The following is a 72089-nucleotide window of genomic DNA, read 5'->3' as shown; positions in this document are numbered from 1 at the left end:
TCTCCACTTTTCAGATGAGGAAAATGAGGCTATGCTTTCATTAGAGGTTAAGTTACAGTGAATCACTGAGCACTAAATAGTTTGAAGATGGATTTAAATTCCCGCCTTCCTAACCCTGGGTCCAACACTTTGCCACTCATCCACCTACTTCTGAATACATTTGTTGAGTTATCAGACTACACAATGATGTTTGATAAAATATTTTCCCTTAATTGATTATTTTCTTTTTTATCTTTATTTTTAGAACAAAAGTTTTTAATATTTGGTAATGGAAATAATCTATGTTTTATCATTTTTAAAATTTTCTTTATCTCTTACCTGGTTTAAAAACAAGCAATCAACTTTCCCTCAAGTCATATTTGTGAAAGACAGCTCCTGTCCCCCTCTTAATTTATTTATAATAAGGACTTGTATATTAAAACGTTCACTTTTGATCCTTCCATCTTATTCAACTCTATCTTCAGAAAAGAGCCTGGTTCAAAATATTACCCGATTCAATCTTTTACTTTAAGTAAGATCTTTTAATATCACTCTTTACCAGAAAGTATTCATTAATTTTGTCCTACCCTCATTTCTATTCTCTTCTGATCTATTCTGAATTCAAATTTCCCATTTATAAGTTATAATATTAAAAGGCCAGTTAAAAGTCCTCAACTTCTTTAATATAATATAGCATAATATGATATAGTATAACATGATATAATATAACATGTAATACAATATATAATATGTACTGTATAGTCCATTTCAAGTTTAGAACATTTTGAATTCAATTCAATAAACATATTTCCTATGTTACAAGTGCAATGCCATACACTGGGACACAAATAAAAGAAAGAAAAATACAACCCCTGCTCTCAATGAGTTTACAATATTATGGAAAACAACTCATAAAAGAGAAAATGGAGAGGGAGGGAGGGGAATAGGAAGTACCTGGAAACAAAGTAGAGCTGCTGATGGAAAGTGGAGATTTAGTGCCATAGTTCAAATCTCAGCTCAAAGGAAAGGTGTGGGAGGAGGTTAATTTTTCACATCATGGCTCTCCAATGAGAGGAGAGGTGACTTAGGGAATTGAGAAGGTATTCAAATATAAATGGTCCCAGTTCAGCAGACCATCATTCTATCTAGCCAGGCATTTTTAGATGGCATTTCAATCAGCCTTTTTTGCTTTTTTATTCATTCTCTATACAATAAACAAATTAATTGGGGTACAGTATATAGAAATCAGGATCTGTAATCAGGAGGAGATGAGTTCAGATTCAGCCTTCATCATTTAGTAAATGTATGGTCTTGGACAATCCCCTTAACTTCTGCTTGCCTGAGTATTCTCAAATATAAAAGGGGGAAAATAAAACCCCCCACCTCCCAGAATTGATATGAGAATCAAATGAGTACATTGTGAGATGCTATTCAAATGCTATCTTCATCATCATCATGATCATCATCATCACCACCACCACCACCATCACCTTCCTCCAAATGTCTTTGTAACTCATCTCTCACTTTCCTCTATCTATCTAGATCCTGTTTTTTCTATATGATATACACCTTTTATTTCGATGAGTTAGTCCTTGGAAGCATAAACCTTGCTTAGAATAAGAAAAAGTCACCACCCATTTATATTCATTCTAACTAGATAAAACCATTATGAGACCCTTATTTCTGACCAGCACCATGCCTCTCCTTAAAATATAGAACTCTCTCTATTACTTCTCTTTCAAAGATAAGACCAGCTTCCAATTTCTTCCCTGAAATTCCTTATCAACTTTTCCACTATACTGCTCTTGTCCTAGTATGTGAACTTGTCCTCTGACAACAGTCCTTGAATTTAACACTTGATACTTTTGTCATCAATTTTCAAAAAGTTTCTGAGCAATTTTCATGTATTATTTCATCGGTTTTAAAAAATAACCATTTTATTCCTCAGTTTATTTTTTATATCTATCTTTAAGCATATCACATTGTCTTATATAGTATTAATTTATTCTTTCCAAGTCATGATCATTTGCTTCTCTTTTTCCTCTCCTTCATTTTTAACTTCTTAATCTCTTATTTTCAGATCCTATCTTACTTAGACTTTTCATATTGCATGCTAAGTTGTCTGCTCTCTTTTTTGTCCTCATTATTACTATTTTAACAGTTCTGATTTCTGACCTAATTTCTACTTTAACATCTACTTTTTAAAGTTTTATTTTTTTCTTTTAAATCATTTGCCATTCTTTACTGTATTTCCATAATCTTTAAGGAGTTTACAAAATGCTCTTATCAGCAATTTTTAGTTCATTTTTGTTCATGGTGTAATACTTATCAATGTGTTGTGGTCTTTTATGCTGGGAGTTTTATTCATTTTTTCCTTTTGTATTTATCTACTTGAGAACTAGGCTAATATCAAGCATTTTTCACAGAGACCCTTTGATTTTTAGTCACTTTCCCTTGTACTACTATTTTGCATATTCCCACCTTTTTTCTTCTCCATTTAAGCCTTTTATCCTTTGTCTTTGTGGCATACATCTTTTTATCTTTTCTGATTCTTAATGTTGGAAATTCTCAGCCTCCTGAGTTGCAACTGAAGAAGAAGTGCATAGCCAGATTCCAGCTCAAGGAAGAAGACTTTAGAAGAAGAACTAATAATAATAATAAAGACTCCAGTCATCTTCCCCTGAGCACAGTTTCTATTCTTCATAACCTTGTGCTGCCACATCTTACATCCTATGTGCAATTGCCCACTTTCTGTCTTTTGGCTTCACAGAATAAGTGTTTCTACATGTACATGGCGGCAGTGACAGTTCCAGTGAATCTAATTGGGAGGAAATATAGAAATTTTCAGGGCTGGGACCTAGCACACAGGTTTTTCAGATGACTTACATTGGTTGTGCACAGTGTATGAGAATGGTGAGACTGGGGTCAAGGTGACTGGGCATTCTAAAATAATCCTCTACAAGGTTTCTACTACATAGAACTTTGCAGCACATTCCATTAAGGTATATTCTATGTTTTATTTTATTTTTTAAAAGCAACCATTTACTTTATATGTTTAATCATAAATCATAAAAGACATTTTAAAATTCAAACAGGAAATCAAAACTTTAAAATATGTTTTTTTATTTATAAAAAACTACTTAAAAATGCAAAAAATTCATAGTTTCTTGTAATCAAGTCCTTTCCCTGAAAAAAGTCTTTTCAATTTATTCAAATTTATTAGTTTTATCTACCATACCTGTTTTCCTAGTCTCATACTTTGTTAGGGTCACTTGTGGTGTTTAAGGACAGATGCCCAAAAGCAGATATTTTTAACATTTAAAATTTTTAAATTTCATTTCCTTGTTCATAGCAAAAGTTAAAGGTCACATGACCTATACCATTGAACCCTGGCTACTACTTATATTTTAGTTATATCACATGATCCAAGTCAGATACCTTCACACTAGGATCTCGCCCTCATCAGTTCTATATTTTTTGAATATTGGAAACTATATCATACCATTTACATTCTATTATCTTAGAGCCAATCCTGTAAACCATTTGAAGCATTCCTTTTCAATGATCTTACCATGTTAACAATAAAAAAAAACACATTCTCCTTTCAGTAAAAAGATTCATATTTTGGCTCATTCTTCTTACTGTAACAGAATTAGAATCTTTTGTTTTCCTCGAAATTTGGTTCCATTTTTTACATTAATTTTTCTCACTACTCAAGACATTTTCTCTGTTTCTGTCTCTCTGTCTCTCTTCTCTCTGTCTCTGTTTTTCTGCCTCTGTCTCTCTGTCTCTCTGTCTCTGTCTCTCTCTGTCTCTCTCTCTGTCTCTCTCTCTCTCTCTCTCTCATTTCTTTCCATCTTTCTACTATCTTTTGATTGTTGTTTTTTTTTTCCTAGAATGAGGCAATATGGACATATTGCAGGCAGTAAGGTATACATTATTAGACAGTGAGAAGTTAGAAATAAGTGATAAAATGGAAATGATAGAGGATGATATTTACTGGAAGACAGAAAGGAATGGGACACTTTAACAGGTAGAGGAGTTATCCTCAGTAAGGCCACCTTATCATGTGAGACAGAAGTGAAGGGGAAATAGCAGGCAGAAGATCTGAGTAATAGGAAATGAGGGAAAAGGGAAAAGGTTTATGTCAAATGACCTTGATTCTTATCTGTAAAATATGAGGCAATGTTCAATGAGGAGAAATGAAAAGCCATTGAGGATGCATGAAACTGTAGATAGATAGACAGTAAGACAGACATCAGACAGATAAACAGGCAGTTACCTACATACATACATACATAGATAATCACAAGTCTTTCCCAAAGTAGTAGATTAAAAATTGCTTGAATGAATGAATAGGAAGAGACTCATCCTTAAATTTAGGAGATCTCATTCTAGCTTTGGCTTTTTCACATATTTATTATGTAACCTTAGTCAAATCACTTAACCTTCTTGGGTCTTTGGTTCCTTATTTTTTATAAAATAGGAATAAAGGCTCTCCCTACCTTTCACAATTATTATGTGGTTAAATTGAGATACAGCTGTGAAAGCTTTGTGACTAAAAAAGGAAAGGCTATGAATATGCAAGGCATTCTTTTCTCTCTCAAAACTCTCCATGACTTTTGGCATCTGTGTAAACTTGAGAAACAAAAACCTTCCCTTGCCCAGATTGTCTTTCTACATTTGGTAAATGCCAACCTTCTATGAAGATGAATGCCTTTTGTCTTTGGTTGAACAGGAGTAACACTTACATTTCCATGATATCCCCCAAGCCGACCAAGCTGCTTTTCTTTAGACACTAGGTACTATCAATTATTCTGTTGTTGCTAAAAAACCAGCAAAGGGAAAAGAATGCAGGGCCATGTTATTCTTTCAGAGAAGTGGCATTTCCATTTATCTAAATGATATGGTTCAGTTTCTGCTCTTTTGTGTTCGATGCTGATCACAGGATTGTTTTCACTCTGCTCCAGGGTAGTTGTAAAATTCTAAGGACAGTCAGGCTAAGGAAATCACACAGGTTACAGTTGTTTGCAGTCCCTGTCACAGTTGGCAGTTTCAATACTTAGCTTTTATGGTTAGCTTGGCTTGATTTCCAAATTAAGTAGCCTCACGTCAGGATATTACAAAGAATCTATCTGGTTGTGCAGATCAGTGTTGCCACTTTGCCTCCATCACTGAAAAGCTACCAAACCTACATCAAACCAGCTTCAAAAATTTCTTGAAGCCATTCTTTTACCTTCACACACTTTCCATCATTAGTTTTCACTACTTCACTCACTTTGCCATGTAGATGAAATCATAGTCCCTTGTTCCTTGAATTAGGACATTTTCCTTTTTTTAATGAATGTATTTATTTTTCCAACTACATCTAAAGTTTGTATCAATAATTTTTGTAAGGTGTTGAGTTTCACATTTTCCTCCCTCCTTTCCCTCCTACCCTTAATAGAGAATGATCTAAGATATACATGTATAACTATATCAAACATATTTGCATATTAATCATGTTGTGAAAAAATCAGGACAAAAAGGAAAAAAAGAACAGAGAAAAACCATAAAACAAAATTTTAAAAATTGAAAATTATATGCTTTGGTCTGCATTCAGGCTCATAGTTCGTCCTCTGGATGTGGGTAGTATTACCATCACAAGAACTGCAGAATTATCTTTGATTATTGAACAGTTGAAAAAAGCTAAGTCCATCATAGTTGATTATCACAAAATGTTGCTCTTGATGTGTTTCTTTTGATTCTGCTCACTTTACTCAGCATCAGTTTGTATAAGACTTTCTAGATTTTTCTGGTTTGACTGCTCATGATTTCTTTTTCTTTCTTTCTATTTTATTGCACTCTATTTTTCTACCAGTTATATGCAAAAACAATTTTCATTTGAGTGCCAAATTCTCTTCCTTCCTTCTACCTCATTGCCTCTCATTTAGAAAGCAAATTATTTGATATAGGTTAAAAAATGTGTATTCATTAAAAACATCACAATAGTTCTGTTGTAAAAGTAAACATAAATCCCTGCTTTAAAAAAAGATAAACCTAAAGAAAAATAAAGTTAAATAAAAAGGTGGGCTTCATTCTGTATTCTGACAACATCAGCTCTGTCTTTGGAATGCAAAAGCATTCTTTATTGTAAGGCCTTCAGTGTACTTATGATTTATATCATTACTGAGAAAAAGTAGCTGATTCAAAGTTTATCATCCTACAACATTGCTGTTACTTTTTATTTATTTCCTATAGTCTTTGCTCATGTAAGCTTTTTTACTGAGAGCATCCTATCTATTCAGCCATTCCCCAGTTGATTAGCCTCCCTCAATCTCTAGGTCTCCGGCATCATAAAAAAAGCTGCTATAAATAGCCTTATCCATATAGGTCCTTTTCATTCCTCTTTTCATCCTTCCTCTTTTCATCTCTTCTGGAATATAGATCTAATAGTGGCACTGCTAGGTCAAAGAATAAACATTGTTTTAAAGCACTTTAGGCTGAGCTTTAAAATCATTTAGAGAATTGTTGAATCACTTCACAACTGCTCCAACAGTGCATTAATGTCTCATTTTCCCCTGCATCCCTTCAAACATTAGTTATTTTCCCTTCCTGTTCTCTTAACCAATCCAATAGGTATAAGGGAGCATCTCAGAATTGTTTCAATTGCATTTCGTCTATCAAAAGTGAGGATATTTTAAAAAAATGATAATTTCATCTAATAACTTCATATCTTTTGATTATTCAACAATGGAGGAATGACTTATTTTTTTATAAATTTGACTCAGTTCTCTGTGTTTGGGAAATGAGATCTTTAACAGAGAAATTTGTTTCATTACCTTTTTTCCCCAGTTACTATTGCTAACTGTATTTCCCTCCATTTTATTCCCCTCACATCTATTTATTCTATTCTGTCTATCCTTTTGTCTTGTCCCTCTTCAAAAATGTTGACAAGTGACTATTCCCTTCCACAATCTTCCTTAACATCTATCATCTACACTCTCTCCCCTGTTCCCTTTTGCCCATACCTTGACTCTCCTACTTTCATCTAGGTTAAAGATAGATTTCTATACCTAATTGAATGCATAAGCTATTTCCTCTCTGAGACAATTTCAATAAGAGTAAGGCTCACTCACTCCCTCTCACCATTCCCTCTTCTACTCCACAGCAGAAGTTTTTACCTGCCTTTTTTATGTGAAATAATTTACCCCATTCTCCATTTCCTGTCCTTTTCCCCCCAGTACCTGTCCTGTCTGTTAACACGTTTTAATATATCATACCTTCAAATTCAGTTTCCATCTGTGCCTTGTCAATATATGCTTCTTCTAACTGCCTTAATAGATGAGAAAGTTCATATGGGTTATCAGAATCCTCTTCCCATGCAGGAATGTAAACAGTTAAATATAATTACATCCCTTATTATGTGCTATTCCTGTTTACCTTTTTAATGCTTCCCTTGAGTCTCATATTTGAAGATCAAATTTTTTGTTAAGCTCTTATTGTTTCATCAGGAAAGTCCACTATTTCATTGGATGTCCATCTTTTGCCCTGAAAGAGTATGTTCAGCTTTGCTGAGTTGATTTTTTGGTTGTAATTCAAGATCCTTTGCCTTCCAAAACCTCATTTTCCAAACTCTGATCATAGAAGCTGCTAAATCTTGTATTATCCTGATTGTAGCTCCATGATATTTGAATTGTTTCTACATGCTTGCAATATTTTCTCTTTAACTTGGGAGTTCTGAAATTTCACTATAGTATTCCTGACACTTTTCACTTTGGGATCTCTTTCAGGAAGTGATCTATGGATTTTTTCAATTTCTCTTTACTATCTGCTTCTAAAATATAAGGGAAAATTTCCAATACAGTTTCTTGAAAAATGAAGTCTGTGTTCTTCTTTTGATCATGATTTTCAGGTAGTCCAATAATTTTTGAATGATCTCTCTTGGGTCTGTATTTTAGGTCAGATGTTTTTCCACTGAAATACTTCACATTTTCTTCTAGTGTTTTCTTCTTTTGGTTTTGTTTTACTGTTTTTTGATTTCTCACAAAGTCATGATCTTCTCTTTGCTCTATATTATATTTTAAGGAATTTTTTCAGTGAATTTTTTGTATCTCCTTTTCCATTTTACCAATACTGCTTTTTAAAGCATTTTTCTCATTGGTTTTGGTACCTCCTTTCCCTTCTGTTGTTCACTCATTTTTCCAGCATATGATTTTATTTTAACTTTTTGTTAAAGTGGGACTCTGCTTCCAGGATCCAGGGTGCATCGTCCCAAGATTTTGAGCAATTTTACAATTGTTTTTGGAGATACTTCTAGGGACCTGAAGGCTTTTTATTCTTCCAAAGTCTTACATGATATAAGGTTAGACTTTTTTCACTACTCACAAGGAACTATGGTGGTGGTGGGGAACAGGGAGGGTGGTGGTTTTTGCTCTTCTATGGCAATAAACTCTGTTATGCTTGTGCTCCTCTTTCTGAGACTGGGACCCCAGATAGTAACCCAGGTCTGAATGTGGGTAAAAAAACAGAGTCCTGCCTCAGTGTCAGTAAAGAGACCTTTGAATCTCCTTCTAATACCCTTACTATCTTTTGGAAGCAACTGTCACTGTTGCTGATTCAGAGGCTCCCAAGATCTATTCTTTGTCTGCTGGGGTCTGGTCTGTGCTACTGAAGCCTGTCCTCTACCCTCACCCTGGTTTGCAATGTTTTTCTGCTGACCTTCCAAGCTGTCATTGGCAATCTCCTGGCTGAGATGACTACAAACCCCTGCTGTCACTAACCCAGTTGCCCCACTTCCTGCTCTTGGATTGCTCAGACTGGTTTACTTCAGTGCGGCCTGGTCTTTTCTGTGTTCCACTTACACAAGGCAGCAGACCCTCTACCAATCTTCCAAGTTGTCTTGGACCCAAAAATTGTTTCAGTTAGATTTTTGAAAGTTCTGCAGCACCAGAAATTATTTAGATTCATTATTTAAATGAATTTATTATATTTTGGGGGAGAGCTTGAGGGAGTCCCTGACTTTATTCCTCCATCTTGGCTCCACTTCAGAGCCAGGATATTTTCAATAAATTACCTAATCACCAGATTTGAAAAGAAAGTTTTCTTTCATTGAGAAATATCCCAATGATTTCTTCAAAGAACTGTGGCTTCTTGATATATGCATACTCCCTCTGTTGAAGGGTGACTTGGAGCAGAGACAACTGGGGGGGTTCTTTTATCTGTGAAGAAATTGCTAAGTTCTCTGACTAAGGAGTGTAAGATCAAACCATAGATTTCAATTCACAGATTACTGCAAAAAGTTATAAGTTATTTTACAGAGTTCATTAAGGAGGCAGCAAGGTAACAAAAGTGAGGTTTTGGAACAGAGAGTGATGCGAAGAAGAGAAGAGGCAGCAGAAGTATCAACAACAACAGCAATAGTAGGGGCAGCAGCAGCAGCAGCTACCATGAGTGGAAGGCAGAGGTAGGAGGAGGCTGAGTGGGCCATGAAGCAGAGGAGTACAGCTGTAAATTTGCATTCAGACTATCAGTCAGCCTGGTGGAGAAGGTAAGCAGAGATTTTTATGAACCCAGTCCACTGTTTGTGCTGGGAGGAACCAGGGGAAGGAGCAATGGGGAAACAAAAAGAATGGATTTAGGCATAACTTTGACAGACTCCATGCTAGATGGGTGAAGAGGAGATAAGACCAAAATACTTGCCTTGCTCTCAGTTAATTTACATTTTAGAAGAGACTGAACAAAGGGAAGGAAATCAGAGGCCCACAGAAAATGTCAGAAAGGAACAGATAATTTTCTTTAATATTTTATGAAATGCTAGATGAATATTCTCCTCATATTTCTCCTTTAATACATCCACTGAAGCATTTTATAGCCATTCTATGTCTTAATACAATCACATTGAAATTGAGGTTGGGGTCCCTCTGAAAGACTTGAATTCAAGTGATGTTTGATGAAACATTCATAGGAACAAAAGATAGGTTTCATCCCACCCTCCTAGTTGTATAGAATTATGGGACTTGTCTCTCTCTGTCAGGACTTTAGTATCCTTCCCAAACCACTAAAGAAGAAGCCTGGGAAACTCAAGAGTCAGCCAGCAGAAATAAGGTCTGCCATAATAGTTGCAAGCCCTTTTTGACCCTGGCAAAAAAATCTGAAGAACAATCAGCTATAAATGCTGGCCACAATGCAAATCAGCAACAGTTGCTAAATCTCAACCTCTATGCCAAGTCCAGAATGCCCAAGTTTTTCATCAGTCAGATTCAGTTATTTAAACATGGGGTTTTGGGGAAGCTAGGTGGCGCAGTGGATAAAGAACCGGCCCTGGAGTCAGGAGTACCTGGGTTCAAATCTGGTCTCAGACAATTAATAATTACCTAGCTGTGTGGCCTTGGGCAAGCCACTTAACCCCATTTGCCTTGCAAAAAAATCCTAAACAACAAACAAACAAACAAACAAAAAACCATGGGGTTTTCCCAGTTTTGGTCTCCTCTTCTGTGATGGACACCAGAATATTTTACCTTTTTCTATATTTCTTGAATGCCCCTTCTGGTTCCTCCATAAAGCCCATTGTTTTTCTTTCTAATTGCCAACTTCATCTTATTCTGCATTTTTTTTTTGTGATGGTATTCTGCCTCCTAGAGATACTGATTTTCTTCTTTTTTAAAAAATTAATTAATTAATTAATTTTCAGCCATATGCACATCTATATTTTTAAGTTACAAAATTTTCTTCAAACTTCCCTTCCTGCCTCCTTGCTCTCAGAGGCAAAAAGTCAGATTAACTTTGTACATACATATTTTTGATAAGCATGTTTGCATATTAGTCATTTTCCATATGAGGAATTAGGATTAAGGGAAATAGATACTGAAGATATAATTTTTATAAAGTATTCATCAGATTCTGAAGGGATGGATTTTCTTTTTTTGTTTTTTGTTTTGTTAATTATTATTATATTTTGTTTTGTTTATAATAATCCTCTGGATAGAGGTAACATTGTCTATGGCTAATCTAATATGATTGCCCTAGCTCTCTGAACTGCTGAAAGGAGCTGCTTCCACTAAGGTTAAACAACTCACAATGTTGTTGTTGTGCATGTTATCCTCTTGGTTCTGCTCCCTTTGCTCAGCATCAGATCCTGTAAGTCATTCCATGCTTCTCTAGAGTCCGACCATCTATGGTTTCTTATAGAACAATTCTATTTCTTAGTATTTGTGGACCATAACTTGTTTAGTCATTCCCCAATTGATGGACATTCCCTCAATTTCCAATTCTTTGCCACTACATAAACGGCTGCTATGAATATTCTGGAACATGTAGAACTTTTCCCATTTTTTATAATTTCTTCTGAGCATAGAGATAGAATTGGAATTGCTGGGTCAAAGGGTTTGAACAGTTTTATCGCTTTTTGGGCAGTTATGTATTGCTCTCTAGAATGGTTGAATCCATTTACAATTCCACCAGCAATGCAACAAGTTCTCACTCCTCCCACAATCTCACCAACATTGATCATTTCCCCTTTTTCTCATCTTGGTCAATCTGACAGGTGCGAGGTAATATCTCATTGTAGTTTTAATTTATATTTTTCTAATCAATAATAATTTGGAACATTTTTTCTTACAATTATATATATTTTTAATTTCTTCATTTGAAAACTGCCTATTCATAGCCTATTCATTTTCATATATCAGTTGGAAATGACTTGTAATCTTATAAATTTTTTGTAATTCTCTATATATTTTAGAAACAAGACATTTATCAGAACTCCTAGTTATGAAGATTGTTTCCCAACTTCCTACTTTCCTTCTAATTTTGGCAGCATTAATTTTATTAGTGCAAAGATTTTTAATTTAATACAGTCAAAATCATTCATTTTGCAGTTTATAATGTACTATAATTCTTGTTTGCTCATAAATTTATCCCCTTTCCATAAATCTGATAGAGTATTTCTTGGTCTGATAATTTATGGTGTCTCCCTTTATGACTGACTTCTGACCCATTTTTATCTTATTATGGTGTAGGATATGAAGTGTGGGTCTATGCTAAGTTTTTGCCATACTATTTTCCAGTTTTCCCAACAATTTTTGTTCATTCATCTTTATGCCAAGGTTGAGATCAGGGACCTTAATGAAAATATGATGGTGCCCTTTGGGTTCCTCCCTCTGGCAAAATAATTTGTGCCTAAAGAATATTGTCACCCCTTTACTGTATTTGTTCTACCTTGAAACCTCAAAATTCATTCAAACTCCTTTGATATTCTCTGATTCAAATGATTTCTGGTTCCAACTCTAACTATCACTTCATTGTATAAAGTTTCAAACTCCTTCCTTTTGCAGTGTACTGAGGCCAGTTACAACTTTACAGTCAAAACACTATCTATAGATATTGTTAGGGAAATTTCCACACCTTCTCCCCTTAGCACAATATCCCTCTGCTCTCAGATCAACTCATAGCTTTTAATATTTCTCTCAGGGGGATCACTTTGTTTTATATGTGTCTGGTGAATTAGAATCCTCCCCTTCACTTGTCTGCTGTAGGTAGGAGAGGGTAATTGGGTATGAATGGTTTGCAAAATGTCGAAGATTTAATTAAATTATCTTTTCTCACTCCAAATTACCCCCTTTAACTTACTTATCTTTGTCAAGGGCACCACCATCCTGGGTTCATAACTTTAGTATCATCTCTGTCACTTGATTCTTCCTCACTTTAATCAATGCCAGACATTTTTATTTCTTCTATTTTCTTTCTTCCACATGTCTACCACTCTAGTTTAGACTCTCAGAAACTCTCACTTTGACTATTAAAATAGTCTTTTAAATGATCTCTCTATTTCAATTCTTTTACCTCTTCAATCCTTTATTCATAGAACTACCCAAAAGAAAGGTCCTAAAAATTTTGGATTTAGTTTTCTAAAGTTCAGGTCTAGTTTACCAATTCTCTTCATGTTAAATTTGACTTAATTAACACTATGGTAAAATATTTCATCTTACCTCATGCATGTAAATTATAAATGCATTAATAAACACATATTATATGGCAACCAGATGAATCAACTGTAAAGTCCTTAATTTAATAAGAAGAGAGTGTTCTGATCACTGAATACAGATTATGATTGTATAATTCAGGAAATATGATTGACTGAAAGAATTAGAAAATGTTGCACTCTATATAAAACAGCAAGTTAGTTCAGCTGAGGAGTGGTCAAATCCAGAGGAAAAGGACTTATAAGAGCTAAAAACTTTTCAGTTTTAGCAGGGGAAGGAGAAAAGAGGAGATAATTTCTCTGTTCTCTGTCTCTTTTCTTTATCTCTGTCTCTCTCTGTCTGCCTGTCTCTTCTGTCTCTCTGTCTGTGTCTCTGTCTCTCTGTGTCTCTGTCTCTGTCTCTGTCTCTGTCTCTCTCTCTCTCTCTCTCTCTCTCTCCATCTCCTTATACCTTATTCACTCTTTTCCCTCCTTCTTTCCTTTTCCCCTCATTCCTCATTCCCTCAAGTATCCACTTCTGAACTTCAGATGAGCTTTTGAATTTCTATCATCCTTGGAAGTGGTGTATTCAGCACATCAGTTGCTGGTGGTAGTGTTCGCATCATGAATTGAGAAATGCAAAATGCATTGAAGACGATATATTTTCAGAGAGAAAAACCCCTTAGGATGGAGACAAATGCAGTTTATAGATTTTAGAAAGGCACTGCTCCTTCAAGACAAGAAAAGAACAATACATGCAGAACATTTCATAAAAAGCTCTATAAAGGGGAAAAATGGTTTATGGCAGCCAATAAATGGGATTAAAACATTGGACAAGCATATTATACAATCTTACTCCCATTGTTACTTAAACTTTAATAAATTTTCCCCAGGACCCTCTTGTATGCAAGCAAAGAATATTCTCCCAAATTGGGAATAATTTTTTTAAAATAACTGCCTTTTCTTTATTTATTCAGTAAATGTGTTTGCTAAAAGCAAATTAAAGTCTACTGGTCAATTGTTCATGTGAAGCACTTTGGGGCTGACAAGGGACAGTATAAAAGGCAAATATCTCAGGGTTACTCCAAGAAGTCTTCTGTGGAACCAACCTTCAGAGTGTAAGGTGGAGGGGGAGATAACTAAAGGGTGCTATATTAGAAATGTCTACTCTTTTGCTTAATTTCCCCCCAATTATAAAAGACACATCTTTGTTTTGCTCTACTTCACAGAAGAGATTCTTGAATTATTTGTTCCTCTCTCATCTTTTCTGTTGAGGGGAATTAGAATCAACAATGGATAGAGATTTCCTTTATGCTTGGACTGAGCCAAACATAGCAATATAAAAAGAACAATTCCACTGTAAGTAATGATCACATTGTTTCTGTTGGTATTCCTTTTAGCAGGCACAGAAGAAAAACATACACTGTGCTGCATTAGGAAGTGGATAAAGTATGTGACCTCTGGGAGACAAAGCTCATTGTTATCTTTAATAATGCAAGGAAGCAGAAAGTCAAGGTTAAGAGAAAGAATATCTCAAGGTTGCAAGAGCTAATGGCAGGTTCTGTTTTTCATCAGCCCTGCTTTGCATTATTTAAGACTCTTATTGTCATGGAGTAGTTGGTATAATACTTTGTAAGAAAAAAAAACAAAGATAATAAAAAAGGAGCCAGAGAGAAGGAGAAACACATATAAAGATAGAGACAGTTACAGAGAAAGAGACAAAGAGAAAGAGAAACATATAAAGAAATAGATAAATGAAGGCAGATAGGAGACAGAGAAACAGAGAGAGAGAGAGAGAGAGAGAGAGAGAGAGAGAGAGAGAGAGAGAGAGAGAGAGAGAGAGAGAATTCAAACTGTATTCCTTCTAAGAAAAAAACTCAGAAAAAAAATCATCACTAAACCCAGAACTTAAGGACAACTTCTTAAAATAGTCATCAGAAGGGTCGTCATTCACAAATATCTTTGGGAAAACTCCATTGATATTATTATCTAAGGGGTCATCAAGAATCTAACTAAACAATTGAACAAGAACAACAATTCACAAATTGCACTTCAGTTCTATTGAATTGTTCTGGTCCTAGAAGAAGAGGTTAATTGAAGGAATGGTAGTTTAGATTGGGGATTTACTTGTGTTTTGGGGAGACAGGGTGAACCTGTATTGAATGCCTTAGTAAGGAATATAGCAATTGCAAAAATAACGAATGGAACTAGCAAGTGGGAGGGAATTATAAAAGGGGAGGTGAAAAGATGGTAAAGTTAAGTCACTAATCTCAAAATTTTGCCCAAGAAAGAAATGGGGAATAAATAATGTTTGAAAGGTTCTTGCTGAAGGACATCTATAATCCTTCAGATCCAATTAGTTGCTAAGTCTTGTTCATTCTACTTTTGTGACATTTCACAAATATATGCCCACCTCTCTCTTTATCCATTTAGCCATTAATCAGGTTCAGAATGCCAGAACCTCTCACCTGGACTATTATAATAACTTGATCTTCTAGTTTTTATTCACTCACTATTCCATCCATTCTCTTCAAAGTTGTCAATGGTTAAGATGTTTTTTATTTGTTTGTTTGTAAGGTTCAGTGACTCCCTATTGCCTCAAACATATAATACAAACTCCTTTTAGGCATGTAAGGTCCTTTGGAATCTGACTTCAGTAGACCATTCCAGACTTACTTATATTATCTCTACTCACTGTGCAATCTTTAGCAAAATTTATCTATTGTCTATACTCGGGTAAGACTTCTCAGAAGGATGGTATAATGGAAGAACTTTCTGGATTCAATGTTGTAGTACATAAGTTCAAAACTAAATCCTAACATATGCTACCTATATGCTGTTGGACAAATTAATTAACCTTTCTGCGTTTCAGTTTCTTCAACAGTAAAATCCTTCTAAATCCAATAATTTTTCATCTCCATGATTTGAGAAGACTATCCTTCATGCTTAGATAGCATTTTTCCCTCATCCCAATTCCAATTCCTGGAATCCCTAGCTTCTTTCAAGGTTGATTTCTAAATAAACTTCCTCTTTGAGACAAAATTATGATTATTTCTATTCCTAGGGCTATTTTATTTAAAAATGAATATATATATATATGTATATAAGTAATACATACATATATATATATATATATATATATATATATATATATATATATATATTACTTATTGTTCTCATTTTCCCCTTCCCTCAAACTTCTTCCTAGTAGTATAGGAACTGGTTGAGAATTTTTGGTTTATTATCCTTATAATCAAACATAATCATTTGTCTATAATAATAACTATCATTTATCTAGTTTAGTGTTTTAAGCTTAGCAAAGCACTTCACAAATATCTATTTTGCTCTTCACAACAATAGCAAGGAATATGTGTTATTTTTATTCCATTTTTGGAGGAAGACATTCTTGAAGTTGTCCAATAAGGTAAAATCTACTGCCTTTCAAAATAACTCATTACAATTTGGATTAATCTAGTCCCTCTTCCTACCGCTTCATACCCCTTGCATTTCTACCCATACCCTCTAGATTTCTCTTTAGATGTCCCCTCAAATACTTCAAAACAGGTATATCTGACATAGGTAAAATATTAAAGCATAGATAGTTTTTGAAATCCCTTCCAGTTAATGTGAGTTTTGCATAATTCTTTGTTCTTATGCATTTGTGTATTTGCCATCTCAAAGTCTTTTAATGTTATATAGAGAATATTAGATTATAGGACTAAGGTGGAATTGGAATGTTAAAATCATTTTCTTCCACTATAGAAGGTTCATGGAGGGTAGTTCTTGTTTGACATCAAAGGACAATATATAAGGACAATTTTCAATTTTCCCATTTTGTAACTAGTTGTTTCAACCTTTTTTCGAATAATATGCAGAGGTCTACATACTGATTTACTAAATAAAATGGAAGTGCCTTATTACTTGGAAAATATGACTTTCACATATTTTGTGGTACTTCTTCCAAAGATATAGTTCACATTCCCTTTATACCTTACTAGATAGTTTCATGAATTATTGTGAACAGAAAAAAAATGGTGCCCAAAGGTCAGGTGATATGCTTTTATAATGTACTTAGGCTTGTAATTGTAGTTGTAGGAGGAGTAGTAATTGCAGTTGTGGTAGTAGTAGTAGCAACAGCAGCAGTAGTGATAGAAATAGTAGTAGTAGCAACAGCAGCAGTAGCAGCAGTAGTAGGAGCAGTATTAATAGTAGTACAGGCAATTGTAATAGTAGTAGTGGTTGTGGTTGTGGTTGTTCAATTGTTTCATTCAGGTCTGATTCTCTGTGACTCCCTTTCCAGTTTTTTTTGTCAAAGATACTGGAATTGTTTGCTCATTTTATTGATGAAGATCTCTATTACACACACATACACACACACACACACACACACAGGTATATAGATATACATAGAGAAATATAAAACTTATATATTATAGCATATAATCCAGCTCATTTTATAGATGAGGAACTTGGGCAGGGAGAAGTGACTTGCCCAGAATCATATAACTAGTAAGTGTCTGAGACCCAATTTGAAATCAGGAAGATGAATATATCTACTCTGCCTACTTCATTGTTTGTCCTTAATTTTAAAGAGGACCAATGGCATCCACTGTATTACCTAGCTGCCTTTAGAGGGTAGGCACAGAAGCAAAAACAGGTAGTATTCAATTCAGTTTAACAATCATTTTATAAAGTCTTTTCTATGTCAATAGTCCAGTATTGCAATGATTAAAAAAATAAATCAGTCCTTTCCATCAAAAAGATTCATTCTATTGAGAATGAGGATTAATATAAATATAGAAATAAGACCCCAGTTTTTAAAATGCAAGGTGCAACTCAAGGAAAAACAATATTTATTATTGTCTACAGTTATAAACTAACAATGGCAAAAAACATTATCTACCTTAAAGAGAAATGTGTCCATTGGGGGGAATAAGTGAGATAGGGAATATGTCATTTTTTACAGGTTCTTACAATATACCAAAAAATCCCAATGCTATGCTAATTATATAATTAGTTATAACTGCCTAGATTTGGGGGTATTTTGTCATATTGCATGTAAGGGGACAAAGACTTCCTAATTTATTATTCTATTTTTTTGCTTTGGAAGTTCGATATAGAGCAAAATTTTTTCGATTCTTTGGCTATCTTTGTCCAAGAACTGAGGCAAATGAAGGGAATATATGTGATATTAGATGTTTCTGCCTTTTAACACTAAAATAACATTGTTCATGCCAAACAAGGGAAAACCCAGTGCTCCCCTCTATTTGTCAACACAACATGTCCATAGCCTAGTGGATACAATCTAATTTGAGAAAGGCAACATGAAAAAAATCAAGGAAATCTTCCCAAAGGAAGGGAATATAGACCTGAACCTAGAAGACACATACAGATTAGGGGAAGTGGAGATGATAACAAAGCATAATCCAGACATTAAAATTGGGTTATTCAAATTAATGGAGATGGAAGATGACAAGAATATATTTTCTTATAAGGGAGACCATTATATTTTTGGGTACCTCTATGTACCATGCATATTTTCTTTTGAGAAAGATAGAGATGGTTTTATTTCTCTTAGAATGCAAAGTCCTAGGCTGTTAGGTTTTCATTTTTTCTTGCTTGATCAACTTCAGCAATGGTTATTTTCTCCTCCAAAAACTTCTATTCTTCATTCCACCATATGTATATATGTAGTATATATATATATATATATATATATATATATATATATATATATATATATATACATATATATATATATGTATATATATATGTATGTATGTATATATATATCAAAAAGGTCAGTCATACCAGACTATATGAATATTTACAGCTTCTTACTTCTTTACAAGGAAAAACTCAGAGTAGAGGAAGCAAAATTTTGGAAAATTCTGAATAAATAAACATGAATGATTCAGCCTATGTTCTTGATTTCACAAAATGCTACCTACAATTAAATAAGATAAGCATATTTTTCATGAATAACATATCAAGTTTTCTTTCTTCTTTTCCTCATCCAGGTTTTCATCATCATTACCGAATCTAAATATTTTCACCTTCTTTCCAGAGAATCATGAATTTCTTTTCATTGTGGGCCTAATTAAGAATGCTAATGCATTTGAAAACATTTTTCAACACTAGGCACTTTTTTCTATAGGACACTCATATTTGTGAAACTGTTAAGAAAATCACATTTTTCATTCTTCCTGAGTGAATTTTTTCCTCCTTTTTTCACAAGGCAAGGGAATCAGTTGTATTTATTTTGCTGCTTCATTACAACTACCTCTCCTAGAGAACAGTTCCTTTACACCATTTTCCTGTTATGATAGGTTGAGAACCTCACTTTGCTTGATTTTTAAATTGTTTGAAGTGCTGCTTTTTGTACTTTAGAGTAAAGGGAAACTTAGTTTAATGGCAGTTTGACAGCTTTTTCCCTAGTGACAAAATGAAATTGATCAAATGTACATTAGAGCTTTTAGACTCTGAATCATACTGTAACCTGTAGGGAATGTCTCTTGAATAGAATAAGATTTATAAAATATGCCGCATTCAAAGTCAGATCATTCCCACTCAAACTCCAATTTACCTGGATCATTTTAATCTGTTTTCTTTCTTTGCGAAATGGCTTAGAATATCTATAAACCTGTGAGCTTCTTGGTTTTAGAATATTTAGAGTTTTTTGTAGGATAGGAGGGTCATATTAACATGTCAAAAGTCAGGACAGTAAGCCTTATAAATATAAACCACGTCTCTGACTTACCAGACATTTCTTTATTAGTCTAGAACAGTCAAAGACAAGGCTAGTAAAATATTTAAGGTGGGGAAAGGGAGAGTAATTGACCAGTTTCTGTATATCAATAATTTGAATTTGATATGAATTTAATTAAAATAGCCAACAATGTTATTTGACTTTGAAGTCACACATCCAAGATGTATCATTTCTATCATGCATAACCTCATCTTCTGATTATAATGATTTTCATGTCCTTTCACTTCAGAAGTGAAGAGAGCATTGTCTTTTTTCCCCATTGCCTAGTCCAGTGTCAGGAAAATAGCAAGAATTTAATTTATTCTTGTTATTTATTTATCTATCTATTTATTTATTGATATTCCCCCATATCTCAAAGGGGAAATAGATCAGGCAGGGCTAAAAGCACTGACTCCAGATCCTAATGAAATCAGCATTTCACACTGTGATTTCAAAAACCCAACAACCCTCTCTAACCTTTGCTATAAAAATGCCTTCTGATATTTCCAGAAACATACAATTACGTTATTGTAGTAGAGTTAAGGGCAAGATGTGAACAGAGTTATGTAGGATGTTTATCACTTACATGTCTAATAAACACAACTACTAGAAAAAGAAGCAGTGGGAGGTCTATTGCTTATGAAGATTTAACTCAAGGCTACAATTTTCTAAGTTTTTTTCCCCTTTCCCATTAAACTTCCACAATCACCCCATTAACCCAATAGTCCCTGCATTATGAGAATAAAATTAGGGCATAATATACATAGACCTTAAAGAAAACATACTGTTAGTAAAGTATGTGTGTGTGTGTGTGTGTGTGTGTGTGTGTGTGTGTGTGTGTGTGTGTATTTCATGATAGATTGTATTCCTTTATTCCCTCTTCAAAGCATTCTTTTATTACGGATTCTAGCATTGCCTGGCTTATTCAGACAAGTGTGTTTTACTGATGTTTAATTGAATAATTATTTCCTTCCCAGACTTCCTGATATCATCGAGTCAGTATTTATAATCTTAGAGTATCTTGCTTGGAAGCAGCTCTGAAGATGGCACTATATGCTCTGTATTGTTCTACTGCTCTCTTAGCCTGTTCCCTTCCCCAAAGGGGAGATACTCAGGGAATGTCAGAATAAAATAATCACAGTGCCTAATTCACTGTCTTCTGCTGGGAACATTCTGCAGGTGCCTGCTCCACGTGATCCAGTTGAGACTGAGCATTCTGATTTACAAGTGAAAGGAATAAATGTATTCTCTCCCCATCACACAGAGATATCTTTACCCCTCCAGAACGTGGGCAGAGCAATAAGAACACCAGACAATGCCAACAGAACAAGGCTAGCCACAGATAAAAGATTGTATCTAATAATTCTAATCAGTCTTAAAAGAGGGAGATGTTCCCCTTCCCTCAGTTAATAAAAAACCTACTCCCCTTGCCTTCTATAATCTCTGCACCCACACATAGAAACCTGCATACAGATTTTCTAGTAGACAGAATGACAGAGCAAAATGAATTCCAAAAAACATTTTGCAGTTCCATTAGGTGCATATGCTGAAAATTACCTCTGGCTTCTGATACACAAGTAGTTGGAGCACGTCTCAGTAGATCAGGTTGTGATTTGAATGAAGATCCAAGCCCTGAAAAAATAATTCTAACCCTTGATTTTTTTTCCTAAAATAATAAATGGGCAAGGGGGGGCAAAGGTAGAACTGAAAAGGAAATCAGTGACTTAAAGTACTGATCTTGGAGTAAAATAATCTGATGGTTTGAGGGGAAAAAATTCTTCTTGAAACAAGACTTGAATAAAATGAAAAAAATACTACATATAACATTAGATGAGGAATAAGAAAACAAAGGCCTATAAATGGATATTTTGCCATCAATTAGCTATATAAAGTTGAAGAAGTCACTTAAAATTCCACCCACCTTCTATTTACTCATTTTCAAATGGAGATTCTAAACCTATATTTCTTAGAATTTCTGCAAAAGAAAAACTTTAAACTTTTGTTAACTTCTTAACTTTTGCATGAATGGATCATTGCTCCTATAAATAATGACAAGCACCATTATGAGAGGAGAAGTGAATAGTAGATAAGTCAAGCTATCTGTTCTTCTCTATCAGACCTTAGACAGTTGGTTATCAATTACCCCTTTTCTTTATTCCCTATGTTATTGGTGTCCCAGAATTCCTAGTCAACATTTGGAGGGTATGGATGTTTATGCCAAACAAAGCATTCACAAATATGAGTGTCCTATAGAAAAAAAAAAGAAGTGCCTAGTGTTGAAAAAAATGTTTTCAAATGCATTAGCATTCCCTGGACCCATCTTACCAGTGCCTCTTTTCTGATCTATGCTTGATTATTTATGCTTGATTGACCTATTTCTACTATGGTGTTCCTTCTTGAAGGTATTGAATTGGGGCATCAAATGAGCAAAGAAACACAGAAAAGTATCATCAAATCACCATGGAAAAATTATTTATTGTCATATTCTTATTAAGGTACTTATCATATCCAAGGCATAAATTTATAATTGCTTTTTAGTCACTTTAGTTTCTTCCAGTTCTTTGTGATCCTTTTTCTAAAAAAATTTTCTTTGTAAATAGGCTAAAATGATTTGTCATTTCCTTCTCCAGCTCATTTTACAGATGATGAAGTTGAGGCAAACAAGATAAAGTGACTTACCCAGGGTCACACAGCTAGTAAGTGTCTAAGGTCAGATTTGAACTCAAGTCTTCCTTATTCCAGGCCACTGGTCCATCCACTGAGCGACTTAGCCACAAATCATTTATTGTGTTTGTTATTTGCCAGGCACTATGATGCAAATATAATTCATGAAATAATGCCTACTCACAAGGGAAATACAGATGAATGGGGAGATATTAATTAAACAATAAGTAATTTTTAAAATGCCTATTATGTGAAAAAATTCTCAGAAACTATCATTTTCTTTTACTCTTCTACAATCTCTCAAGTTGGTGAGGGGTGTCATGTTCCCTCCCCACTAAAATATATATCAACAAACAAAACATTACTTTAACTATCCATTTTCTAGATATGAGGTGTGTAGGCTATTCTAGAAGAGCTAATACATCTACTGTGAAGACTTGTTAAGACTTTTCAAGACTGGTCATCTAACTTTTGCGTCTTTCATTCTACTCTCATCTGTGACTCCAAGAAGCTATAGAATACACAATGACTATACCTTGAAAAATCATCTTGGCAGATGGTATAAACCAGATTGAGAGTAACTGACAGACCTCAAAACCATGAGAACAATTTATTCATCCACTAGGAAGGCAGTTGAAGCAGGCTCTGAGGAATGCTAAGAGCTTGGTCAGATATCAAAGATGGCAAGGTCATTCACTACTCCTGACATCTTGACTTTTGTCATTAGGTTTTGATGACTCTGGATGAGAGAGCAAGACTGGTTAATGACTGTGCAACTCTGCCTCACTTAAATTCAATTCACTTACAAATAAAGCCATTACCATATGATGTCATTGGTACTCCTTGAAAATGAAGGATAAAAAAAAAAACAAAAAACAACAGCAACAACAGTCCTTACCTGTAAATGAGTTTTTTGAGATGAAATGGTCATTATGGGATATTATGAAAATCAAATGAGATAATGTGCATAAAACCTTTTCCATGCATTTAAAAAATGGAATTGAGCCCTGGCACATTCACAGAGTATCTTCCCTTATAGAAGTGCTGAGGAACTGCTTTTGTGGAGAGTGGGGATGTAGTGCAATGAAAATGCCTCACAGAAACATGAGTATGCCTAGATACTGTAACATGTTCTAAACTGCTAACCGCAAGATTAGAAGTCTTTTTGATTGACTATATTCAGAATCCAGCGTGTCTTTAAGAAGATTCTAACAAAAAGAGCCTTGCTCATTTTTCTGTCTGGAAATACTCTTTTGATTTTGATCACTTCAATGATGTCAATGAGACAATATTGTAAGAGTTCAAGTCTTAGGCTTGCAATCCACCGAACCTGACATATAGCCCCATGAAAGATACCAATTTTATTTTGCTTCTCTGTTTTTTTTTTTCTTTTCAGTTTTGGGTGAAGGGACTGGAGACTACAACTTTGTGAAATTTAAAGGTAAGGAAAGAGAGGCTAAAGGTTTCCCAGGATTCAAAGAGTCAGTTCAGCAACAGTTCTCCAAGGAGTGACTTTTATCAGTGACCTTTTGATTTTTGTCCTGCTGTAGCTGAGGAAGAATTTATCTGGAAGTTATGTCACATCTGGATGTAAAGTTGGTGGAATCAATGATACAAAAAATAATGTTGAACCCACTCTCCCCAGAGACCAGTAGAGGATGAGTTTTAGGAGAGAGTACTTATACTTTTGTTCATGCTTATTATACTTTTGAAATAAATATAGTTTTGTATGGTGCAATTAATTAATAGACAGCTGCCCTTAGAACCAGTAGGCTCAGCAGAAAAGAAAAGGGGAGAAAATCCTTTCTATTTTCTCCATCCTCTATGCTTATAAACATTGGTTTCTCTCATTGAATTGATAATCATTAATTAGTCAGAAAGATGGGATTCATATGAGTCAGCTTCTAAACTTAAAGTATTGGTGTGCTGGATCCAACTCCAATTGCCTTATGAACTGATTATTACATTTTCAATGTGAGAATTTACATTTTAAAATTTGACAAATACTACAAACCAGGGCTTCATTTATTTACTTTTTATTGTCTAGTTTTCAGAAAGTGTTGAAAACAGTGTCAATAAGACATATTAAAGTCATGTTTTTTTTTTTCTCTCCGAAATCCAGTTGTTAAAATGCTATCAAGTATATTATCTAGAGTTGTGGTGATCACGTTTTTCAATTAGAGACTATGTGGCATGGTAGGCAGCATCAAGAAAGACTGTATTCAAATTTACTAATGATGTGATTCCAGTCAGGTCAAGTCATTTAACCTTTGTCTTAGTCAGAGAGTGAAATCTACATCAGGGCAAGGAGTTAAAATGGTTAGAACATAATTTCTGCCTAAATGGGATGCAGAACGAAAAATGTGACAAAGCATTACTCTTATTGAAATCAAAGCTACCCAAGTAAATACAGTATATAGATATATCTAATATGTTACGTATCTATGTAGATACAAATATATTTATATATCTATGTAGATATAAATATATGTAGTTATAGATATGACAGATAAAATAGCTATAGATGTAGATATAGGTATGAATAGAGATAACACACATATATATGAATATATGTTTAAATATATATTCATCATATATAAATTTAATAATTTGTCTTCTATTCTCTGCAGACTTTTTGGAGTTCTAATTCATTGACTGAAAAAAAATTTGACTACTGGATTCTTTGTCTAAACAATCCTCAGCCAATCAGGACTATTGTTAAAGTGATTCCTTTTTCTTCCATACTAGTTATTTTTGAAGTAAATTTTTGCTAATTGCAAAGTTAGACTAAATGGCTTCTGGCTTGTGAAGCTAAGCTACCACATCTTGTCTTGCATATAACCTTATGGTGTAAATTCACAAATCTGAGCTTAAAACTCAGGGCAGACTCTGACAAAGGATTCTACTTCTCAAGCAAATGTGGGCAACCCCTCATGTGAACCATTCCTGATCTTCTCTCTCTCTCTCTCTCCAAAGAGAATGACTTTCCCAGGGTGGGGAAACCTGTCTCTGACTCTAAAGATAAACTCTGGGATTTTATTGAGGCCCAGAGAGAGATTAAGTCTCTTAAAGGGTCATGTAATTAATATGCTAGATTCAGGACTCTTTCTTATTCCAAGAAGAAGCAGTTCATCTACTCAGCAATCCTGAGTTTTCCACACATAAAAAGTAACTTTAATTAATTATGGTTAATGACAATATCTGACAATTTTATAATGTCTACTATGTGCCAGACACCATGAGAAGGGTTTTATAATTATTATCTCATTTGATTAATTCAGGGTACTTAGGAAATAGCAAAATTTTCAAACTTAGACATCTTTTTTTTCCTATATAGGAAAATTATGTAACCTACAGAAGAAGAATTATATAATTGAAAAAAAGAACCAAACATTAGTAAATAAAAATATCATATCTGATACAATTCTAAAGACTGCATTTACTTTTCCAAAATTCCTTCTCCTGAAGAAGAGAGTCTTAAAGGACATGAGAGAATGGATAAGGGATTACAGATAACCTAAGAGAGTTGTGTTTACTTTTTGTTTTCCATTATATCCAATGTGTCGCTGTTTCCAGCACATTACCTAAACCCCTGGTCTTCCATAAGCCCCAATATCTTATTTTCCTGAATACAGGCTTCTCTGACGTTCTTCCTCCTGGCTTGACTAGAGAAAGGGGTTAGATGAAGACCAATTTCTTTATCAAGAGCTGAAGGTCATAGACTGTAAGATACAGAAGGAAGCTAAGAGACATTTTTTGGATGGTGTAATTACCATTTCTAATTAGGGAATGCTAGTCATAGGATATTTTAAGGCGTAGCCAAAGTTGATGCCAAAGGTAATAAGACTTGTTATCAAAGCCCAGTGTAACCATCCCTTATATAGGAGCAAATCATTTAAAATGAAGACCTGATCTTGATCAAAGGTTTCCTTGACTTCTCCAATATATGCATAGAAATAATCTCTTATCTATTGTCCATGAAATCACAATGGATTGTGTCTTTAAAATTACCAGACTTGAAAAACCACTTTCTTTTTTTCTCTCTATCGAATCTCTGTATCTGCTTCTCTGTCTCTATTTCTGTCTCTGTCTACTTCTGTCTGTCTGTCTGTCTGTCTCTCTTTCTCTTCCCCCCACCCTTCAGCTATGCCGAAGATATAAGGGTCTTGTTCATCCATTGCATGTATACCTTTCACTAAATGGAGTATGGGGGAAAAAATCCATTTTTTTTCTCAGTCTTTTAGGTTCTGGGGTTCCAAGAATTGGGTTTGGATTTTTGATTTGTTTCGTGTGTCCCTTTCAAATCTAGGATGAGTTTGTCAAGGCAACTAGGTGATCAAAGTTATATAGCCCAAGACCTGGACTTGAGAATATCTGAGTCAAATCCAGTGTTAGACCCTTAATAGTATGACCCTGGGAAAGTATTTATTTTAATTTTTTTATAAAAGAAAGATTTTATTTATTTTGAATTTTACAATTTTCCCCTGATCTTGCTTCCCTCCCCCCCCAAAGAAAGCAGTCTGTTAGTCTTTACATTGTTTCCATGGTATAACTTGAACTAATTTGAATGTGATGAGAGAGAATCATATCCTTAAGGAAGAAAGATGAAGTATAAGAGACAGCAAAATTACATAGTAAGATAATGTTTTTTTTTAAATTAAAGGTAATAATATTTTGGGTCATTGTTCAAACTCTACAATTCTTTCTCTGGATACAGATGGTATTCTCCATCACAGATACCCCAAAATCGTGCCTATTGTTGCACTGATGGAATGAGCAAGTCCATTAAGGTTGATCATCACTTCCATTTTGCTGTTAGGACAAGTTTGCTTTTAATCTCTGTTTTCCTCAGTTTTCTCCTCTGTAAAAAAGAGGATAATTGTACCTACCTCCCAGAGCTGTAAGAATCAAATGAGATTTAATCATAAAGTATCTATATGTTAATTTTGCTATTGTTTTGATGATGATGATGATGATGTTGTTGATGTAGACCCAGACCTAGAAGTTGCAGTCATGACTGATCTTGGATCCAGGATCCTAGACTAGATGTTCCTGGAAGTCTAGCAAGGAAGTCTTGAGAAAGCCAGGGTATGGACTTGCAATCCTTGCAAGTTTTGGTGACAATACTACATAGGAACTGAGTTAAGCTGTGAACCTGATACTCGTACCTTTCCTAAAACATAAGGAAATATTAAGGGAAGGATTATTTCCCCATCCTATCCCAGGTGTTGGGAAGAGAATGTTCATATTTATTCTTGTTGCTATAGCTTTGAAGTAACCTTTGTAAAAACTACTCTGAATTTTAAGTAGTTAAATGGAAGTGAGATACCAAGGACCCTCCAAACTGAGAGGGCAAAATCAGTGAAATATTAGGTCACTACCAGAAATGCATCTCTCTACACCTCTTAAAGTTACTGCAAAACCCTATGGCAGAGGTAAAAATAAAACAAATCAGTGGGAGACAAGGCAGTCACTTTTGCACCAATATAATATGACATTGAGTATGATGCCAATTATAGACCTTTACAATTTCTGTAACTTTGCAAAGCCTGTCTATTGTTAGAATGCTGTCCCTCCTAACATCTCCCTTTTGAATTCCCTAACTTACTTTAAAGCTCAGCTCAGTGGCCATTTCTTTCAAGAAACCATTCATGACTCCCCCAGGGATAGTGGTTTCTTTTTGTCCACAAATTACTTTGTGTTTACTTACCTGTATATATAATGTAGTGAATCTCCCAAGATAACTGTAAGATCCTTGAGAGTGGGAATTGTTTTATTTTTATATTTTTTATCTCCCTGATACTAAGCACTGTGCCTTCCCCAAAAGAATAGGAACTGGACTTTTTATCTCATTGCATGGAATTCCCAGTGAAGGGCTTCTCCTACCAATTAAAGATAATTTTTTTTTCTGCAATTTAAAATTTTAGAATTCTTTGGAACCCTACAGAGAATGAATGACTTATCTAGGGTCAAATGGCTAAGTGAAAGATGAAACTTGAACCTGGATCTTTCTGACTCCAAGGCTATCTCTTTATACTCTATACTATGCTGATTCTTGCTTTCTACACAGTAGTCACTTAGTAATTGCTTGATGGTTGGTTGACAGGTTGAATGAATGACTGTGTTAATGAAATACATTTGAAGTCACTAATGGTTCTTTAATACTGACTTGTTACCCAACTTCTCTATCTTGTCCTGCTCCTTCATATGTATTATATATCTTAATTTAACTGTATATTCCAACTTCATAATGATGCTATTTGAGGCAATATTCACTGAAGAAATATTATGCAAATCCATCAGATCATATTTATCAAACACCTACACAAGGTACTATACAAAGCACATTAAACAGATGTGATTCCCAAGCCAGGAGACACAAATTTGCAGTCTAAGGTCAACATGCTTGTTTCACTCCCTTAGATTTTAGGGGAAACATATTTCCATTCAACACAAAAACAGAGGTTAAAATTTAGTTCACCTTAAAGAAATCCCTTTCCCCTTTTGTAGGAATTATTTTTGTTGCAACTGCAATAAAGTGATGACTTAGTGAGGAAACCAAAAGAAATGAAGTTATCCTGGTGGGCTTAAGCTATCCAACTTTGTCTCCATCACCAACAGAGAATTGCTAACTTTAGAATCTACTTATTATTTCACAGTATTTATACAATGGAATGGAACTATGGACATAAAAGGACATTAACACCTACATAAGCCTTCTCTTGCAATGACATTTCCTGCCTCCTCTCTTTCTGATATAATTTACTGAGTCTCTTTTCACAAGAATTTAGGATTTCATAATTTAATTTCCTCCCACTCAAGCTAGAGAATGAGGGCCAGTCAACCCAAGCATATACACTAACTAACAACACTGTACTTTAGTGTAATTTTAATCCTGGCTCAATTAATAAGTGGAGATGAAGAGAATTAAAGTTTGATGAAATAAAAGAAATGAAAGCCTTGTAGGGGAAATTACGTGAAATAGGACAAAATGGTAGAATAGAGGAAACTAGATAGAGATTTTGATCAAAGAATGCACTTGGTAAGGTAGAAATAATATGAGAGAGAGAGAGAGAGAGAGAGAGAGGAGAGAGAGAGAGAGAGAGAGAGAGAAGAAAGAAGAAGGAGAAGAGAAGGAAGAGGAGGAGGAGGAGGAGGAGGAGAAGAAAAAGAAGAAGAAGAAGAAGAAGAAGAAGAAGAAGAAATATTTCTTATATTCCCATAAGCAAGAAAGTGTATGTTTGAGGAACGCAGATACTAACTCTTAAAAAAAAAAATATCGTCATTGATCTGGGTTTTAAAGGTAACTTAACATAACAAGTTCTCAGACACTGATTCCTTTGTAACTATAGTTTTTAGAAAGTTTCCTGGGAAACACCGAATTTGTGCCTAATAATACAGATAAAGTAGGTCAAAAGCAGAACTTGAATTCATGTCTTTTTGCTCTAAGGTTGTCCCTTCATCTACTATGTGAAGCCATGATTAATTTAAAAAATACTTAAAATCATTTTAGTAAATTTATTTCAAGTTGAAGTAATAAACAAAGAGGGGAGAATAGATGGAAAAACAAATGGGTTAATATAAGAAAAAGAAAAATATAAATGAAATCATAACCTCATCCTTCACCTGTGTACTCTGAAGTGTTCACTTTTCTTGATTAGATCTCTCTTCAAGCAGGAAAGTGCTTGAGAAGAGAACTAAGGGAAACAAAAAGGTGAGAGGAAAGTGTTTATTGAGAGACAAATAGTTCTCCTAGTAGAGGTCAATATATTTATGAAAGAAAACTACTGAAGAATCTGAAAGTATGTCAAGAACTTGTTACAAGCAAATCACTTTTTGTGTTTGAATAGTTCATCTCCTAAGGTTGAGAGTCCCTAGATATATAAAGGTGAGACTACTTCTTCTTCAGGGGCATTTGCAAGGAGAGATTAAAAACGTACTCATTCAGGTACAAAACCTGAGAGAAAGAAAATATATCAAAGAAAGGATTTGTAAGCCAACACTCAGATTCTTCCATGCTGCATTGGAAAAGATCATAGAATCATGTATTTAGAGCGGGAAAGGACCTTAAGGCTCTTGAGTCATTGTACAAATGAAGAAATTGAGGCTAAAAGAAGTAAACTGACTTATTTAGGGTCTAGTAAAATGTAAGGCAGCATTCAGATTCAAATTTTTCAGACTCCAGGTCCAGGAAATAAAGTATTTCTTGTATTGTCTTTTACCTTTTCATTAAACATTAAGTTGATAACAATTATAAACTCTCACACTATTTATATGAACTTAGAATCCATTTACTTACCTATTAAAGAAAAAAAATGAGACAAACATGTTTTATGATCTATAAATATTTTTCTATCTCTAGATATATGATTTTATGATAAAATGAATATGATCACTACTATTTATCTTGTGATTATAAAACTTCATATTTGTTTTAGTGATTAATATGATTTTTTCCATTATTCAAAGGTTGACCCAAGTATGTATGTATTTTGAGGAACATTTTTCCTATTCTCTCTGATGAAGTACCTTTTCTCTACCTTTTTTGTATTCATTGTTGAATTCATCTGAATATTCACAAGGGATAGGGAAAAAACCCAAAATACTCAAGAGATGGCTGAAAATCGAAAGGTTTAAAGGAAGCTTTCCTAACCAGAAGAAAACAATGAATCTTGGGGTTTTCTGTTGCTTGCAAATATTTTACTTTTCCTGTGAGCATAGATGACCTAGAAAGCAGAGTAAAATATATCAGGACTGGGAAATTCTCAGGAACCAAGCACATTGAATGAGATTTCTTTGAAGATAACCAAATTTAGAGTCTATTAGAGATGTCTTATCTACATATGAAAGGTAAATAGTATATGATAAAATTAACATCTTTTCTCCTTAAATTTATAGATCTAGGACTAGAAGGTATTGGAAGATCATGTTGTTCACCTTTTGCATTGTTTTAAAAAGAAGAAATTGGGTCTAAAAGAGAACAAGTGACCTCCTTATGGTCATCTAGAAACTATACATGTTTTCAGAGGAAGAGTTTCAATCCAGGGTACTTCAATCTGAAGCCAATGTATTTTATCTATATACATCTTACATTTCACCCATTCATTTCTAGGCTACCAGTAACTCCTTAAAGATAGGGACTTTTCCCCTTTATTTGTCTTTGAATTCCCAGTCACAACTGTGTGTTGTACCTTATCATTATTTATTGAAGTACATTAAATTGAGAAATGCTGCTATAGAAATGAAAAGCAGTTTTGCTGTAGTGGAGATATTTGTAGAAGGGTAAAGCTGGAAGGAATATTTGAGATCTTTTGGTCAACCATCCTCATTCAATATATGAACAAAGAGAAATGAAGAAAAGTGAGATGATATATCCAAGATTTACACAGCTAGGTAGAGATGGGTTCTATGCTTTTCAGACTGCAGATATGGTGTCCTTTTGAGTAAGTAAGAAGTTAAAAAATCTTATTGAAAGAGATTGAATTGGAAGGCAGGAGAAGAAAGGTCTATTCAAACACTTGCTCTAACTTGTGTATTCTTGGAACAAGTTAATTAATTCTGGATTATGGGGTATACTGACTAAAAAAGAGGAGTGAAGAAACTCTGGATTCATGGAATCTAAATTTCTCGTTTTAGGGGTGAAGAAAGTGAGAGTCAGAGAAGTAAAGTGACAAGGCTATATAGTGGGTAGCATTCCCCTGTCTCTCATTTTTGTTAAGTTGGAAAATAAAATAATTAAAGTAGATAACTTGGAAGATCAATCTTATTTAAAAAAAATCTTTGATTTCAAAAGAATTTAAGATATTCTATATTATTATATTTTTTATAACCTGCCTGAAGTTGGAGGTTGAATGACAAAAGTAGAATTCTAGACACATGAAATGTTCATGTTTAGATTAAAAGAAAATAAAACAAGTTAAACTTTATCTGTGCCCTAAGTTATCTTAATAAAATACATTTAACAAAATAGTCAATAGATTTTTTTCCTAGGGTGTATGAACACATCGCCATCTTGTGGGTACTGTCTTCAAACATTTTGAAATTGGAATGGACTTCTCATAAAGTGACATTTTGTCAAAAAGTGATTAAAACTCTTAGTAACTTAAAATTTTGCTCAGTCATAGATACTTATCTTACAATTTCTGCACATTTTAAAAAATATAAAATCATTTCAACTACAAAAACTACACAGACAGCATTGGGTCAGTGGAAGATCAATTGATTTGTTAGTACTTACACAGAAGAGACATGCAAAGAGTAGAATCTGTATATGTAACTAAAATCTTCTTTGGAAAAATAAGAGTTTGTGATAAGTTCTTGAGAAAAAAATAGCTAGGAAGTTGACTGAAGATATCTGGATAGTTAGCACATGATAGGAGTACAATGCCCAGGAAAAAGCCAACAGCATGCATGTTGCTTTGAATTAACTAAATTACTCCCCTGATCTGAACTCTTTTTTTTTGCTTTGTTTTTTCAAGGCAATGGGATTAATTGACTTACCCAAGATCACACAGCTAGGTAATTTGAAAGTTTCTGAGGTCAAATTTTAACTCAGGTCCTTCTGAAATCTAAAAGGGCCAGTGCTGAACACTTTAATGCTTCTTCAATAAATAGAAGATCCTTTGGCATTTAATGTCCTTAGAAATATGGTTCCATCTCCTTTTTTCAGGCTTATTTCAGTTCTACATTCTTCAGGTACTCCATATTTTAAACAAACTGTCCTACACCTCACCTGAAGGATGTAATTTCCTTTCTTTGTCTTTTTATCTCCCATGCTTAGCACAGAAGTTGGCATTCTACTCCTCTTCTTTATCTTCCCACCTTCCTCCTTACCCAGAATTTCTTTCTTAGGTATAGAGAACTCCCTGGTAAGGAAACGCCTATATCAATGAAGATTAAAAACTGGTTTATAATTTACAGTCTACCAAAGTTGTCTAAGCAAAACTAATATTTAAAATTATTGTTCCTTCTTCATTTCTATGAATATCAAAACATTACAGGCTAATATCTTGACTTGTTCAAGATTTGGATTTAAGTGAGACAGAGTTGCTCAAAGTTGTAAGATACAGTTTTTTCTTCCAAAGTTATCTAGGTCCAGAGGCAGAACAAAAAGTCAAGTCAACAGTGGCCAAGGATGAAGTGGATGACCTTGGTATCTTCCATGTCTGACAAAGTTCTTATTTTGGCCACCTTCAAGACCATTGTAATAAATTTTTTTCTCATCTGCCCATTCTGCTAGGGGAAGGTCTCCTATACTTGGATTAGACATCTTCCTGATAAACTGATGGGTTTAGGGCCTGTAGATTATCTTCAACATGGTTTAGTCAGATTGCTGAGATGATTTTAGTGTGGCTGATGCTGATACTACAACTTATTGGAGCCACAGGTGAGAGCTGAGTGACAGACACTAGAGGTAGATAAGTAGCCGTAAAAAGGACTGGGCAATTCCACTCACCAGAGGTTCTATTTTTCTCTGAATACCATTACACAGAAACAGGCACCGTTCAATTAAAATTTGCCCTGGAACCATGCACTCCCCCATGGCTTTGACACAATTGAAATAAATAGATTTTAAACCTATCATTTGAAATATCTAATTAGTCAAATAAATGTTACTTGAAAAATCCAGTTTACTTCAAGAATAGTAAAATAGGCAGAGCAAAGATGATGAGGTGAAGGCAAGAACTCTACCAGTTCTCCCCCCAAATCACTCCAAATACCTTTAAATAATGACTCTAACCAAATTCTAGAGTGACAGAACCCACAAAAAACTGGCTGAAACAATTTTTCAGCCCAAGACAACTTGTAAGATCATCAGGGAAAGATTATACTAGGGAAAGAAATGCAGTACAGCATGGCCATGATGGAGTGAACTTATCCCTGCAATCCCAGAACAGACAGTGGGCAACTGGGTCAGTGACAGCTATGGCATTTTCCAGAACTTTCAGCCCAGAGACTAGACAAGACAACTTGGAAGGTCAGCAGGAAAAATTTGCCACACTTGGAAGAGAGAGGAACATAGTCTCACACAGCCCTCAGCATGCAGTCATGGCACCCAGGACAGTGGTCCAGATCCCATGGACTGGAGCTACAGAATCAGTAGAGGCATTTGCTTTTGGAGCTCCAAGTCCATTGACAGCAAAAAGATTGAAAGGAGATTGCAGAGATTTCTTTGCTACACTGAGCCAGGACTGTTGCTATGCCCATATTCTGATCTGGGTCACAGTCTTGGGTCCCACTACCAAGAAAAGGAGCAGAAGCAAAACAAAACTTAATGCTCCAGCAGAGCTGGGACCCTTTTCATAACTCCAGGGCAGAAAAGAGTGCTTGTGTTCACCCAAGATCAGAGCATAGGCCAGGAGAGTGGTACAAATCCCTCTGCAAATGATAAGACTGTGGAAGAATTGAAAATATGTACGTCTCTATTGCACCCTCCACAATGGAAGTAGAGTCTACCTGATCAAATAGTTAAAATCAGATCATAAGCTGGGGAAATAAGCAAATAAGAGAAGAAGAATATATGATTATAGATACCTAATATAGTCATTAAGAAGATCAAAACACATACTCAGAAGATAAGTCAAAACCTCTACATCCAAAGCCTCAAAGAAAAATATGAATTGGTCTCAGGCCATGGAAAAACAGAAAAAGGATTTTGAAAACCAAATAAGAGAGGTAGAAGAAAAATTGGGAAGAAAAATGAGAAATGAGAATGATGCAAGAAAATCATGAAAACCAGGTGTGCAGGTTAGTGGAGACCTCAAAAATATTGAAGAAAATAAATCTTAAAAATAAGACTGGACCAGTTGGTTACAGAGGTTCAAAAAAGCCAATGAGGAGAAGAATGGCTTTAAAAGCAGAATTAGTTAAATGGAAAAGGAGATTAAAAAAGCTTAATGAGAAAATAATTTCTTAAAATATAGAATTAAGCAAAGGGGATTTGAATACTTTGTGAGAAATCAATAAAAATAAGACAAAATTGAAAGAATGGAAAAACTAGAATAAAATATGAAATATCCTATTGGAAAAGTAACAAACCTGGAAAATAGATTCAGGAGAGAAAACATAAAAATCACTGGACTACTAGAAAGCTGTGATCAAAAAACAAAAGGAACCTAGACATCATCTTTCAAGAATTTATTAGACATCTAGGTGGCCCAGTGGATAGAGCACCAACCCTGGGGTCAGGAGTAACTGAGTTCAAATCTGGCCTCAGACAGTTAATAATTACCTAGCTGTGTGGCCTTGGGCAAGTCACTTAACCCCATTGACTTGCCAAAAACCAAAAAGTAAAAAAAAAAGAAATCAATGAAAATTACCTGATATTTTAGAAGCAGAGTATACAATAGAATTTGAAAGAATCCATCTATCATTTTCCAAAAGGGATTCCAAAATGAACACTGCCAGGAATATTATAACCAAATTTCAGAGCTATTAAATCAAGAAGAAAATATTCCATGGAGCCAGAAAGAAACAATTCAAGTATTGTAAAGTCACAGTCAGGATGACACAAAATTAAATAGCTTCTTCATTAAGCGATTGTACAGAATATGATATTCTAGAATAAAAAAGACCTTGGATTGCAATGAGGAATCAACTACCCAGCAATACTGAGCAATCTCTTTCATGGGAAAATATGGACATTCAATGAAATAGGGGAATTTCAAAATTTCCTAATTAAAAGACCAGTGTTGAACAGAAAATCTGATATTCATATCCAAGACTCAAGTGAAGCATAAAAAGTGTAACAGGAAAGACAAATCAAAATGGATTTAATGAATTTCTTATATTCTTGAATGGGAAGATGATATTGATTTCTCATATAAACTTTCACATTTATTAAGTCAGGTAGAAGGAAATATATACAAAAATCACAGGTAACAGTAAAAGCTTTTGCAGTGTAGTAGAAGGTAGAGATGAGGAAGATTAGTGAGCCTTACTCTCATTAAAACTGGCTCAAAAAAGGAATAAAATATTCAATTGAGTATAGAAATTTATCTTACCCTTAGGAAAAGTAGGAAGGGGAAAGGGATTGGAGAAAAGTGGGAAGTGAGAGAAGGGAGGAAATATTGTGGTAGGGAATAGTCAGATACTTTTGAGGAGGGCCTGGCTGAAAGGATAGAGAGCATACAATAAATGATGGTGGAGGGAAGGAGGAAAATTTAGTTAGTAATAGTAACTATGGGAAACAGTATTGAAACAAATCTCTCTGAAAAAGATCTAATTTCTCAAACATAGAGAAGTGAGTCAAATTTATTAAAAATGAGTCAATCAGGGGTGGCTATGTGGCATAGTGGATAAAGCACCAGCTTTATCCACTGGAGTCAGGAGTACCTGGGTTCAAATCTGGTCTCAGACACTTAATAATTACCTAGCTGTGTGGCCTTGGGCAAGCCACTTAACCCCATTTGCCTTGCAAAAAAACCTAAAAAAAATGAGTCAATCCTCAATTAATAAATGATCAAAAGGTGTAGGTTTCAGAGGAGATTAACAATGTTGTCTTTGCCCAGACATAAATCCAACTCAGCATTGATAGGAGAAATGCAAATTGGAATAATTCAGAGGTACTGCCTTATACCTATTAGATTAGTTAATAGGATAGAAGTAATAAATGATGGCTGTTGGAAGGGATGTGAGGAAAGTGAGGCATTAATGCACTATTGAAGTAGTTGTGGAATAATTTAACAATTCACTAGAGTAACTTGAAACTAAGCCAACAGGGTTATAAAATGATGCCTACCCTTTGACCTAGCAAGGCTACTATCAGAAAATAGGAAAAACTACCATTCCAAAACATTTGAAAAACAGTAAGGAAAAGGACCTATGTGGATAAGGATATTTATTGCAGTTCTTTTTGGTGTCAAGAAACTGGAGTTTGAGGGGATGCCTATTGGTTGGGGAGTGAATGAACAAGTTGAGGTATGTTATTTTGATGGAATGCTATTCTGCCATAAGAAATGATGAAAAGGATGTTCTCAGTAAAAAAAAAAAAACTTACATGAGCAGATGCATTGGGAAATATACTATATATAAAGTAACAACAGCATTGTAGGATGATTATCTGTGAATGACATTTCTTTTCTCAGCAATACTGTGACCCAAGACAACTCTGAAGGGCTTATGATTTAAGAATACAAATTCATCTGAGAGACAGAACTGATAGGCCTGAATATAGATTGAAGCACAATTTGTTTAGTTTTCTTGGGGTGTATTTTCTGAGGGGGGTTATTTTTACTTTTACAACATGTCTATTATATTGCTATTTTGCATAAACAAAAATTTTTAATCTATAACATGTAACTTGCTTTCTCAGTGAGGGAGAATGGGGTGGGAAGGTGAGAGAGTTTGGAACTCAAATTTTTAAAAATGAATACTAAAACTATTTTTGCATATAAGTGGGGGAAAATAAAAGAAAAAAAAAAGAAAAAAAGAATAGTTAAATAACAAAGCTAAGATACAGGAATCCAGTAACCAATGAATATAATTTAATGGTACTTGAGAGAAGCCTTTAAGAACTTTAAGAATATTGCCCCAATTGTCAAAGTATCTGGATGTATATTTCAATATCAACATAAATTATCTATGTATAATTTAACTTACCTCACCCTCAGTTTCTTCCTCTGTAAAATGAGAAGACTCATCTAGTTCACCTCTGAAGTCTCATTCCATTTCATATCTATGATCTTGTAGTTTTCTCCCATACTAATCAGTTTAGCTATGCAGGAAACTTAGAAGACAGAGCTAGAAGGACACTTAGAAACCATTCAGCTGCAACACTTAATTTTAAAGATGAAGTATCAGTCCTAAAGGTGAGGTCAAAAAAGTTATAAGTAGCAGAGTCAGAATTTGAACCTTGAAATATAATTCTAGAGACATTCCATTATACTGTGCTCTTAGCTAAGATTTAGCAGTAGACTAAGAGAGAAAAATGAACTTAAGAAAGAGAAATATGGGAGTGTCTAAAGCAATAATTTGTCTTGGTTCAGGGTCTAAGAATGATCAGTTGCTCAAGAAAGACAAAATTTGCCTATTTCACAATAAAATCCCTGGATTACTCTGGATAAATCTAAATGTTATTATGGCATACTGTCTTGCAGACAGAGACACACATGTAAGTGAGATACGGCTACTACAACTCACAACCTCTGAAATTTTCTTATAATGTGTTTACACTATATTGGATTATTTAGGAAATCCCTATTTTGAGGAAGGATTAATCTACCTCTATTTCATTACCTTTTAAACTGCCTACATAAAATGTCATGTATTACATAGATTGAAATTTGCATAACAATCTGACACTTCAAGCAAGTCATTTCAAGTCTAAGGAACATCAAATTCATAATATGTGAAATGAAGAATTTGAACCTTATGAACTCTAATGTTTCTTCAAGTTAAAACACTTCCAACTGGCCTTTTCTGTGAATCATTCTGAATAAAATGGTGAGTTTTACTTGCCTCTTGCTACTTGATGGCAGCAAAATAAGAAATCTGTAAATAAAGGGTGAAGATGAAGTTATCCTTCTCCAGATCTAAAATCTAAGCCAGAACCAGAGCTTGTATAAATAGTAAGATGACTCAAATCCTTAGTGCGGTTTTTAAACTGCACTGTTAAAGCATAAAATCTGTACTAAGGCTTTTGAGATTCTTTGTATTGGAAGATGGCAAAAATAACTATTTAAAATATTCCTCAATTTTATTTCATTTCTTTCAGTGAATCTGATGGTGAGGACTGGACAACTCATTTAATAACTGGAAAACTTACTGCATTTTTTGGAGTGGAGTTCAATGAAATTTTTATTATGCTTCATTTATCCTGTTTACTCCATAAATTTCTGTTGCTATACACACACACACACACACACACACACACACACACACACACACACAACACACACACACACACACACTCAAACATCACCCCCCACACCCCTACACTCATGCACTCCCCACAAACACTAAGTATAGGGGCTGGATCTGCAATTTACATTGATAGAGGAAACTCTCAAATTAAGTAAATTCCTTCTATATAATAAGGCAGCACCTTCTCTTAAACTTAGATTCTTAAAAGAATTGTCTAGAGTGTTGAAAGATTACTCAACCTTCCCAGGGTCATTAGGTATTAGGATTTCAACCCAGGACTTTTTGACACCAAGGCCAAGCCTTTGTCCTATAAGATTACCACACTACCTGCACATTAAACAATGTAAATAACAAGAATATTATATCTAAGGCCGTACCCGTTTCATTTGCTAGATAATCTATGGAATAATTGAAATCTAGACATACTGTGACTGCAGCTTTTTATGAAACAAGGAGAGATAACTGCAGTACCTGTTCTGTTTTGTAGATCTCCTTATAATCTGTATAATTTAATGTACTTGGAACTTTCAATGTACTTTATATTCTCAAAAACATTAGAAAATTTCTCTGAGATTGGTTATAACAATAAGAAGACTCAGAGTTTTGCAATCTCTCAAAGGTCACAGAGAAGAAAAGAAGCAACTTCTTTGAAGAGAATAATCCAATGTTAGCAAAATGTATCAGTCTTTGCAGGTTCCCAAGGTCAATGTGGATCCAAATAGTGGGTCTCATTCAGGATCTGCTTTTGTTTATTTTAGAACACAGGTGTCCCTTGGGGTTTGCATATAAATGAGGAGGCAAGGCATTCTATATTGGGTTATGTTTATAGTTTATAGCCACATTAAACTTTAATTTGAGTTCTGAATTTAGTCATTTGGAAGTAACTGCTCTCTAGGGAGATCATCAAGTAATAAGAGAGCAATTATTTAAAACTAAAGACTGTTTTTTCAACTAACAAAGCAACTTTCATTAATACAAAACCTCAAAAACTGCAGGCAATCTCCTATTTACCAGTTAAAACATTATAACAATGCTGTTACTAATTGAGAAAGAGGAAATTGTCCAAAGGCTTGTGGACTGATTTTCATTTTATCTAGTTCAACTCTTCAACCTACGTCAAACATGCAAATTTATTTGGGAATATTTCAGGAATTCAAAATGAAATTTATTACAACTGTACATATGATCCAAATAATTTTTAATAGCCTCTTTTATTTTTTGGAATTAGTTTTAGTTTTATATCTTTCCTTCTTCCTCTTTTTCTTTTTCATTCCCAATTTGATTATCTTGTATGCCAATGAAATCTAAAAATGCAAGTCATTCATATTATTATCATTTACTTCACAGAATATGTCTTAAGTAAAAAAAAAAATCACACACCTGGTGCCAAACCTGCTAATGATGAACTTTTTCATATTAAGTTAGGAAGATCTTTATATGATGGATACAGAAATGGTCCTGCATTCTTAGTCTTCCTAGTTTGATAGGAACTCTGGGGCACAGTGTGGAATGGAGGGTTTAGTGTTTCATTTTAGAAAGACCTGAGTTTATACCCTATTTTTTATATTTGTGATCTAGAAAAGGTCACTTAACCTCTCTAGGCCTTAGTTTTCTCAACTATAAATTAGGGGATTGGATTCAGTGAGTCTTCTATCCCTAAATCTAAGACACAATAGGAGCAATTTTCAAAAATTGAAAGAGACAAACCTAAGGTCACTTCCATATCATAATGAAGCATTTGGACTTTAATAAAACTTGTTTTTCTATAAATTTCTACATTACTCATCAGTTTCTTTGTATATTTTGAAGTTCAGTAAGTTTCATCTACCTTGCCAAAATGAGTCAATTTCCTTCTGTTTGCAATGAGCTAAGTTTAGAACTTTCAATACTAGCTTTGAAAAATACCTCACAATTTTATTTTAGCTAAATATGAATTTGTCCTATACTCTGTACTGCCTTTTGGAACAAGCCAAAAACCCCCTCAGAAGTGGGCTAGAGAGAGTGGGACATGAGAGAGAGAGAAGGTGGGAGGGTTCTGAAGGAGCAAAATATTAGGACCCTAGAATGTTTGCTTTCAAGTACTTACAATTAAACAAAAGCTTCAGATAAATATTTTCTTACAACTTATTTAACTCCAATGATTGACTAACCAATAAACTTGTTTCACTAAGGTTGCATTAATTCTGGTAGTTCTTTGGGGTAGATTAATTGACAGTGATGACCCTTTTCCTCTATTCATTTCATGGATATTACTTTTTTGGGGAATTGTTTGAATCAAAGAATTGTTAGGAGATTTTTGATAATTTCCATTTTTAAAAAGTAAATATCCTTTAGACTTGTAATTTCTTGATTTGTGCCCTTAATCCTTTTACAAAAGCAATTCCTATCTATTGAGTCCCTACAAGAACTTAGGAGAAAAAGGTTCATAAAGAAAATACCCACTTATAGGAAGTAGTTATATTCTAACAAACACCAAGAAGTCTTTTTCTGTGAAATACTTTAAAGGTCCTTAGCATATCACAGTTGTGCCTGTTGAGTATGTTGAATCATTTAAAATTTCGTTCAAATGTCATGAATGACATCATTCGCATCTATTTCAGGGCCTTTTTATGTTTTATGACTATCTAATTTTTACTGAACTTAACTGTCTTCATCAACACTTCTTGCATTTTTCTCTACCTTTCAGAGGGAGTCAATTTTTTTGTACATTATAGATTTTTGTTCCAAAGTTGCTAGCATAAAGCAATTATCCTTGTAGAAAATTGATGACCTTCTTATCAAATAAGAATTTATGTGCATACTCTCTTTGGATCACTAGGATATAATTGGTCCCCAGTTTGCACTATACTAACATATACCTCTTTCATTGCTCTACAATAGGTCTCAGATGAGACTTTAAAGTCATCATGCTATAGTATATCCTTAAACCATCCAGATCCTAATTACCTAACAAAGTCTAAACTTCTTAACCTAACATTCAAGGTCCTCCACAATATGGTGTCAACCTATCTAAATTTCTTTATTTAATATTTCCTTTCACATGATATATATACCAGCAAAACCAGACTAACTTATTGTGTTCCCCAAAATTTCCAAGTCTCTGGACCTCCATTGGCTTATTTGTAAAATGGAGGATAAGATTAAATCACTACTGGTATCCATTTTAGTTCTAAATATATGATTGTTAGTACTGGATTTTCCAGGACCTAGGTCTTTCCATACCATGTATGCTATGCCTGATAATTATCTTCTATTTCCATCTGTATCTATTTAAAACTGATCCATAGTTCAATAGTCAACTCAAATATAACTTGCTTTAAGATTTCCCTTCCTCTTCCTCTTCAAACAATTTTTTTTTTCTGATTGCCCTACATATAGTTTGGTGTTTCTATCTTTCATGTACTTACCCTGTCCTGATTTCTACTAGAATTTTCTGGGTATTCATTTTATGTACCCTATAAGAGTAGCATGCTCTCCAAGGGTACATATATATGTATATGCATATGCACATGTATATACACATAATTTTCATTTCTCCTGCAGTTTTCTTTTCCAAATTTGATAATTTTAATAATTGTTTAAGATCATGAATTTCTGATTTTTTTCTCAAATTTAGATTCAATCACATCACTCTCCTTCTTAAAAACCTCTATTGGGATCCTAATGACTATTAAATAAAAGCCAGACATTTTATTCTACTACTCAAGGTTCTTTCTTTTTTCTTTTTTTTAATGTTTTTTTATTCTCATTTTATACAAATTTTTTTTACATTAATAAAATATACTTGTTTACAAGTAAACAAAATACCCCTCCCCCATGAATATAGATAGCCTTGCTTAGGCGAAAAAGTAAAGGGGAGAGAAAAAAATTAAAATAAAAAATTATAGTAATAATTGGAGGTATGGCCAGGTGGCACAATGGACGAAACACCAGCCCTGGAGCCACGTGCACCTAAGTCCATATCCAGCCTCGTAAACCCAATAATCACCCAGCCATGTGACATGCAAGCCACCCGATCCCCACTGCCCTGAAAAAACAAAAAGAAGGGAAAAAAAAGACCCAAAATAAAATAAAATAGTAATAATAGTAGGGGTGGCTGGGTGGCAGACAGAGCATTGGCCCTTGAGCCAGGAGCACCTTGGTCCAAATCCAGCCTCAGACACCCAAAGATCATTCCACTATGTGGCCCCAGGCAGGCCACCCAGCCCCACTTGCCCTGCACCCTCCGCCAAATAATAATAACAAAAAATGTGCTTCAGTCTTTGTTCCAACACCATCAACTCTGTCTTGAGTGGATCACATTCTTTATGATAAGTTCATCACAAAAGTTACTTCCATATTTTTCCACTGTTGCCATTGCTGATCGCAACTCCCTCCTTTCTTATTTCTCCATTACCGTATACTATATTTTCTCTCTCCTTTCACACTGACTCTGCTGTAGGCTTGCTGAGTGGCACAGCAGACAGATCCCTGGTCCTGGGGCCAAGAGGCCCTGAGCCCCCATACCACCCCTTAGGCCCAGAATCCAACTGGCCCTATGGTCCTGGGCAGGCCATCCAATCCCAGCCCCTTGCAAGAAGTAAAAAAGAAAACGTGTTATATCTGACCAGTCTCCCCCTATGGTCCATCCTCTCCTCCTTTATTCACATCCCCACCCCTTCCCCCTGCTCTCCCCTCCTTCTTACTCCAGATGTCTATACCCCATTGAGTATATTTGCTGTTTCCTCTCCTAGCCATCTCTGATGAGAGCAAAGGTTCCCTCATTCCCCCTTGCCTCCCCCCTTCCATATCATTGCAATAGCTCATTGTAATAAAAAAAAATCTTATTATGTGAAATATCTTGGACTATTCCCCCTCTCCTTTTTCTTTCTCCCTTTCCATTTCCCTTTTTTTCCCTATTGACTCCATTTTTACACCATATTTTATCTTCAAATTCAGCTTTCTCCTGTGCTTCAACTATAAAAGCTCCCTCTACCTGCACTATTAACTGAAATGGTTAATATAAATATTATCAGTATCATTTTTCTATACATGCAGTTCATCCTCATTAAGTCCCTCATATTTCCCCCCTTTCCTCCAATCTCCATGCTTCACCTGAGTCCTGCATATGAAGATCAAACCTTGTGTTCAGCTCTGGCCATTCCAAAAGGAACCTTTGAAATTCCCCTGGTTCATTGAAAGTCCATCTTTTTCCCTGGAAGAGGACATTCAGCCTTGCTGGGTAGTTCATTCTTGGCTGCATTCTAAGCTCTTTTGCCTTCTGGTATATTTTATTCCAAGCCCTACGAGCTTCCAATGTAGTTGCTGCTAAGTCCTGTGTGATCCTGACTGCAGCTCCACGATATTTGAACTGTGTCCTTCTGGCTGCTTGTAATATTTTCGCTTTGACTTGGGAGTTCTGGAACTTGGCTATAATATTCCTAGGGGTTGTTTTTGGGATCTTTCTTGGGGGGGATCGGTGGATTCTCTCCATTTCTATTTTACCCTCTGCTTCTAGAATATCCAGGCAATTTTCCTGTAGTAATTCTTTGAAAATGATGTCAAGGCTCTTTTCCTGATCATGACTTTCAGGTATTCCAATAATTTTCAAATTATCTTTCCTAAGTCTGTTTTCCATATCAGTTGTTTTTTTCAATGAGATATTTCACATTTTCTTCTAATTTTTCATTCTTTTGGTTTTGAAGTATTGATTCCTGATTTCTGGTAAATTCATCAATCTCCCTGAATTCTGTTCTTTGTCTGAAGGATTTATTCTCCTCAGAGAGTTTTCTTATCTCTTTTTCCATCTGGCCAATTTTGCTTTTTAAAGCATTCTTCTCCTCAATAACTTTTTGAACTGTTTTGTCCATTTGACCTAAGCTGGTTTTAATATGCTATTTTCTTCAGCATTTTTTGGATTTCTTTGACTAAGCTGCTGACTTCATTTTCATGTTTTTCCTGCATCTCTCTCCTTTCTTTTCCCAGTTTTTCTTCCAACTCCTTCATTTGATTTTCAAAGTCTTTTTTGAGCTCTATCATAGCCTGAGCCCAATTTCTGTTTTTCTTAGAGTCTTTAGATGCCAGAGCTTCTGCTGCCTCATCTTCAGACTGAGTATTTTGATCCTTTTTGGGCTCATTTGCAAAATATTTCTCAATGGTCTTCCTCTTCTTTCCTTGCTTGTTCATTTTCCCAGCCTAAGCCTGTTTTCTTAGGGTGCTTCCTGAGCTTTTGGGACACTCCCACAAGGGTCTCAGTGTGTTAGGTTCTGTGCTCCCTCCTGCTCTGTGAATGACCATAAGCGCCCCTGTCTGGCATGGGCCCGAGGTGGGGGGGCCCTGCTGTTCTATGGGGGGCCTAGACTGGGATCAGGAATGTGGTCAGAGCCCCAGACTCCTGTTCCAGAGGCAGAGAACAGAGCTCAGCAGTCTCTCTCTCCACTCCCCTCCCTCAGCTCAATGGGTTCATGCCCTGGGGGCTCCTGCTTACAGGCTCCTCTTGCTTCTGTTTCCTGGATTTGGGTTGCATAAAGACCATGCTGCTTGCTGTGTGCCCCGAGGGCTGGGCTCCACTTGCTCTCTCTGCCAGAGGTCCCCTGCTGTTCCCCCACTTTGTGCTGGTGCTCCTCAGGGTGCAGCTCAGGAGACTCCCCTGCTGCTGTGAGCCTTGTCTCCTAGCACCCTGGGGCTGCCTCCGGGATGCTGAAGTTCTTTGGCTCTGGTGGGCCACCCCTCTGGCGGGCCACTCTTCCGACCCCAGGGAGCAGAGCTTTTCTGCTCTTTTCCAGGTTACCTTGAGTAGGAGAACTGCCTCACTGGGTCCCTTTGTGGGTTCTGTCTCTCGAAAGTTTAGTTAGAGTCCTTAGTTTATGAGTTTTTATCAGAGAGCTCCTTAGACTTGATCCCTTCATGTTGCCATCTTGGCTCCGCCCCCCCCCCCCCCAAGGTTCTTTCCAGTATCTAACTAGTTATTTCATAGTCTTCCACACTGGATACTCTTTTTTTTCCAATCAAATCCAATAATTCAATAAATATCAGTCATTTACTGATGTCACTTAATTCTCTTTCACTTCTGAGCATTTATAAACATTGTCTCTCATGCCTAGAACAGCTTCACCTGTTTAAAGTTACAGTCTTCTAAGGGTGGGAGAATTGATGAATGTTTAACAATCAGTTCTTTGGGGAGAAAATTGTATGTAAGAAAATCAAGTTTAATCTGCATTATTTACAGTTCCCTTATTACTTTTTGAAATTTATAACATCAATTCTAACATATATCAATCCTTGATTTAAAGAGTTTGTCAGTTTCTGAGGTGGAAATGCTTAAATTGAAAATTTAACAATTAATTCTTGTAAGCTATGTGAACAAGCCCTACCACACCATATTTAAGATTCAATTTGAGGTCCACTTCATACATGATGTCTATTTTGAGCCTCTTTCTCTAGCTATTAATACTATTCCTTCCCCCTCTGTTATCTAAGGCAATTTTCTTTGAGCTCTGCTATGCAATATAAGAAAGAGTGAAACTTGTAGCCACAAAGCTTAGAATACAAATAATATCTCTGATATATCAACTATGTGACTGAGGACAAACCATATAACTTCTGAGTGACCTTGGTTTAAAGTTCATATAATACATCACTAGAAGGAGGTTCAGATATTAATGAAGTCACAATTTGATACCAAAAATTTCAATCAATATTTTTTTTGTTTGAACTTGCATTGTTAGAGAATATTCTTGATGAGAATAATCTCTGTCAATGGGATTTGACAGATAATTGATAATCCTGGGAACCTTGGTCTAGTAATACTTATTCAAGATTATATAGTCAGAGTGTATTAGAGGCTTCTCTAGATATCTATCAGTGGAATTTGACTGATAATACTGGGAAATTTGAAAGGTCTAGAGATACTTATTCAAGATTATATAGCCAGTGTGTTTTAGAGGGATCTCTAGATCTCCTTGAATTCAGGTTATCTAGCTATTATTCCTTATAATTGCTCTATATAATCTAATTTATACTATAGTTTCTTGTGTATGTATATGTGTGTGTGTGTGTGTGTGTGTACATCTTATCTTTCCCTCTAATCATTGCCACATGTTAGTATGCTACTTGACTAGAGAGACTATTTTCCACATTTGTTCTCCTCACTATTGTTCACCTTGAATAAAGACACTATTCAACAACTTGAACAAACAAATTGAATATTTTGATTCTCATTCTAATAATCTCTCAAATACTTCAGTCTTTCAGAAATATCTTTTCCAAACATAATTTCCATGACTGCTGTTTTTCCTCCAGTTTTGATATATGGGATCTGTCAGAAGCACTTTGCCCTGTCATAGTAACAAAATCTATTTTAATTCTATTTGGTTGTTGAACACTGATCAGGAAGGTATCATATTGAGAGACCAAAATAGAGAGACAGAACTATAAAGAAACCCAGAAAGAGGGGGGTAGGGAGGGAGGGACTAACATTTCTAATATGAGATGAAATGGTAGTGGTGATAATAGACAACCTTGTTTCATCCCTGATCTTATTGGGAATGCCTCTATCCTCTCCCCATTGAATATGATGCTTGTTGATGGTTTCAGATAGATACTGCTTATTATTCTGAGGAACAAACCATTTATTCCTACAATCTCTAGTGTTTTTATTAGGAATGGGTGCTGTATTTTGTCAAAAGCTTATTCAGCATCTGTTGATATGACCATATGCTTTCTTTTAGGTATTTTATTGATATAATTAATTTTATTAACAGTCCTTCCCCCACATTCCTGGGATAAATCCTACTTGTTCATAATGTATTATCCTAGTGATGACTTATTGTAATAATTTTGTTAAGATTTTATTTAAGATTTTTTCATCCATATTCATCAGGGAGATAGGTCTGTAATTTTCTTTCTCTGATTTATCTCTTCCTGATTTACATATTGTTGTCAAAGAAAGGGTTAGGCAGAGTTCTGCCTTCACCTATTTTTCAAAATGTTTGATAGGAGTCACTTGTGAATTCATCTGGCCCTCAAAATTTTTTCATTATGGAGTACAATATAGAATTGTTGAATTTCTTTTTCTGAGATAGGGTTATTTATATTTTTAATTTCCTCTTCATTTAATCTGGATAACATATTTTTGTAAATATTCATTTATTTCATTTAGATTGTCAAATTTATTGGCATAGAGTTGGGCAAAATAATTCCAAATTATTACTTTAATTTCTTCCTCATTGGTGGTGAGTTCAACTTTTTAATTTATGCTACTAGCAATTTCATTGTCTTGTTTCTTTTTTTTACCAAATTAAGTAGAAATTTATAAACTTTCTTGGTTTTTTTATGAAACCAACATTTTATTTATTCATTCAATATTTTTCTTGCTTTCTATTTTATTAATTTCTCCTCTAATTTTTTAGAATTCCTAATTTGATATTTAATTGGGTGTTGTCAATTTGTTCTTTCTCTAATTCTTTTAGTTGCCTATTTAGTTCATTGATTTTTGTCTTCCTCTAATTTATTCATGTAAGCATTTAAAGATATAATATATCTCCTGACAATCACCTTGAGTGTATCCCATAGGTTTTGGTATGTTGTTTCATTATTGTCATTATCTAGGATGAAATAATTAATTCTTTCTATAATTTTTTATTTGATCCTCTCAATTCTTTAAAATGAGTTTATTAAATTTCCAATTAGTTCTGGGTCCATATCTCCCTGGCCCAGTATTGCATATCATTTTTCTTGCATTATGATTTGGGAAAGTTGTATTCTCTATTTCTACCTTTCTGTAATTGATCATTAGGTTTTTATGTCCTAGTACTGGGTCAATTTTTGTGTAAATGCCATGTACTACAGGAAAAACACTATATTCTGTTCTATCCCCATTCAGTTTCCTCCATAGGTCTATCTTATCTAAGTTTTCTAACAATCTATTTAACTCCTTAACTTCCTTCTTTTTATTTTGTGATTTGATTTATCTAAATCTGAGAGCAGGAGGTTGACATCTCCCACTAGAGAGTTTTGCTGCCTAGTTCTTCCTGTAGCTCTTTCAACTTCTCCACTAAGAATCTGGATGCTACACCATTAGGTGCATACTTATTTAGTATTGAAATTACTTTATTGTCCATGGCACCTTTTAGGAGGATATAGTTTCCTTTCTTATCTCTTTTATCACTATATTTTTGCAGCTGCTTTGTCTGAGATAAGGATTGCTACCTCTGCTTTTTTTTCACTTCAGCTGAAGCAAAATAAATTTTGCTCCAACCTTCTACATTTACTCTTTATGTAACTATACGCTTCATATGAGTTTCTTGTAATCAGCATATTACAGGATTCTAGTTTTTAATCCATTCTGCTATCCACTTATGTTTAAGGGAGAGTCATTTCATTAACATTCAAAATCATAATTACTAACTCTTTATTGCCCTCCATGCTATCTGCCTTCTGTTTGTGTTTTCCCCTTTTCCCCCCCTTCATCCATATTCCCCAGTGTTTTGTTTCTGAATACCATTACCTTGGGTGTGTTTGCCCTCTTATATCAAGCCCCTCCCCTTCCTTTCCCCTTTCCCTTTTCCCTTTCCTCTCTTCCTTCTGTTAGTTCCCCTTTTCCTCCCCCTCCCTGTCCTGCCCATTTTACCCTTTTAATGCTTGAAAGGTAAGCAAAGGTTCTTAATGTAATTGATTGCATCTTAGGTAACTTTAAGACAGGTCTGATGAGATGAAGATTCAGGTGGTTCTCACTTCCTCCCTTCTTCCCCTCAATTACAATAGGACTTTTGTACCTCTTGATGCAATGAGATTTATCCCATTCAGTCTCCCTCCAAACTCCGTTCTCCTTACTGTCCCCCTTTTTAAGGAGGTATTGTTTTTAAATAATTTTATCTGAGTCACAGAAAAGTTATGAGTGTCCATCACTTCTGTTTATGTATATATTCTCTCTAATAGAGTTACAAATCTCAAGAGCGATTGTGTACATAGCAAGTTTCATCTTATTGGATAGCAGTTTTTTTTAAAAATACTTTTCATGTGTCTCTTGAGCCTCCTGTTTGATGTCCATCTTTTCTATTTAGCTCTGGTCTTTTCATCATGAAATCTTGGAAGTCTCCTATTTCATTAAAAGTCCATCTTTTTCCCTGGAAGAGAAGACTCTGCTTTGCTGGGTATTGGATTCTTGGCTGCATTCCAAGCTCCCTTGCTCTATGGAATATCTCATTCCAGGCTCTTCAATCCCTCAATATTGGTGTGGCCAGGTAATACATTATCCTTACTGTGGCTCCTTGGTATTTATTTTATTTTCTTGCTGGCTGCTTGTAGGATTTTTTTCTTTTATCTGATAGTTCTGGAATTTGGCCACAAAATTCCTTAGTGTTATCATTTTAGGATCTCTTTCTGGTGGGAATCAATGAAATCGTTCAATACCTATTTTGCCCTCTGGTTCCATGATATCAGGGCAATTTACTATCACTAAATGCTGTAATATTAAGTCTGGGCTCCCCCCCCCCCCCTTTAATGTTGTCAGGAAGGCGGATAATTCTCAGATTCTCCCATCTTGATCTGTTCTCCAGGTCAGTTGTTTTGCTGATGAGGTATTTTGCAGTTTTTTCCATTTTTTTTTATCTTTTGTTTTTGCTTATACACAATCTTGTTGTCTCTTGAATTCATTATTTTCCGCTGATTCTATTTTTTTTTTAGACAAGATTTTTCTTCATTTATCTTTTGCAGCTCCTTTTCCAGTTGGTCAATTCTATTTCTGAAAGACTTTTCTATTTTTCCAAGTGCAGTTTTGAGAGAATCATTTTCTATTTGCATTTACCCAACTGAAGATCTGAGAGAGTTATTTTCATTTTGTATTTGTCCAATTGTTTTTTCCCCAAGGATTTGTTTTCTTGTGGTGAGATGTTAATTTTCTCTTGCAAGGTGTTAATTTTCTCTTGAGTTTCTTTTCCCAATTTTTTGGGGTCTTTTTTTTAGGTTTTTGCAAGGCAAATGGGGTTAAGTGGCTTGCCCAACGCCACACAGCTAGGAAATTATTAAGTGTCTGAGACCGGATTTGAACCCACGTATTCCTGACTCCAGGGCTGGTGCTTTATCCACTACGCCACCTAGCTGCCCCTATCCAACTGATTTTTAAACTCCTTTCTGATTTCTTCAAGTAAGTCTTTCTGGGCTGGAGACCATTTCATATTCCCCTCAGCAGTGCTAGATCTCTCTGGGTTAGAATCTGTCTCTTCTAAGTATTTCTCTATGGCCTCCCCTTTTCTCTGGCCTTTTTTTCATCTTGTGTTAGGGGTGGGGGGAACTGACTATCAGAGGTTTACTTTTGAAAATCCTAGAGGTTTTGTTCACTTGCCTTAAAAATTCCAAGGGCCAGCTAGTAAGAGGTGCTACTTGCTTTTTCTAAAGTGTCTGAGGTCCTCAGCAGCAGGGTCTGAGTTGACCTTGAACACTGGGCAAGGTCCTGAATTTGGGAGTTAATCTCTTTCTGTTGAGTGAACATTGTTGGCCTGAGGGGTGGTCTTGGTGGGGGCTGTTTATTGTTTGTTCTGGTCAAAGGGCTCTGCTGGAAGTATGGAGCTCATTTGGTTGTCCCCCCCCCCCCACCAAAGACTCCATAGCTCTGTCTTCCCCCAGTTGTTATCTCCCAATTCACCCATGGTCCCCTGATACAGACCTTCTTGGTAGGTGTTCTTCTCCTTGTTTCTCTTTCTGGGTTTTGTTGATCAAATTACTGTTAAGATGTTTTTCTTGTTATTTTTGAGGGAAAAGAGAAGTACTTGTTACAATACCTGTCTTTTCTTTGCCATCTTGGCCAGAAGTCCAATTTGACTCCATTTTAAACCAGATACAATTATTTTTTAAATTTTTTTGCCAGGCAGTGGGGTTAAGTGGCTTGCCCAAGGCCACGCAGCCGGATTTGAACTCAGGTACTCCTGACTCCAAGGCCAATGCTCTATACACTGTGTCACCTAGCCTCCCCAAGATACAATTATTTTTAGACTATAACTTTGTGATTTATTTTATAGATTAGTTGTTTTTCAAATGAGTGATTTCAGCTTTTCTTCTGTGTTTTCATTTCTTTGATTTTGTTTTATTCTATCTTGATGTGCTATAATTGGCTTCATCTTAACATTTTCTTTCTTTAGGGTTATAATATTTGTTGTAATACACATATTCTATTTTGGTCTTTTTAAGTAAGCAAATATTTATTAAGCATAGATAAACAGAGGTATAACAAGCATTAAGCACCTACCTTCCTTTCCCCCCAGCAGTTAGCATAATTCCTAACACATTGTGATTCAATTGTTCAATATATGTTTGAATCTTTCTTATCCTGTTTGGAGATTTCAATGCAAAAATACTGGAGTGGTTTGCCATTTCCTTCTCCAGCTCATTTTAAAAAAAATTATTTATTTCTTTTCATCCATATGCACATGCAGGATTTTGAGTTAAAAAATTTCCTTCTACCCTCCCTTCCCACCCCACTCTCCTCAGTGTTGAATAATCAGGTTAGCATTGCACATAAATATTTTGATAAATGTGTTTACAGATTAGTAATTTTCAGTATGAGGAATTAGGATTAAGGGAAAGAGATTCATAAAAGATCATTTTGCTAAAATGTTCATCAGATTCAAAAGTGTTGTATGTCTGTGTGTGTGTGTGTGTGTGTGTGTGTGTGTGTGTGTGTGTATGTGTGTGTGTGTGTTTAGTTTTTATTCCTCTGGATGGGGATAATATAGTCCAAAGCCAGTCTAATGCAGTTGTCCTAGATGTCTGAACTGCTGAGAGGTTGTTCATCTCACAATGTTGCTGTTGATGTGTATATTGTTCTATTGGTTCTACTCAAGTCACTCAGCATCAGATCCTATAAGTCATTCCATGCTTCTATAGAGTTCAACCATTTATGGTTTCTTATTAAATAATAGTATTCCATAGTAGTCATGTACCATAACTTGTTTAGCCATTCCTCAAATGATGGGCATCCCCTCAATTTCTAATTCTTTGCCATTATTAAAATATATTTTGGAATAGGTAAGTTTTCCCCCATTTTTTATAATTTCTTCTGAATATTGACCTAGAATTGGAATTACTGGGTCAAAGGTAAGAAGAGTTTTATTGCTCTTTGGGCATATTTCTATATTGCTCTCCAGAAAGGTTTGATCCATTCACAACTCCACCAGTAATTCATCAGTGTCCCAATACTCCAACAAACTTTGCAACATTGATCATTTTCCCTTTTTCATATCTATGGTATTACTCTTTATCTCTAAATTCTGTACCCATTTTGGCTTTATTTTGGTATAGGGTATGAGATATGCAACTATGCCTAGATTTTGCCATACTGTTTTCTAATTTTTCCAACAATTTTTATAAAATAGTGGGTTCTTATCCCAGATGTTGAAGTCTTTGGGTTAACTTTTCATTTTCTAATATTTGTGGAATTATTTCTTTCAGTGAGCTTTGTTGGAACCTATTTTTTGAACAATTTTACTTTTTAAGTGATTTTATTTGGGGAATATTGATCTTGCCAGTTTTTACATTCAACCTATTTTGCTTTTCAAGGTATTCTTCTCAATGAATATTTGCATCTCTTTTACATTTGTTCCATTTTGTTTTTAAGGTGTTTTTTCAGTATTTTTCTTATCCCTTTAATCAAGCTATTGGGTCATTTTTTTGTGGTTTTCTTGCATCCCTTGTCAAAATCTTTTTGAGCTCTTCCATGCTTTTATTCCCTTTAATATTTAGTTTTTAGACTTTGAATATGGTAGATTTAACTTTGTCTTGTTCTGTGTATGCTTTGATGTTACATCAATAACTTTCTATTGATGAGTTGTTGTTTGCTCATTTCCCCATTTTATTACTTAACATTTAACTGTATATTTATGTGAAATTCTGCTTCTGGTGTAGAAGGCTCACTTTCTCAGGATTCAAAGGTTTTTTAGGTACTATTTTCAGTTAGGTTTGTTTTTTTGGTGGGGGGAAGTTGAAGAGTCTGTAAAATTCCAGTTCTTTCAACTTGATATGATATAAGTTTCAGTTCTTTCAAATTGATATGTTATAAGGTGCTCTTGTTTGTGAGTGATCACAAACAATCTTGTATGTTCTGGTACTGTGACCAAGTTCCCTCCTTCCATGTGGTTTTAACTTGGACTGGTGTTCTTCATCCCTGAACTGTCACCCAGGACTGTGACCTGGATCTGAGTTTGGCCAATTCAACATAGTCCTGCTCCAAACACCAGCAAAGGGACCCCTGTAATTTCTTCTGACTAATTGTCCAAACCTCTTACAATTTGTGGTCTGAGAACTCCAGAAATAATTACTGCCACTGTTGAATCAATTGCTACAAAAGTCTGGTCCTGATTTTTTGCGTCCTGGTCTGTTCTGGCAGAAATTGCACCGGGCTAAATTCCACTTTCATCCGTGTATGACAGACATTTACAAACAACCTTCTAAGTTGTCATGTACTGTAAAATTTTTTCATCTTTTTGGGGAATTTGTAGGAATGATCAAGTAAAATCGTTTCTTTTCAAAATCATTTTAGCTCCACTAGGGCTTTAATGTTAAAATCTCATATGCTGTGAAATTGTGTTGTGTATTGTTAAAACTGAATTACATTTACTTCTATTTTTATTAATTTTTGCTATCTATTTTTATTAGATGTAATGTATAGAAAAGTAGGAAATGAAATATAGGAACTGTATGGGTGGGTCTATGCCAAGTACAGGGAGGAAATTAGTTGAATTTAATTGAAAAGAACATATAAAAGAACAAATTAATTGAAAAGAACTTATACAAATTCAAATTGAAACTTAAAAGACCTTGCATGTATTGTGTGCATAGGTGCAATTTTATATCAATTATAAAAAACCTAAGGGTTTAAGAACTGGTTATCCACTTTGCTGTAGTGTTTTTATATAGATTTGACAGTTACTCAGAGAAATACTTCAAGTAAGCATTAGGAAAAGCACTCTCACACCCATTTCACTATTAAAAAAATAATTATTTTACCCATATATACATGTATATATTTTAAGTTAAAAACTTCCTTCCTCCTTTCCTTCCCAACTCCTCCCCGCAGCAGTGAAGTCTGGTAAGCATTGTACATACATTTTTTTTTAGGTTTTTTACAAGGCAATGGGGTTAAGTGCCTTGCCCAAGGCCACACAGCTAGGTAATTATTAAATGTCTGCAGCCAGATTTGAACTCAGGTACTCCTGACTCCAGGGTCAGTGCTCTATCCACTGTGCCACCTAGCAGCCCCCAAACGTATTTTGGATAAACATGTATACATATTAGTCATTTTCAGAATTAGGATTAATGGAAAGAGGTACAAAAGAGATAATTTTTATAAACTGTTCATCACTACTGAAGGGTTGCTTTTTTTGTTTGTTTTGTTTCATTTTGATTTTCTTCTTCCAGATGGAGATAACATTGTCCATAGCCTGTCTAATATAGTTGTCCTAGCTCTCTGAACTGCTAGGGGAGCAGCTTCCATTCAGGTTGAATACCTAACTGTTATTGTTGCTCTACTCCCTTCACTCAGCATCAGATCCTGTGAATCATTCCATGTTTCTCTAGAGTCAAAGCATTTATGGCTTCTTATAGAACAATAACCTGCCATAGTATTCATGTACCATAACTTGTTTAGCCATTCCCCAATTGATGGGGAATTCCAAAATTCCAAATATTTGATATTACAAAAAGCACTGCTACAAATATTTTGTAACATGTAGGACTTTTCAAATTTTTAAAAATTTCTTCTGGTTATAGACATAGAATTGGAATTGCTAGGTAAAAGGGTATAAACAGTTTTATTGCTCTTTGGGCATGGTTCCATATTGTTCACCATAATGGTTGGATCTGTTCACAACTTCCACAGAAATGCAAAAATGTCCCAATCCGTCCACAACTTCTACAACACTGATCACTTTCCCATTTTCTCATCTTGGTCAATCTGATATGTGTGAGGTGAAACCTCACTGTTGTTTTAATTTACATTTCTCTAGTCAATAATGATTTGGAACATTTTTTCATATGATTATATATAGCATTAATTTCTTCATTTGAAAGCTATCTATTCACATCCTTTGACCATATATCATTTGGGGAATGACTTGTAACCTTATAAATTTGATGTAATTCTCTATATATTTTAGGAATGAGACCTTTTTCAGAACTCCTATTGTAGATTGTTTTCCAGCTTTCTGCTTTCCTTCTAATTTTGGCAGCATTGATTTTTATTAGTGCAAAACCGTTTTAATTTAATATAAACAAGATCATTCATTTTACAATGAATGAACTTTATAAAGTACTATAATACTTTATTGATCATAAATTTATCCCCTTTCCATAGATCTGATAGATAATTTCTTCGTCTATTAATTTATCTATTGTTTTGCCTTCATGCCTAAATCCTGTACCCATTTTGACTTAACGTTGGTATAGGGTGTGAGATGTGGATATATGCGAAGTTTTTGCCATTCTATTTTCCAGTTTTGTCAAATATTGATTTCTTATCCCAGAAGCTGATGTCTTTGGGTTTGTCAAATAGTAGATTGTTGTAATAATTTGTTGTAGGTTCTTTTGAATTTATCCTGGTTAAGATCCATTACTCTATTTCTTAACCAATACCAGGAAGTTTTGATAACTGCTGCTTTATAGTATAGTTTTAGATCTTATAGAACTAGGCCACCTTTATAGTTTTTTTAATCAATTCCTCTGTTAATCTTGACCTTTGGCTGATTGAAATGAATTTTGTTGCTATTTTTCTAGTTAGATAAAGTAGTTATTTGGTAGTTTGAATGGTAAGGCACTGAATAAGTAATTCAATTTGGGTAGAATTGTTATTTTTATTATATTAACTTGATCTAACCATAAGCAATTGACAGTTTTCCAATTTTTAGGTTCTGACTTTATTTGGGTAAGAAGTGCTTTATAATTGTGTTCATGCCATTTCTGGATTTGTCTTAGGAGGTAGATTCCTAAGTATTTAATGTAGTCTATAGTTACTTTAAATAGAATTTCTCTTTCTATCTCTTTATCTGCAACTTAGTTTTACATATATAGAAATGTTGATGATTTATGTGGGTTTATTTTTTATCCTGCTACTTTGTTGAATTTGTTAATTCTTTCAAGGAGTTTTTTAGATGGTTTTTCTCAGGTTCTTATACAAAAGGTCAAAGCTTTGTTTCCTCATTGCCGATTCTGATTATTTCAATTTCTTTTTTCTTATCTTATTGCAACAGATACAACATCTAATAATATATTAAATAGTAATGGTGATGATGGGCATCCTTATTTCACCCCTTATCCTTTTTGGAAAAGCTCTGAGTTTATTGGTATTACATATATTTTATTGACATTCTAGATAGATATTATTTTAAGTAAAACTCCTTTTAGTGTTTTTAGTAGGAATGCATGTTCTATTTTATTAAAAACATTTTAAGTATCTTCTGAGATAATCATATGTTTTCTGTTGGTTTGCTATTGAGATGTTCAATTATTTATAATTGTTTTCCGCATATTGAACCATCCTTGCCTACCTGCTATAAATCCAACATGATCATGGTGTATTGTTCTAGTAAAAACTTGAAGTCTCATTGCTAAAAATATAATGAGATAGTCTATAATTTTCTTTGTCTATTTTGGTTCTTCCTGGTTTAGATATCAGCAACCGTTGTTATCATAAAAAAGAATGGCAGAACTCCTTCTATTTTTTAAAATAGTTTATGTAGAATAGGAATTAATTATTCCTTAAATCTTTAAAAGAATTCACTTGTAAATCCATCTGGACCTGGGGACTTTTTCTTAGGAAGTATATTGATGGTCTCTTCAATTTCTTTCAGTGATGGGATTATTTAAATACTATATTTCCTCTTCTGTTAATCTGGTTAGTTTGTATTTTTGTAAATATTCATACATTTCACTGGTAATAGAATTTATTGGCATATAGTTGGACAAAGTAGCACTGAAATGTCGCTTTAATTTCTTCCTCATTGGTGGTTAGTTCACCTTTTTTGATACTGGTAATTTGATTATCTTCTTTTTAAAAAATCAGATTAAAAAAGGTTTGTCTATTTTATTGCTTTTCTTTTCATAAAACCAACTCTTAATTTTATTTATGTGATCAATGGTTTTCTTGTTTTCCATTTCATTAATCTCTCCCTTGATTTTCAGAATTTCTAATTTAATATTTAACTGTGGATCTTTAATTGTTTTTTCTAGTTTTTTAATTGCATACCCAATTCACTGATTTCCTCTTTCTCTTTTTTATTCATATAGGCATTTAGAAATATGAAGTTCCCCCTCAAAATTGCCTTGGCTACAACCCATAAATTTTGTTATGATGTCTCATTAGTATCATTTTCTTGGATAAAATTGTTTATTATTTCTATCATTTGCTCTTTAATCCAGTCACTGTTTAGGATGAAGTTGTTTAATTTCCAATTAGTTTTTGGTTTATCTTTCCATGACCCTTTATTACATGTAATTTTTTTGCATCATGGTTTGAGAAGTATGTATTTATTATTTTTGCCTTTCTTCATTTCATTAAAGTTTTTTTTTTTTGCCCTAGTATATCATTACTTTTGGTATAGGTGACATGTACTGTCAAATAAAAGATATATTCTTTTCTTTTCTGTCCTCATTATATTTTTTTTTAGGTTTTTGCAAGGCAAATAGGGTTAAGTGGCTTGCCCAAGGCCACAAAGCTAGGTAATTATTAAGTGTCTGAGACTGGATTTGAACCCAGGTACTTCTGACTCCAGGGCCAGTGCTTTATCTATTGTGCCACCTATCCACCCCTCATTATATTTTCTCCAGAGTTCTATCATATCTAAGTTTTCTAAGATTTCGTTCCCATTATTAATTTCCTTCTTGTTTATTTTGTGGTTAGATTTATCTAGTTCTGAAATAGGGTAGTTGAAATTTCCCATTATTAAAGTCTTGCTGTCCATGTTTCCTAGTAATTCACTCAGTTCTTCCTGTAGGAATTTGTATGCTATACCACTAGGTGCATATTTGTTTAATAATGATATAGCTTCATTACCAATGGTGCCTTCTTATAAGATATAGTTTCCTTCTTTATCCCTTTTAATGAGAATGATTTTTGCTTTTACTTTATCTAAGATCAAGATTGCTACCCCTGAATTTATTTTTTACTTCAGTTGAGGCATAATATATTTTGATACAGCCTTTTCTTTTACCCAGTGTGTATCTCCTCACCTTCAATCTTAATTTTTGGGGTATCTATGCTGTACTTTGTTTTGCTATAGGCTTCAGAATTCTCAAATAACTTTCAGGTAGGACAAAGACTTTGGATAGTTTTTTCAGCTTCTAATGATATCTTTGAAAAATAGTTTTTAATTCACATGTATTCCATTTTACTTACTAGGGATAAAAAAAAGTATCTTATTTCAGGGCAAAAAAGGACATAATTTAATTAGGGCAAGAAGATAGTTTTCATATACCTTGCCACAATTTCAGCTGAAGTGGTAGTTGTGATAAGATTTCCAGAAAATTTATTTTTTTTAAATTGGCTTTTATTTTTATATGAATCACTTAATGAGGTATAAATATGATTCTAATTTACTGTTGATTGAGAAATTAAGGGACAGCTAAGGGGTTCAATGGGTCGTGTACTGGACTTGTAGTCAGAAAGACTCATCTTCCTGAGTTCAAGTCCAGCCTCAGATATTTACTAGTTGTAAGACCCTGGTCAAGTCACTTAACCCTGTATTCCTCAGTTATCATTTGAAAAATGATCTGGAGAAATAAATGGCAGACCATTCTAGTATGTTTGCCTACAAAAACCCAAATGGCATCATGAAGAGTCAGGCACAATTGGAATGAGACAAGTGAAAAGTTAATTCTCTCATTTTATATAAATGTTAACTTCCTCCTCCTCCTTCTGCTCGTCATTCTTCTTCTTCTTTTTCTTCTAATCATTATTATTATCATTTAAAATGACATCAATTCTTAGCCAAACCCCCAGAAACATAGCTCTTACATAGTAATAATTTAGTATTGTAGATAATAATATGATTTCAACAATTTTACCAACTAGTTTAGAAATGAATCAGCATTTCCAGAAATTGTTTTTTTTTTAAAGTATTTTGATTCAATGACATTTAGTAGGTACTTATTAAATGTCTGAGGGTCTTACCATCCTATCAATTTGTTTGTTTTTTTTATTTTTTGTAAATGGTTATTCTTGGTCTCTTTGCCTTATCTCTCACCTATGTTACCTTAATTACTGATTAGGACAAACTGTGAGCTGGGAAAGAATCAAATGTAAAAAGCCATGGTTATCTAATGCATACATGGCCATGCTCAGTCATCCTGATCCTTATCTGATCACTGGATCTATATGACTACAGAGGAGAGTGAAATTTGTACTTTAACTCAATATCCCCTCACTTAAATTTAACTTACCTGCATATCATGCATTACCTCCCTGATGTCTTCTTGGAAAACAAAGGACAAACAACAGAAACAATAATGCTAGAATATTGGACACCAAAGATAAAACAATTTCCTATTTTCTTGGAACTTATATTCTAAGGGGAGAAACCTGTGTATTATGTAAATATGTATAAACTTATGCAAATACTTTGTAAACCTTAATAAGTCTATATAAATATTAGCCGTCATTGTATTTACTGTTGCCATTGTTGCTGCTATTATTGAAAATACAATCAAAGTTATTTTGGAGCATTAATATCTGAGGCAATGAGGTAAAGCCTTACATGGAATATGACTTTTGAGTTGAGGCTTGAGGAGATTCTAGTGATTCCAGGAGGTAGAAGACACCCCCCCACACACACACACACAAAGAGTATTCTAGAAAGTAGATATATCATGTGCAAGTATAGAGAGACAAGAAGTCCAACTGAAATATGAACTCTTTGAAGAAAGGAACCATGTTATTTGTTTGTATGTTTGCTTTTCAGCAACAAGCATTTCTTAGGGTCATTCTTTGTTCAGAAATTGAATTAAGAATTGGGAATAGAGATACAATTAAAAAGAAATGCATTTCTTGCCTTCAAGTAGTTTATTATATCCTAAGGTAGAAGGCACTACATAAAATGTAGCTAAAGCTGGGGTGGGGAGATATAGTGACAGGACATGGTAACAAACACCATGGATTGAGGAGCAGAATCCTAGAAATTTAACTTTAAATATCAGTATTGGATATATGGTTAATATATAAAAATGTCAACATAGCCAGGAAAAACAAGTATACCTAATGGACGTTGTAGAAGTACATTTATGACTCTTGAGGAATTCAGAAATAAAGTGAAATCATTCTAAAAAGTTAGGCTTAGAGTTAAGAGAGGGGGAAAAGCTGCTTGATATTTGAAAAAATTAAAAAAAAGCTATTACAATAGTGCAAGAGTTGGTGAAGATTTGAGATGAGGTGATGGCTTTATGTGTGAAGAGAAAGGTATAGAGTGAATATTGTGGAGATAGTAAAAAGATTTGGTAAGTGTTAAAAGAGAATCAAAATAAGGTATGCTTTGCAAATTTTCATATCTTCCTTTTGTAATTCATGCTAATTTCTATAGCTTAGATTTTGATATATGTGCTGTTGAATTCTCATTTGGTGGAAAGGGAAAAAAAAACTATGTAAGTTCCTCTCTTGGCTTTATTCCTCATGGTAAAAAAAGACTACTTTCTGCTTTGGAAAATGGTCTTTGTCACATCTTGTTTTATTTACCAAAATATCTTGTCATATATTATCATCCTAATTTGCTGAAAGTTTTGTTTGTTGCTAAGACTTTTCAAGTAAGGCAGTGATATTTTTTTGTTTTTGCAACTTCTAAAAACCTTTGCATAAAGTTGAACATTTTGACCATGGAAAAATCTAAGAGCATTTTCAGGATATACAGTTTTAGTATAGCAGACATTATGCAAAATTTATTTTTTTGATATTCTTCAATACCATCAATCATGTGTACACAGAATGGCAGTACAATTCATGGAATTTTATTGACAAAGATATTGGAGTGATTTTTTTATTTCCTTTTCCGGTGATTAAGGCAAAGATTAATAATTTTCTCAGGGACACACAACAAGTAAGTGTTTGAGGCTGAAACTGAACTCAAGTCTTCCTGATTATTGGCCCAGCACTCTGTCCAAGGAGCCACATGGTTGTCTATATCTATGTAAATATAATAGAGAAACTTATTAATGCTTTCATAAGTAAAAATCATTCTGAAATGATTGCTTCTATGATCTGAACACAAGTGCTTTTGTTAGGATAGTGTTTGAAAATAGTAATCTCATATTGGACCTTTTAAAGAACTAAATCATTCTTTCATTTACACTACTGCTATTTCCCCAGGGGAGTATAAAGAAACCTCAGTAACTTTATGTTTGGCTTTGAAGAGTCTGGTACTAAAAAAATTTTAAGTAAGATTATGCAAACTTATTTTTATGTGGTTGCTAGTATCTCTGAATTGTAATAATCTAGGACTCAGTTTTTTAGAATTACTCTAGAATGATGTCTACCTCTATATCTGAGATCTTATGATCAAAATTAATTAGCTTGCTGATTGATCTATCCTCATCTGACCAGTCTTTCCTATGCTGACATACATTTAATATAGTCAAGTAATTTATTAGGCAACTAATACCAGGCATTTATTATTTTCACATCATTAAAACATGCATGCTCTGTATAAGAAGAATATTGTTAAAATTGTTACATCACAATAGAGTAAATATCCAGCTTGTAAAGGTAAAAATCATTCTATGCTCATTTTTAAAAAAAAGCTTATTCTTCTCTGATAATATTTATAGGCGTAAGTGAAAAACCAGTAAGCATTCTTGAATACACCTTCATTGACAGATTATCTTTCATTTTTCTGTGTAGTCACTATTTCCAGACCCTAGGACTTTGTATGCAACTGGGAGAGAAGAGGTTTTAGGTTAGTTACCAAACTGAAGGTCTACAGAGTCATTGTGCTGAGCTCATTGTTGTATGCCTATGAAACCTGGACAGTATTTGAGTTCCGTATCAGAAAATTGAAATGCTTCTATTTGAATTGTCTTAGGAAGATTCCAGTTACCTGGAAAGATAAGGTACCAGATAATGGTTCCTTTTTTTCAGCTAAATTGTCAAGCAATCAAATTCTACATCAATGAGCACAACTTGATGAATTGATCATATTGTCCAAATGCCAAACATACCTTACCTAAAAGATTATTTTATGGAGTATTCATACAAGACAAGTGCTAACAAGGAGGTAAGAAGAAATAATACAAAGGCACGTTCAAGATCTCTCTGAATAACTTCAGAAGGATTTGTGAGACATAGGAGACACTAGGACAGGAACAGCCATATGGTATGTCTCCATTAAAGGTGATAATATACTCAATTAGCAAAACATGATTGAAAACAGTTTGAAAGATGTGAGATATACAAATCTAGAGATATCTCCATTCCAAATGCTCAGATGAACTATTTATGACTAGTTTGTGGTAAAGTATTTCAGAGTTCCTATTGGACTGATTGGCCAAAAATGAACACAAATGTATCTTGACTACAACATCATGATGACATTTCAGTTCTCTTCACGTATGAGGGACAAAAAAATCAACTGAAAAAACAAAGGAAAAAAAATATCCTTTAATGGCATTCTGCAAATAACAGCATCTATGATTTTTGACAGACATTTTTATTTTATCAAATCTTGATTTTAGAAACTTTTGCATAATAGATAACAATGTATTTAAAAAGAGATTTACCATTGCTTCTTTTGTTTAAATTGTACATCATTCCTTAATTATAGTACATAACAAAAAAGGGGGAGGGGTAGTTAAAACTGATGAAGGCCCAGTGGCTGGCCATGAGCTATAAGGCAATGAAATACAGGCATTTTCACCATAATCTAGGGGCATATCACTGTCAAAGAACAGAGAAGGGGTTAAAAATACACAGTGGGTTGTACTCCTACATCTCTTAGAAATGAAGAAAACCTTTTCTGATGTAGCTTGAGATCTCTGATGACTACTAAGTGGAATAGTTTAATTTCAAAAGCCACTAATAACCAGTCTGGAAGGGTCTTTTTTGGTGAAAGCAAATGCAACAAGTAAACATTAGGACATGATCTCAACCTCTCAGATTCATTTTTCTTAGGTTAGAGAGGGCACCTCCAAACAAGACTTTAATGATTAGCTAAATGACCAATCAGATTATAGGCAGCTTCCTACAACAACTCCTGAGATGGCGGCCCTACTGCCGGAATTGGATATTAGGAATAACTTGAACAATCACTTCTTTCAACTCCTTACCCTAGTCATTTCTCATTATGTCCCCAACCTTATCCCCTAACCAGGCCCTTAATGAAGTAAAGCACCCAGGAGGCATTCCAATTGATATGGTTGAGGAGAGGGGCAATAGGAGAGAAAGGAATGGTCTGGAATAGGGAGGAAGAAATGAGAAAAAACAAACAAACATCAGTTCCTTACCTACAACTGTATGTTGTGATACCTAAGGTGATGATCAGTGTGTGAAACAGGGAAGGGAGACATGAGTGTTGGAGACAGTGGGAAGGAAAGGACTTGGATACTGCTGTTATGTGCTGGCAACCTACTTTTACTTCTTGGACTTGCCCTGAGTTATCATAGCCTCCTCGGCTTTGCTAACTATCTTTTCATCTCCAAGGAACTGCTTCAGTTTTTGGGTCTCAGTATTTGTCCATGATTGCTTCTTCAGACAAAGCCTCAAGATGTTTGACAATCCTTCAAAGACTACTGCCCTGGGCCACAATCAGATCCATTTTCCTTCCTTGATGTGAAGGACAATTTACTCTTTCTGCTTTGTTGACGTCTATCAGAATCCCATAGTGCCACTCATTGAGTCACGAAGTTCTCACAATAGACAACCACATCTTAGTCAATGGAATCTAGTACCCACCAAAGGGTACTAATTCTTCTCATCTGGACGGACATAAATCAGATATCAAATTCATAGCCAGCATCTTATGGTCTGGCCACTGCACTTGGCTTCCTCATGCATGGTGGGGTTCAGGTACAAGTCATATCAGCATCTGAAGAGGCTCTCCAGGTTTCAAACCCTCTCCACATGCTTGTAGGAGGCCAGGGTGGGGCAGACGGGAAGATAGTACTGAAGACACTGGTAGATATGGGAAGGTGCACTCTTAACCATTATTTCTAAAGAAAATAAAGTCTAATTACTGGATATGCTTTGCTATATACTAATCTTTTTTATTTGAAATATGAACATACTTTTAAAAGTTATTAAAATGATAGCATCCATTATTTTAAAATGTCTATTTTAAAAGCTTCTATTCAAATTATTATTTTCTTTTATTTTTTCTTGAAAAATAGCATTACATATGCCTGTAAATTCTTAGATGAAGTTATATCAGTTTATCAAGTTATATTACATGAATGTCTGCCTTATGTAGTGTTATTATATTTTTGAATTTGTCCTGTGAAAGAATGTGCCTGGCTCAATGAGACAAAGTATGATTACAACATTTTATCTATCATTGTCTGTGTATATAAAATATGCACCAAGATGAACATTTAGATTTAAACATATTTTAAATGATTAATTTCATTCTGATTCTATTATTTAAGAAGCATTCTAGGCCTATGGGACATTTCAGACTAAAGGAAAGATGCAAATAAATGTGTACTTTTACATTTTTCATTTTCTTAGCATATTTGAGGATAATGTGTTAGCTTGCTCTATTTTATTTTCATTGGGTTTATAGCAAGTACATTTTACCCTCAAGGACAGTGGAACCACTACATTTAGATGTTAACATCACAATTTCAGAGGAATGGAAATGACATTTTAAAAAAACAAAACAAAACAAAACAAAACAGAAAAAGACATTTAGACCAGACCAAGTGTATATTTAAGGTACCTATGCTTCAGTCAATTCAATATGTGACCCTTGAGGACTTGTTTCAAAAATGAATATAAAGAAGGGAAAAACTTTTGAGATGTAATTGTTACCCCCTCACCCATGACATCTAAGAATAATTGTATCTACTAACCCATATACTTTTTAACTATTAAAAATTTTAAGAGAATAATTTATGGAAAATGAAATTCTTAGTGAAGGTATTAGAGAGTGCAGAAAGGGTTTTGTATTTAGTGTTCCACAGTAGAACACACATTTATCATCACACAATTGAATGAAAAGATTGATAATACAAAACCTCACTGTATAAATTGTTTATTGACTATTCAAAACAAAACATTTGCTTCTCTCCTCAAACAGGGTGTCTTCCATGCACCCACATTACATATTTTGAAAGATGTAATAAGATTAATAAATGGTTTGATGACTCTCTGATCATTAATTTGAAGAGAGCATTTTACCAGTATAAGAGAAAAGGTACACCACACAGCCTGATTCAAGAGAGATGGTGAGGTCTAGGAAATGCTCCTATTTGGAGGATAATACTGTATTCATTCCATTGCATGATGTTCTAAATGAAATCCTTAGATAATTAAAAGTTTGGTCTAGACTTTAGAGCATCATGTGCATGAAGAATAACTATTGTCCATATAATGATATCCATTTGAATGGACAGCTAAAGTTCTGAAATAGCCTGAGGACAAATACCAAAGTTTGAAATATTTACTTAAAACTAGCATACTATATGAGAGAAAGTAAGACCTTTGAATTCACAGGAGTAAAAGATCAGGCTATTGCAAGCTGGGAAGTTTATTTCTTAGTAACAAGTTCAATCCAGGATGACAATAAGAAAACTAGAACTAGCTTTGGCACATGTAGTGGACTAGGAAGTAGTTCTCTGAACTATGATGATTTAAATATCTTCAATTGAATTGACTATAGACTCTAGAATTTCTAGTTATGGTCCTATTATATGATTTAAAATAAATTGATCTCAGACAATAAACTGGTGCTTATGATTGAGAACTTTAACTGTCATAACTAAGAGCAGTTTCAATTCCAAAGGAAAGAGAAGTGACATGCAATAAAGCAAGTCTTTTCCATTCGCAGATTCATCATAAGACAAAAATGACAGACTGGACAATTGCACTGTAGAAACAGTCTCAGCAAAACTGATACTCTCATTGAGCTCCTTGCCATTGAGGAATTGTAGAAGTTTCTAGATTTTGGAGATACGAGTGAAACCACACACCTGAAATTGTGATTTATGTAGCCTGCCATCTTTAAAGGTCTTTTCCACAGGGTCCACAGTACTACAGAAAACATAAGTATTCAGCTGGTCAAAATTGGGTTCTGTGATTGCTGTATGATCAATCTCAAAATTGCCCAGAGTACTGGAAGTAAGGATTTGTTCACAAGTAGTGCACAAAATAGTGAACCATCCTCTTGGCATTTCTGATGTCCTTGTATTTTTGCTTGAACTGGACAATGAAATGGTTGACCATGAAGTTCAGCTTACCACTGTGGAGGAAGAAGGGCTGCTGCTGTATTGAATAGACCTTTGCTTGAAAACTTGACAAATTATCCATTGTCTTGACAATTTAGAATGAAAATTATTATTTCTATATAACTCTCCCTGGATTATGGATAATTGCTATTTTATTCCTGTTTCTTCAATCAGGGAGATTGGACCTATGGATTAGAAAAGAAAACAAACATATTCAGCATAAACTTAAGTTTAAACCCAAGATTAATTAAAAGATGGTGAGTAACTAATTACTCTTTAATGTATTCAAGACACTTGAACTAGATGAACTCTCTGTGACATCATGTTATTGAAAGTACTAAATGTCATTATTGACAAACTTGTCAATGATACTTGAAAAATTGTGGATAAATATGATAAAAGTGGAAATAGTGTTTGAGAGGCAGTAGGAAGGCAGGGATCTAAATGCACTATTGTTAGAAAATAATTAAGTTCTTGTAACTGGATCAAAAAATATTCAATCTCTTCAATTCCACTATTAGGCAAGAAGTCCAAGGAGACCACTGACAGAAAGGTCTCACAAATATAACAAAATAATCAAAGAACACTTTTTATGATCATAAAATCTACCAAAAAAAGTTCAAATAAAAACTACAAATCAACAGATGGGGAATATTTGAAAATATTATAGTATATAAATGTAAGAGGATATTACTGTGCTCAAAATAAATACCAACTATATAATGATTCAGAGGAAGATTTTTATGGAGTGATACAAAGCACTTATATTATATTCACAAAATCAATATTCACCATGACTACAGTAATGCAAGCAAAAACAACACTAAAATGGAGTTGAAATTAGTCTAATAAAATGATTAATATAAGTTCCACAAGACAGGGGATGAAACATTCATCCCTCCTCTTGGTAGAATGTTAGACCATATTTGTCCTGTGAGGCTCAGTTTTGTATCATTTGGTTTTGATTAACCTTTTTTCTTATTATTTAAGGGATGACTCTATGATTGGGGGAATTTCTATATTGTAAATGAATATAGATTAGGACATAAGAAGCATTAATAAAATCAAAATGAATACATAAACAGAAATGAATTTTACCCCATATCTTCAAAAATAATATGGTGAAATAGGGAGGTGCAAAAAACTCAAGATGAATATAACTAACTAATCTAAAAGAAAAAAAGGTTAATGATTTTTTAAAAATTAATTTTAACTGGTGCTTTCATTTCTACCTCACTGTAATTTCCCATTTTATGATTTTTCTGAATTACATTCTTCCATTCCAGAGTTAAGCTTAGGAATGCAATTTTTCTTTCAAATTAGTTTAAATATATAAGCTAGAGGTGGCTAGGTGGCACAGTGGATAGAGCACTGACCCTGGAGTCAGGAGTACCTGAGTTCAAATCCAATCTCAGACACTTAATAATTACCTAGCTGTATGGCCTTGGGCAAGCCACTTAACCCCATTGCCTTGCAAAAACATAAAAAAATAATAAACACATAATCTAAATTATCACTTGGTGGTAATGGTCACCTTGCAAAGATTACAAGGGGGAGAAGAGTCCCATAAAACTGTTAATGTTCCTTGTTATATATAACATAGAAAAACTAACTTGAATGCCATCACACTTTTCTTGGTATAGCCAATTATAAGGTTCTAGACCTTTCCTATAAGGTAATAAATTGTCCCCCTTTTCCCATTGGGATCCTTAGTCAGTCTGACCTGTTTGTTAACAGTTAAACACATCACTTTTAATAATATAATTTTGCTTGGAGTATTACCTCAGTTCATTTTTATTAAATCTACTTTCTATATCACATTCAAAGGAGATCACTGAGAAAGTGGTGCATATCAAGACAGTTAAAAAAACAACAATAGTAACAAAGGCAGGAGCAGCAGCAACAGTAGCAATAGCAATAACAATAATGACTGCAATCAAAAGAGGCACAAAAAGACTTTCCCTCTTGTATTATTTCCTATTTGTCCTGGGTGTAGGTTTTTTATATTTATCCGCATGCTGCTATGTCAATGTATGATTTCCTTGCAGTCTGAGACTATCTTTTGCCTTTTTGTTTTGTATCACTTGTGCTAAGCAGGTGCTTAATAAATGCTTAGTGATTGATATGGTTCCCTGTCAACAGACTAGTTTATTCAACTTTTTATGTACCTTCAACTCATCATTGTGATATATACCTACTAGATGTTCATAATATGTTTCTTAATTAATTCGATCAGTTACATTTCTTTTAACATTCGTGTAACATGCATTTCATTCCCTGGAGTTTCTGTACCATTGCTAGACATCTTCATTGAAAGGAAGCATTATTTTTTATCTGTGAAATAGTATTAATAATATGTCTGCTGCCTAACTCTCAAAGATATATAGAAAGTATTTTTCCAACATTAAAGAACTGTATAAATATTAGTTGTTTCTGATTTTATGATCATCATTACTACTTTTTTTATGAAGACAGATTGTTGTTTTTGATTTTATAACATTTTATGTCTCTTCCAGCTCCCTGCTTCTATGGTTATATTCCCAGTCTGGGCTTCTTGATGTTAACTTTTCTTAAAGAATCCAAACATCTTTTGTACCATTTTGAATATTTTGTGAAAAGAAAAGCCACAACTTTGTAAAAGTCCATGAACTTTACATACAACTGATGTGAGCATCTGTTTCTTCCTACCTCATCATTTGTATGAAGTGATTTTAAAGCAATGCAAGAAACAATGGGAATTGAGAAAGAAGAAAAAATGGGATCTGGATAATTCATAAATAAGTTAATGAACCTGGGACTTCAAACTATGAAAGGTGAAAATGTCTGAGAGAGAGAGGTAGAAAAATAAATATCGTTGTCTTAAGTATGAAATGTTTTAGGCTGTGCAAAGAGCAATGATGATCTGGAGTCAACAGGTGAGTTTCTTTGCTAGAAGAAGCTGCTTCAAAAACATATGTGAACTATTTTTAGCCTCAGGGAATTATAATAATTAATAATAATTAAATTATAAGGATTTTTAATAAAATGAAATTCAGCAGTACATTATTCACTCACCCCCCAAAAAGAATGAGGAGTATGTGATTTTTACTCACTGATGCTCTTGAATACAAGTCTTATTGTTATGGCAAGAATGAAATACTATAAAATAGTGAACCCTGGGAAATCAAATGTATTCAAAATTATACAACAATTCACAATAGCATCAGGTGGTTAGTGACTTTGTACCTTTATTTCAAAATAGAAAAAGGGAACTGGAGCCTTTTCCAAATTACCCAAAAGCAGACCACAGGTCCCTCTGAATATACCAAATGTGTAGAAAAGATAAAGAGAAATAGAATGGTTGGTAGAATTTCTTTGGTGTCAAGAGTCAACTTAAGGATTCATTCATCATTTTGACTATTTAATCTATATTCCACACTATCCCTTCTTGGAAAGGAATGTACTGATGTCAAACTGGTCTAAACCATCAGATATGAAGGGCAAGACATTCAATCTAGACATGGCATGGTGATTTAGGGAAAAATAGATTGGGGGGGAGCACAGAAAAGTCTGTAAAGGATAATGAGCAAGTTGGCCTGAGTTTAACAGCAGGAGCTACTGAAGGAAAAGATAAGAAGAAAAATTGCATTAGGATATTCTGAAATGCCTTGAGATCTATTAATGAGTAGAGTAATGCTTTATACTAATATGGATCTGTTATTCTTGTAAAAGAATGTTTTCCTTTGGTCACAGGGAAAACAGTGATGTCAAATTTAAATTATTTAAAGTAAAAAAACAACTGGAAAATATAAGTAAAGCTGAATTTGAAGGGGCATTAATTATAATCATTGTATTAAGGATAGCAGGGTAGAGTGAAAGGAACCCTTTCTCTAGAGGCACAGAATCTAACTTTAAATATGGGTTCTACCATGTACTATTTGAAATACCATAGGTAAGTCACTTAGTTACTCTTGTCCCCATATCATTTATTTTTAAAATTAAAGAATTAATTACATGGCTTTCAATGTCTCTTTTAATATTAATCATGTGATTCTTTTAAAAGATACCAAAAGGGGTGAGTTGAAAAATGTTTCACAGAGAGATCTATGGAAAAAATGTACCCATGACCAACTTTTAATTTCAATCTGCCTTAATACTATTTCTCCATCACTTTCTCAAGGTGAGAAAATTAATACAATAAATCAAACACTTCTTTATAGTGTTTACCAGGATAAATTTTCACAATGAAAATTTAACAATCTTCTTTCGTTCCATGTTCAGTTTGATTTGATTCCTTTACACCACCTACCTTTAAGTTCAGGTAGGAAGGCATTTAAGTCATTCAGTCCATTCTTTAGTGAAAGTCAGGAACAGAAATTTGTGGTCAGAGTGTCAATTGCTGTGTTCTAATGGAAGGGGAATTTCTTTATCATGTCAGTGCTCAAAGCAATAAGATGGTAATGATACAGCAGGGACAAGAGAGGGCAGCTCAGTGGCAAATGGAAAATCACACAGCTTTTCAAAAATAGTGGATTG

Source organism: Macrotis lagotis, chromosome 5 (genome assembly GCF_037893015.1).
Source record: "Macrotis lagotis isolate mMagLag1 chromosome 5, bilby.v1.9.chrom.fasta, whole genome shotgun sequence".
Lineage (NCBI taxonomy): Eukaryota > Metazoa > Chordata > Mammalia > Peramelemorphia > Peramelidae > Macrotis > Macrotis lagotis.
The sequence above is the reverse complement of the archived record's forward strand: the minus strand, read 5'-3'. Positions refer to the sequence as shown.